Source organism: Colossoma macropomum, unplaced genomic scaffold, assembly GCF_904425465.1.
Source record: "Colossoma macropomum unplaced genomic scaffold, Colossoma_macropomum, whole genome shotgun sequence".
NCBI lineage: Eukaryota > Metazoa > Chordata > Actinopteri > Characiformes > Serrasalmidae > Colossoma > Colossoma macropomum.
Window position 1 is genome coordinate 27,420,327 of NW_023494796.1, and position 72,089 is coordinate 27,492,415.

The 72,089-nt window shown below is 38.8% G+C and overlaps 1 protein-coding gene across 1 annotated transcript; it reads left to right on the plus strand.

Annotated features, from left to right (window-relative positions):
• Positions 1-8,060: 8,060 nt before the first annotated feature.
• Positions 8,061-58,746, plus strand: elavl2 (ELAV like neuron-specific RNA binding protein 2). Its single transcript, XM_036583197.1, has 8 exons — positions 8,061-8,632; positions 25,303-25,393; positions 28,100-28,343; positions 41,443-41,546; positions 49,121-49,274; positions 52,209-52,434; positions 53,187-53,225; positions 58,328-58,746. The coding sequence occupies exons 2-8, from the start codon at positions 25,322-25,324 to the stop codon at positions 58,656-58,658; spliced, it is 1,170 nt and encodes a 389-aa protein (XP_036439090.1). The 5' UTR covers positions 8,061-8,632; positions 25,303-25,321; the 3' UTR covers positions 58,659-58,746.
• The last annotated feature ends 13,343 nt before the right edge of the window (positions 58,747-72,089 follow it).

Genomic DNA, 72,089 nt, shown 5'->3' on the forward strand with positions numbered 1-72,089 from the left:
AAGAAAGAAAAAGAGAGAGAGAGGTAGAGAAGGAGAGAAAGAGGCTTTGACTTTAAACCCCCTTTATTAAAGTATCATATTAAATGAAGGGTCTGCATGTTGAAGGGATAAAAAAGAAGTGAGGGAAAACAGATCCCAATTAGAATAAATCACCAATGAAACAACAGCACTCCTGTATCATCCACAGACACTAATCCTCTATCACCACATCACTTCTTCGCAAACCCAGAAACATTCTGAGAGCTCTAATTGAAGACAAATTCCACTCATACGCGTGATTCCACAAATGCCACTAAAACCATTCCGATGTCCTGCCCTTCAGATACCAGCCCAAACCACTACTATGCTGCTAATTTTGCTTGTCCTACTAGGAAATTGGCCAAAGTACATGTGGAGTTCTAAAGCTGTGTGTACTTGCAACCCAAAATAAACAGAATAAAGGTAAACAAAAACCCCAACCCTCTGAGAGATCGGCTCAAACAGGGGAACCAGCCTGAGACAGTAAGAGAAAACATGAAAAACTGTGACAAGGTAATGACAGAAAATGCAATGTGCTGAAACAGCACAGTTAAATTTTGACACAAAGGCATTAGTGGGCATTACACTGTGTAGGACCCTCCATTGAAGGTCTCCAGAGCGCTTGGGCAGAGGGCCCTTGTACAGGAGCCTCCTTGGAGGCCTCATGTCCTCAGGAACAGAGAGATGGGCTTTCCATTTAGAGTCAACCCTTCCTTTTTGCTCAAGGAAAAAAGGATCTAATGCAGCTCCGGAACATGGTCCTCTTACAAGCTTCGGAAAAATCATGCTCTGCAACCCTACAGAGGAGAGAAGGCCCCGTCCCAATTATCGTCCTCAAGAACACTTGGAGTAATGCACGCAAGTCAGTCCACCAGATAAGGCACAGGTAACTCTCTCTCTCTCTCTCTTTCTCTCTCTCTCTTTCAGGATTAAGTCTACTGCTAGCGCTAATGAAGTTTGCATTTCTGGTTACAGAACGTGGTTAAAAGCCTGTATGTGGGGGTGGATGCTGTATAAACTCTGTAGAGATGAGCACTGATCTGATGGAGTGAAATGTTTATGGATGTTGGTGAAATTAAACTGCTGTCTGTTGAATGTGCTGTGTGGGAGACCTGTATCTGAATCCTGGTGTGGAAACAAACGGATTAAAATGACAAAGAAAATAAAGTACAGGTGTAGATCCAAAGGTATTTGTACCATCTTTATTAAGTAGAGAAGGAACAAACACAAAGCAACAGTTTGCCCAAAATATATGTTTCACTTGGTATGTCAACTAGACATAAAATTGGCATTCAGTTTAGTAGCATGGTGGTCCCCAAGGTCTTAGGCTTCTTCCAATTCCCCCCTAAATTGTCTTCAACACTTCAACAATTTAGACCAGACACTGACATTAACTCAATAAAGCTGCACAGCTAAATAAATTATAACATACCATAAAAAGTTATATACAATAAAGTGGACTGACAAAAAACATTGGACATGCTACCTGAAATTTACTTGATACTTGGTGGAGGAGCCTTTGTTTGCAGTGACAGCTTCACGATGCTTCCTGCACAAATGAACTAATCTCTCACAGTGCTCGGAGGGATTTTGGCCGTTTCTTCTACGTAGTCTTTAAATCTTACAGGCTCCAGGCGGCTCGCTGGTGAATTATCATCTTCAGTTCCTTATGCAAAGTTTCTACTGGCCTAAAGATCTGCCCACATCTTCTCCTCATGGTCTTGGTGGATGTTCTCAAGAATGTCCGGGTACACGGCTCCATTCATCTTCCCTGGATCCGGCGGTTCCTTGATGAAAGACACAGCCCCATACCATGATGCTTCCTCCTCTGAACCTCAGGTGTGGTATTTTTTAGGGTCATATAAAGAGCCAAACATGGCGTGTCATATTGTTGCTGAAAGGTTTGAATCTTCTAATATCTGACCATGCTGCATTCTCTGAGCAATCTAAAGCCTTCTTCAAATGTTCTATAGTAAAGTTCAAACAAGCTTCAACATGCCTTTTCTTAAATAATGGAGTTTTCCAAGGTGATAGCAAATGGAGACCGTGGCTGTGGAGTGCGCTGCCTATTCTTTTCTCTCTGACGACTGTACCAGCTGCTCTCAGGTCTTTCTGCAGGTCTTGGGCTACTCTTCTGACTATCTTTCTGATAGCCTGGTCAGAAATCTTTAAGGAGCCAGTTGTTCCTGTGCATGGACAGGTTAATGGTCAAGTGATGTTCCTTCCACTTGCAGGTAATGGCCCCAATGGTGCTTATCGGTATTAAGTGCCATTGCTATGCTCCTCAACTATCTTGTTGCGAAGATCTTGGGAGGCTCTTTGCCTCTCTTACCCATCATGAGATGCTTGCTTGGTGACACATGATTTGTTTACTTGCATGGATTAGAATGTTAAGAATTATCAGCTGTGTAGTTATATGAAGGTAATGCAATGTCTGGACCAAATTTGAAGTAAATAGCTGCATTAGAAATATGTTTAATTAAAAGAAATTACGTGTTGAAAACTTATTTCTCCCACTGCACTTGGTGTGGGAGGCATCCATGTAATTTTCTCTTAAATATATGGTTCCTGCTTTTGCTCTGACAAATTAATAACATGTACATAATGGCCGTTTGACTGGAAATCAAATTAAATCATGGTCTCCAGGTTTTGTACATTCTCCAAGTAATCTTTGGGCTTCTGTAGTGAACTTCAAATGAGCTTTAACATGCCTTTTCTTCATTAATGGAGTCTGATTGTGAATGGTGTCTCTGACCTATGTACAGTACAATGTTTGCTCTATTACATTTGCTCTTGTGTCTGTCTCTGTCCGTGGTCCTGAGACCACACAGCCAGTCAATATGTATCTGTCTCTGTCCGCGGTCCTGAGACCACACAGCCAGTCAATATTTATCTGTCTCTGTCTGTGGTCCTGAAATCACACTGTCAGTCAGTGTGTATCTGTCTCTGTCTGTGGTCCTGAAATCACACCGGCAGTCAATATGTATCTGTCTCTGTCCGTGGTCCTGAAACCATACAGTCTGTCCCTGTGTGTGTCTCTGTCCGTGGTCCTGCAACCATACAGTAAATTGATTTGTGTCTGCCTCTGTCCGTGGGCCTGAAACAACTTGAGCTCATGGTGAGACCCCTTTGGTGTCTATCATAGTCTGTAGTTTTGACACACTATGGTCAGCTCATCTCATTTGTGTCATTGTCAGTGGTGCTGAACCTGTCCTTTTGTATCTGATGTGGTCAGATTCCTCATGTCTGTCCCTGCCTGTGGTGCTGGTGTTGAAACCTTGACTTCTGAGAGCACTCAACTCTTTTTTCTACACTTAAAAATAACACTGCATAACCAGAGATTGCGAAGGTTTTAGGTACTTCACCCTCCACACTGCATTACATCATCAAAAGATTCAGGGAATCAGAGAAATCTCTGCGTAAAGGGCAAGGCTAAACACCACAAATGAATGTTAGTGACCTTTGACCCCTCAGAGGGCATTGTGGCATGCTAACCAGCATGCCATGTGAAGGATATCACCACATCGGTGTGGGAACACTCTTTGACAACCATGGTCAATAAACACTGGGCGTTGCAGTATCCACAAATGCAAGTTAGGACTGTAGTATGCACAGTGGAAATGATATGTGAACAAACTCCAGAAACACTGATTTCTCTGGGTGTGATTTTATCTGAAATGTACAGTGGAAACAGTATTGATTGGTCTGATAAGTCCATCTTCTCCAATTTTTTATGTAAATAATTGACACTGTGTTCTCTGGGCCAAAGAAGAAAAAGACCATCCAGATTGTTACCCGTGTAAAGCTCAAAAGTGAGGGTATCATGGTGGGACTCGAACATCTGTGAAGGCCCATTACTGCTGAACTCATTCTGAAGCGACACATGCTGCCCTCTAGACGTCTTCTTTTTCAGGGATGTCCATGCTTCTTTCAACATGACAGTGGCAACCCACATTCTGTTGTGTTACAACAGCATGGCTGCATAATCAGAGTGTGTGGGTGCTAGACGGGCCTGTCTTGAGTCCAGACCTGTCTTCTATTGAAAATGTGTGTCTTATTAAGCTCAAAATATGACAACAAAGGCCCCATACGGTCGCACAGCTGAAAACTTCTATAACAGAAGAGTCTGCTTTTAGAACAATTAAGTGCCACTAAAAGGAGAGGCGATGTATCACAGTGGCAAACATGCTCTCTCAACTTTTTTGGAAGGTGTTGCAGACATCCAATTTGAAATAGATAGATAGATAGATAGATAGATAGATAGATAGATAGATAGATAGATAGATAGGTAGATAAAAAATAGTACAAAGACAACATATCAAATGTGAAAAAGAAATTTGATTGTTTTTTGAAAAATATTTGCCCAGTTTGAATTTGATGCCAACAACACATTCCAAAAAAGTTGGGATGGGAGCAACAAAAGGCTGGTAAACTTGTGTAATGCTAAAAAAACACCTGGTGGTTGACTGGCAACAAGTTAGTAACATGATTGGGTATAAAAAACATCCCAGAGAGGCTGAGTCCTTCAGAAGTAAAGATGAGGAGGGGTTCACTACTCTGTGAAAGACTGCACGATCAAATAGTGCAACAATTCAAGAATAATGTTTCTCAACATTAAATAGCAAAGAACTTTTGCTTTTCATCATCTACGGTTCATAATATCATTAAAAGAATCTGGAAAAATCTCTGTATGCAATAAAACCAGTATTGGCTGGCCGTGATCTTTGGCCCTTCAGATGGCACTGCATTTAAAAACAGACATGATTCTGTAGAGGAAATCACTGCATGGACTCAGAAACACTTCTGACAAACACTGTCTGTGAAAACAGCTAATCACTGCATCCACAAATGCAAGTTAAAACTCTAAAACACAAAGTAGAAACCATATATAAACAGGATCCAGAAATGCTGCCACCTTCTCTGGACCCGAGCTCATTTAAAATGGACTAAGGCAAACTGGAAAAGTGTCCTGTGGTCTGACAAATCAACATTTGAAATTCTTTTTGGAAATTATGGACGCTGTGTATTCCGGTCTAAAGACCACTCAGCTTGTTATCAGTGCAAAGTTCAAAAGCCAGCATGCATGATGGTATATGGGTGCATTAGTTGCATGGATGTCATGGCATGGATGATGTGCACATCTATGAAGGCACCATTAATGCTAAATGATATATACATGCTTTGGCTGCCATTCAGACAACGTCTTTTTCAGGGAAGGGCTTGCTTATTTCAGCAAGACAAAATCAAACCAAATTCTGCATGTATTACAACAGCATTGCTCCATATTAAAAGAGTCCAGGTGCTAAACTGACCTGCCTGCAGTCCAGACCTGCCACCCATTTGGCACATTATGAAATGAAAAATATGATAAATGAGCCCCAGAACTGATTAGCAGCTGAAATCCTATGCTAAGCAGGAATGGTTAAACATTTCACTTTCAAAACTACAGCAGTGTCTCCTCAGTTCCCAAACATTTACAGTGTTGTTAAAAGAAGAGGTGATGAAACACAGTGGTAAAGATGCCCCCGTCCCAACTTTTTTGGAACATGTTGTTGGCATCAAAGTCAAAATGGGCATATATTTTTCAAAAAACAATAAAATTTCTCAGTTTCAACATTTGATATGTTGTCTTTGTACTGTTTTCATTTAAATATATGGTTTACATGATTTGCATATCATTGCATTCTATTCTTATTTACATTCTGCACAGCATCCCAACTTTTGGGGTTGTAGATAGATAGACAGACAGACAGACAGACAGATAGATAGATAGATAGATAGATACATAGATAGATAGATAGGTAGATAGATAGATCCCTATAGTACTATATATCATGTGGTTATACTGTATAATCTACTGTAATTATGTCTGTTCAGTGTGTAGTGTAGCCTATTCAGCTCATAATCAAGTCTTATTGCTTTATAACGCGTGTAAGTCAGTCATACAGCCTTGCGTGGGTTTGATACTGTGACCACAGACTGCTTCTCTCATTCTCCCGGTGTCTGTTCCTGTCCGTGGTGCTGAAACGAGCACAGTGGAGCATGAAGTGGTAAATGGGAAACATACTTTATTATTTCTTTGCAGTTTGGACCAAAGCACGTGAAAAAACCTCCAGAAGCTCCACATAAAGGCAACATGGCTACACTGCAGCACGCGGGCTGCGTTCACACCGCAAATAAACTCGTGACAACGCGGTGATCGCTCGTTCACCGGAGAGCCGCCTCCAACCTGGATTAGAGCACGAGATCACAGCATCATCGCGATGCATTCGATCTGCTACCATTCACCCGTTCAGTATAGCAGGCACTGCGACTGAGCGGCTCTTTATACGAGGGTTTGTCTTTCCTTTCTTTCGTCCAGACCCGCGTCTTTCTCCTGCAGCTCTAGTGATGTCTGTGAGAAATCCACATTTAGGTTTCTACAGCTTTACACTTCCTTCTTCTGACCACCTGAAAACATGGGACACAACAGCTGCTCAGTGAACCATCCAGGATCCAACTGAAACCTGTTTTCACTACGTCTGGACCAGAACCCATTCAATATCACCACCGGATATCGCATATATGAGGGTTAGGTCAACACCGGCCATTCAAACTGAGAAATGAAACACGGTTTTACTACGAGGACAGGAATCCATTCAGACATCAGTGGCTGCGGCGCATGTAGACCAAAATATTCACGCACATGCAGGCTGAGCCATAAACGTGTCATCCTGGTCTTTAAGCGAAAAGGGGAGAGGGGGAGAAAGAAAGAAAGAAAGAAAGAAAGAAGAAAGGGGAAAAAGAGAAAGAGAAAAAGAGGAAGGAAGTGAAAGGAAGAACATGCGCCCCAGTGCCACGTGGCTCAGCCTTTTATACGTTGCAGCAGAAGGAAGGAAGGAAAGAAGGAAAGAAAGAATGAATGAATGAAAGAAAGAAAGAAAGAAAGAAAGAAAGAATCCTTATGGTACGAGGCTTTGCCTTTTAGACATTGCAGCCCAATTCTTAAACAAAGGAAGTCCAATGAGAGAGAGAGAGAGAGAGAGAAAGAGAGAGAGAGAGAGAGAGAGAGAGAGAGAGAGAAAGAGAGAGAGAGAGAGAGAGAGAGAGAGAGAGAGAGAATGAGAGAGAGAGGGAAAGAGACAAAAAAGAGAGGGAAAGGGAAAGAGAGAGAGAGAAGGAAGAGCGAGATAGAGAGAACGAGAGAGAGAGAGAAAAAGAGAGTAAGGGAAAGAGAAAGAAGGGAGACAGAGAGAATGAGAGAGAGGGAGAGAATGATAGAGTTATAAGGAAAGAGAGAGACAGAGAGAGAAAAAAGAGAGAATTTGAAATGGGAGAAAGAAGAGAGAGATAGAGAGAACGAGAGAGAGGGGGAGAAAAAAGAGAGAAAGGAGAGAGAGAGAGAGAGAGGGAGAGAATGAGAGAGGGAAAGAGACAAAAAAGAGGGAAAGGAAAGAGAGAGAGAAGGAAGAGCGAGATAGAGAGAACGAGAGAGAGATTGAGAGAGAGATAGAGAGAGAAAAAGAGAGAAAGGGAAAGAGAGAAAGAAGGGAGATAGAGAGAATGAGAGAGAAAGAGAGAGAGAGACTTATAAGGAAAGAGAGAGATAGAGAGAGAAAAAAGAGAGAAATTGAAAAAGGGAGAAAGAAAAGAGAGAGAGAGAGAGAGAGAGAAAGAGAGGCACGTGGCTTTGCCTTTTACACGTTCAGTCCAATTCTCAGCATCATCCTCGGAGAAGCAGCCAAAGAAAAAAAGGGGGGAAAAGAAAGAAAGAAAGAAAGAAAAGAAAGAAAAAGCATCTGAGAGAGGCTCTTACACCTCATTTCGATTCCTTGACCGTCCTTGCCAGCGTTTCACATTTAACCATTTCATCACTACAGGCGCGATGGGCGGAGCCTTCCTCTGACCGGCAGTTTAAAGGAGCCAATAGGATGCGGAGGTGGCTCTGCTGGTGGGATGGAAGGATGTAGGGGCGAGAGAGGAGAACCAATAGAGGAGAGGAGCCTCACAGTGGAGGAGTATGCTTCCGCCCAGAGCGTGTGCGCACTGAATGGATGAAACGCGGAGCGTTACAGTGCGCGTGATTCGGTCGCCTATAAATGCAGAAGCCTGCACTATTTGCCTCCCTTTAAAAACCTTCATCTCCACCTTCATCTTCATCCTCCACATGTTCGAGTCTCTCTCTCTGCCTCTCTCTCTCTCTCTCTCTCTCTCTCTCTCTCTCTCTCTCTCACACACACACACATATATACAGTGATGTCGCGGTTTTAGCGCGAGGATCCTGCCAATAGCCAGACAGGCACGAGTCTGATTATTTTTTTTTAATTATTGTTCATTGTTTTATTATCACTTATTTTATGTCCTTCTGTTCTTTTCCCTGATTTGTTCTTTTTTATTTCGTTTCTCTAACTCTCTTTCTTCTCCTGTGTCTTTCGTTTCTCAATAAACGTTTCGTTTTGCGTTTGTGAATTGTTTGGTTATTTTTCCAAGCAGAATAAGCGTAACTGGTTTTATTTCGAGTGTTTTATTTTTTTTTTTTTATTTTTCATTATTTTGTATGAACCCTGTCTCGGTGTGTTGGTTGTAAGGCATATTTCGCTTGTGGGACAACCTTAACTTTGCCTGTAGAGAGACGGTAAGACATTTTATTTTTCACGTTTTTTTGAAATTCACTGCTGTTAAACGTTCAGCTTGGCTGCGTTTCATCGTTTACGCTTTTTGCATGGTGTGCCTATTGCAGTCTATACTGAATCAGTGTTAAAGCTGTTTTCCTTGATTCCCGTCCTCTGAAGGGATGTAATCCCATTTAAAACGTGGCTGTGTATGTATTTGCCATGCTAGCTCAGGACACCGCAGCTCTGCAGCTGTTTATTATCCCTTATTAGCCTCCTAATTTCATTTATCGGCAATTAAACCAGCCTAGACAAACACTGTCTGGTTTCAGTGTTCATTTCTCCTTCATATGGCAAAGCCAGCTTAAGACTGGACTACTACTACCACTATCACACACTTTTAGACATGAGACATATGCATTGTGAGCATAAGCTTGTTTCGCTGGTTAGTGCTTTGTCTTGTTGGATAATTTTGAGGTTTTAAAGGTCATTTAAACTGAAAGGTCACCTTTTTTATGGATATTAATGTCCATATCTGAGTCTGTCGGTAAAGGTTTGAGTCCACAACCTGCCAAGGACTTTATATATAGCTTATTCCTCTATAACTGGCATATGTGTTAATAAATAAAGCTTCTAAAATAGTACTTGGCTTGGATGTAGGTTCTAGGAAAAACATTTAATAAGTTATGGAACCTTCACGTTGCGTGGAGGATGTTCTTTACACTCGCACATGCCGCTTACAAAAAAGGTTCTTCAATAAGCCATCTACTGAAAGGCTCTTTGGGGGAACAAAAGTGGTTCTTCTGTGGCATTGCTCAAAAGAACCTTTTTTTGGAACCATTTTAAAGTGTATGGTGGATAATAGAATTACTTTTGAAACCTTTTCAAGAGTGCATGGTAGACTGTAGAGTGTACAATGGACAATTCCTTTTTTGGAACCTTTTAAGAATGTATATTAGAACGTTTGGAACCATATAAGAGTGTATGTTGAATAACGATTCTTTTTGCAACCTTTTAAGAATGTGTATTAGATCACAAGACTACTACTGGAACCTTTTAAGTGTGTACGTTGGATAATAGAACCTTTCTAGGAACCTTGCAGGAGTGTATGTTGGATAAAGGAACCTTTTTAGGAACCTTACAAGCATTAACATTGTATAAACAAACTTCTTTTTGGTAGCTTACACGAGTGAACACTGGATACAGAACAGCTTTTGGAACCTGCTAAGAGTGAACATTGGATAATAGAACCTTTCTAAAACCATACAAGAGTGTATGTTAGATAATGGAACATTTTAGGAACTATTTAAGGGTGTACATTAGATAAAAGAACTTCTTTTGGAACCTTATGAAGGTGTATGTTGAATAATAGAACCTTGGAACCCTTTAAGAGCATACGCTGTATAATAGAACCTTATTTGGAACCCTTGAATACCATATATTGGATAATAGAACCCCTTTTGGAACATTTTAATAGTATTTATTGGACAATTTATCTTGCATAATACTATTTTTCACTTCTATGGGTGCTGAAATGTTTGTCTTGTTGGTGTAAAGCTTGTTTCCTATGAGACGTCAATGAAGTCTGAATGAAGAACTCGAGTGACTGTCAATTTATTAAAACAGAAATGTCTTTCATTTGGCTTTTCTAAATCATTCTTTTGATTTTAACCTTCTTCAAACCCCTTATAGTCCACAATCTGATGGTTATTGTAGTCTAGCGGCTTTAAAATAACCTAAGGCGAATGCAGATTGTACTCAGGTGATGTGAATGATGTGAATAGGCTACAGTTAGAATATCGCTGTATTGTTTTTAGGCCGACAATGTAGGAAATGTAGATCAGCCCATTATTTTCCTGAAATAATTGGATATACGTGTATATTATGTCTGCAAGACACCTGTATCGAGTAGATAGATTCCACTAATTTTTCAACATTCGCAGTGGTAGTGATAGGAACCAGGAGTACAAACCAAACACAGAACCTACACGTGTCTTCTGAGATTTTATAAGTAACGTTGATAATAGTAAAACAGTGGAAAATCTGAAATGGGGCTATTATGGCCTGTTTTGCCTCACAACACCCTCCATGTATCTCCTCCATCCCCCAAAACATGAATGGATTTTATAAAAAATCTGTTTTAGGCCAAAATCTTTATCTCAAAGTTAATGTAAAACAATGTTATGTCACAATTTCACGTAATAACTTTCTGTGAGGGAGCTTTTAGAGGCGGACATCCGGTTCCTATCACCACCACTGTGAACAATTCTGACTCTGTACGTTTCTCTAGAACAGAGCGTTTCAAATCAAACCACTCTGAACGACTCTGTTTACAACTTAATCACTTATGCAGAAATTTTTAAAAATTGTTGGAACTCCCCTTCAATGCCCTTTTAGTTATCAAAGACCTCCCAGTGGAAGTGGACAGAAAAAGGCATTAATATGGTTGAGAAATGATCATTTTAAAAGCGTGTTCAAAAACTGTGACATGAATAAACATAGAATATACAGGAAAATAATTCGTGATACTGTCTTTGAAACTGTGAGCTCGATTAAGAATAAGTTTATGATTATAAAATGTGTTTAAACTCTCTACTCCGTGCTTAGGAGCCACTATTTCGTTTCAAATTGACCGTTCAAACCAACTACCTTCCTCCTTCTCAGCAAAGGTGCTTAAATTAACTTAATTCATAACAGCTGAGGTAAACTAGCTTCTCCACAAACTCCCGCCCACGTCATTTCGCCTGTCAAACCAATTGTCCAATCATCAAGAGCGGAACTGGATTGGGCTCCTCTGATTGGCTCGTCGGCCTGCCAGTTTATTTTAGGGCCCCTTGGTTTTCCCGCCGCTGCCGTTAGCATTAGCTCCGACTAAACGACGCGGCTCGGAGTTTACGGACCTACATTTATAAAAAGATCATTTGAGCTGTGTTTATTGACTAAGGTAAGGACGGCAACGGCCTAAATCTGTTGACGGATATGTTATGTGCACGAACTGAGTGCTGCTTTGTTTAAATGTTCGCCCGTTTTGATGTTTTGAGTCGGTTTGGCGTGTCAGCTTAGTTGAGGTCGTTCAGCTTTGCTAACTTAACGGTTCCGTCGATTCGTGAAAATTAGCGGTTATTTAAGACGCTCGAAGCTGTTTTTGTTACTTTTCTAACTTGGTTAATTCAAGTTTTAGAGGTTAGCTCGCTTATTTTGAGTTGTTGGTGTATAGTTTGGCCCTTTTTAAATTCACTAACACTTATTTTCGGTCTTAGCGAAATGTTACATTAAGTGTTTTAACGGTATAACGTTAAATTCACTGGCTAACCTACCTTAGGTGAGCCTGTTTCTGCAGTTGAATGGCGTTAATGGCGCTCGCTGACGTGTGGTCAGTTCAAGTGAAGTGAGGTTGCTGCTGTGAACCAGCGTTAAACGCATGGAGCAAGTTATGAGTCTTCCTCCATGCTAAAACGTTAGTCTCGCTGTTTTTAGGCGCCCGGCCACAGCAAAGTCCGGTCACTTTAACCCATTACTGTCTAAAACCCCGAAGACGTCGATGTCTGAAGTGTCTTAGTTCGTTTGGTCTTCTCACTGAGCTTGCATGAGCAAAAGCCACGAAATATTCAAGCCATTTGGCTAAAATGATTACTTTTCTTTTTCCGTAATGTATTTTAGGGTTAAAGGGGATTTCCACAGATTTGTCAATTTGTCCTTGCTTTAGATAATACGTTATTTGATGATGAATAATTGAAAATTGATTTGTAGAGAAACTTGCCAGCACAGTGGGCATGATGGGAACCATTGAGCCCAGTGTTTACAATGCAAATAAAGGCATTTTATCTACTGTCCAAAACCACCAGTAAAATGGAGTTTTTTTATATATATAGAATGTGTTACACATAGTAATACATTAGTAAATTTTAAGTATTGTTTGGAAGCTGTTGTCTTAGAACATCCTACATGTATCCCTCCACCATGAATTGATTAAAATACCTTTTAGACCAAAACTGTGTCACAGAACTACCATAAAAGTGTTTCAGACGTCAGGCAGTATATTCATGACGTTTCCTATAATAACTTTGTGAGGGAGTTTTTAGAGGTGGCTGTCTAGTTCCCATCACCACTGCTGTGAAGAATTTGGACTCCACATTTCACACCAAACCACTCAGTAACTTTGACATGCTAACCATTTAATCACGTGGAAACTTTGAAAAATCAAATTCCCCTTTAAATAAATAATAGTTTCTCTTTAAATAAAAGCTTAAGTAATCTGTAGGCAGAGGAGCCTTCATTGCTATTTATTTATTTATTTACTTATTTATTAAATTGCATGAGTCCAGTATTAAACTGAAACGAACCCACGCTTGGTTGTTATTCTGCTGTGATGGTGTCTGTTTATAGTCTGGTGATTTCTTCACTGGCTCTAGTGTAACAGTACAATGCCTCTGGGAAGGTTATGGCTTTTCTAAGAGTGAAGCCTTACTGCAAGGAGCCAAATTGCTGTCCTGGAGGGCTGGAGTCGAACACAATTTGGTGCTTTCTCAGCTCAAACACCCCACATTCAGCTCATCAGTTCATTCCCAGTTTATTTTTGTGTTAGTTGTGTCGGACTCCATTCCTTCAGTACCTGCAGCTTGGCTACCTCACCATACTGTCACCCAATCGCTCCTTTAACGCATTATAGTGATCTTTTCAGTCAGACTCTCATTAAGCGGTCCAGACTGTCCTTGGAGCTGAATATAATGCAGATTATAATAAATAAAATGGCTTTTATAGACAGGTACAATGCTGGTTGTGAGCATATTTGTGGTAATATTTAGGGATGCACTGATATAGGAACTCTGGGCTGGCATTTCAATTTTCATGTGTATACATTATCAGTAGCTAATTACATAAATAAATGGCTCATACAGTATAAAGTATACACTGTACAGATGAATTTGTACATGTTTTGTTCAGTATGTATAATAAGTCTGTAATTTTAACTTGCTTTGGGTTTTAATTGCGTTTAATTTTCAAAGCAAGGCATTGCTGATACTTTCTCAGCCATTTTAAACTTACTTTCATGCACCGTTGAGGACATCTGCCAAATTTCTTGTAGCTTACCATATTTTAAACATTCATTGTGGAGTACAAAAATAAGTTTAGAATTATATTTACCAGTGTAAGACATGTAGCAGAACTTTCACATTGGCGGTTTTCAGTTCTGAGGTCAAAGTTTGATTCAGCTTTTGATAATTTACATGTTAGTCTTGACTCTGCAGCGCTCTAATTCTATTCTACACAGACTGGATTGTCTAAGATGAATAAATTATCCAGCTGAACTTCTTCAGCACCTGCCCTCAAACAAAATAAACCCCAAAAATCACAACCCCTAGAATTTATAAGCTCTTGATGGGGGCAAAAAAAGCCTGTTGTTTGAGTGTGGGTGTGTCTGTAGCGTAAGCCCTGCTGCTGTCTGCGCCTGCTTCACTCTGTTAAGATGTGTAATTTTGATCATTCATGAGAAATTGTAAATAAGACGCTCAGAAAAGAGCGAGGAGTGTTTTATATTTTTACATGTAGATACTGGGACTAGATCTATCTGGATTGTCATCACTGAAATGTAATGTTTGTAATTGCTTGTGCACTAAGACGAATAAAATGTTGACTTTTTAACACAGTGGCCCGGCATTGCCTTAACGCTTTGCTCTTCTAGAGTACAGTAAAATCACCAAATATTGGTTTTAAGTAATCACAGTCAGTGTTATTGTATTGTTTTAACAATTAACTGCCAATATGGTTTCTGATATTGTGCATCCCTAGTTACTAGTTTCAGTCTTGGCTTTATTAAAGGTAGAGAGTTTGGAGAAATGCAGAGAAATAGTGGCAATTTACTATATGGTACAGATGCGGCAGATGGAGATGGGTTGGAAGACGTTTGGCATATGGTTGTCTCTTTGCTGGTGGGCATATCATAGCAGAACAGGTCTAGCGGTAACAACACGAAGGTAACTGTACTTGTAGTTTTCCCTTTTGTTGCTTGGATAATTTTAAGGAGACTTCTTAGCATTAATCAAGGGTTGACATTGGGGTTTGCGCAGTCAAGTTGAATTATTAGTAAAAAGGTTTGTCTCTTCCAACTTAACCTCAAACTGAATGTTGTTAGAGATGTATTGTTAATGTCTAAGTTTTGCACTTATGTTTTGGCTGTGTTGGCCTATCCTCATCTAAAGCCAAGGTTGCCATTAGCAGTGTTGCCTGAGTACATCTGAATTTTTTTTCTAATAATTTGATCATGAATAACAGTATGTTTAAAAAAAATCAAGTGGCTGCCGTTTACCTTAGATCAATCAGAACAAGTTGTGGTGGTTTGTCATACTTGGTTGTTGGACCTGAGTGAGCTAATGTGCAGCACTGCTTATTTATTGATTAATGCTCTACCCATTTCCTGTGTCATTCTCTACAGATACTAAATGGTTAGTGTTTTGACCTCATTGATAAATCAGGCTTGGTTTTTGAAATTCATTAGATATTCTGCTTGACTGTTCCTAGGCTCAGCACTACTCCTTTTTTTTTGTTTTGTTCCTGTGCCCTCTGCTGGTGCTGAAATTGATTAGTGATGCCTGAGCATCAGTTACATCAGCATGTCTCAGCGAGGAGGAAATGGCTCTTTGAGCTAATGCATCTACTGTACGCTCTCCAACTTTGGTATGAGTTATTACACCTCCTCTCCAGCCAAATGCACTTCAGCTGTTGGCTTACAGGCACTATATCAAAACTAATATTGCCAATATTGTAAAAGCCACTTCATAGCAGCACTGTAAAAATATTGATTTGGTGCTTTTTGCTTGATGTAACCTGGCTGCTGTAAATTTGAGTTTTTAGTCATCTTAAAATAAGTTACATGTGGGGGTGCCCCAATCCTGTCCTATTCTAAAATGGGCTCAGCTACTGGCTAAATAACTCTGAATCACCTTCAATCTTTTGCTTCTTTTTTGTGCTGTTAATAAGCCACTGTTGTAGAGACACTGTAAACTGACGTTATCCACAGCCTGCAGCAGAGAGACCGCATTTTCACAAGATAGTGTTTTAAATGTCTGTATTGTGGAAGTATTTTAAGGCAGAAAATGAAAACTTGTAATATCTTTGCTGCCACTGTTTTGACTGTCTGTAAACCAGACAGTCATCAAAATATGGTAAGAGGCTATAACGCTTAGTTTGTTTACTGGTGGCCACGCTGCTTATGGTATGATGGCAGCTTTGAACAGCAATACAACACTATAAAATGGTCGTCAGTCCATTCCAGAATATTCCATTATGCACGTACTGAAGTGATTTTGCTGTAGTATTAATTTGCAGCCTTGTATGTACAAAATGGTAACTTTACAAGAGATGAAGTAACTTTGAATTGAAGGTAATGTAACTGTTTTTTCCCCTCAAAGTATTTTTTAATACATTTTTAGAGTTTGTTCTTCTAGTACGCAATTCGCATGCCCAAACATTTAATCTTAATGTAATTCTGTTTACCTTAACAGGCAGCTGGGCTTCAGTCTGCACTACTACGGATGGGTTGAAGGTTCAAACTAGGGAGGTGTTAAAATAGTGCTTTGTTTGGTCCGGACCTTCGGACTTTTCAGATTGGTGTGAACCAAAATAGCAGATGTAAAAGGTGCCGCAGACCATAGCCCGGACCAAAATTTGGACCGATCAAAAGAGGCGGTCTAGTCCAGATCAAACTGAACTATTGTTTGGTTCGTTTTTTTGGATGGTTCAGACTTTCGGACCAGTCGCAAGAAGTTGAGGCAGAATATCAGCCATTAAACGATAGAAGGGGGAAAAGAACTGGAAGAGAAGTAGAAATGAACCTTGGTAGCGTAAGGGGAGGAGAGGAAACTAAATATTTAATGGATTTTCATTTTTCTCCATTCAAACGGAAAAGTCTGCTCGCCAAACTGGCAAAACTCCTAGGTCAGGCGCGCACTCCTCTACAAACCAACCAGTGTAAATCATAGGGAGACACAGCTCACGTATGTGATGACAGGACGTAGGTACATCATGCAAGGTTATTTAATGCAACATGAAACCAAAACTAACCAGATCAAATGTAAACAATAACAAACATGAACCTCGGTCTGGACTTTCAGGTGTGAAAACGCCCATAATCTCCCAGCACTGCAGTAGAGGCAAAGATTCAACTGCTCATTGACGTTGCCACCTGAATATAATGCCTGTTATCAGAGGAGGCAGTGGGTTGCTTTTATAAATGCTGTATTGACAGTCTTTGAGATTGTGGTGTGGTGTTAAAATTGGCTTTGATTAGCCCTGGCAGTTGTAGCGGGATTTTATTTTGTCCCCTCTTCAGGAAATCAACTTTTTTTGCATGAATTCTCTTTTGTTCCATTTCAGTTTGTGTGTTGCGAAGCGATTGCGGGATGAGAGAGGTTGTCTTGATGTATTATTGAGCCAGAGCATTTTCTTCTAAATAAAGAGCTCTGACTAAGTGTTTAAAATGCAGCAAGTGTGGAGGGGGAGAAGAGACGGTGAGCAAGGGGAAGTGGGTGAACGAGGAAAAGGGGAGAGAGATAAAGAAAGGAAGGAGATGGACCGAAAGGAGTGAGACGTGTTAGTTGGAGAAACGGCTGTAGTTGGTGTTGTGGTTGTACAGGGCTGTCGTAGAACTGGGTTAGCTTACTGATGGAGGCTCTTACTTTTTCTGTAGGAAGGAATGTAATCCTGAGGTTTGGTGGATGCCATTTAGCGCTCTTTGTCATCAGTTTGTTCAAACTGTGCTGTGAACGGTGATTTAAATGGGACCTAAGAGTCTTTAATTTAAAAATAGCTTGGGAAATTTGCTTTTCCAAGACATGAACCCTTTAAATGTCATTTTAAACCCAAAAGGTCATCTTCACAAACCTTCCAAATCTGAGCCAGGCAGTAATGGTTTGAATCGAGTAATGGTCCCCACACCATATCTTTCTGCACACTAATGAAGTAAACCTCAGTGATATAGCCCTGTTTGCACTGGATATTGGACCAAGTTATCTTCTGTAGCCTAATTTTAGGTCTGAGTCCTGAATTTTATTGGTGTGAAAGCCGTTTTCTATGAGATGCCTTTGTTAATGCAAAGTTGGAATGAAGAAAGCTGGGTTCATTTAGCTGGTTACCCCTGGAACTAGGCTGAAAGTGTTGAAATTAATTTGTCCGCTTGAATTTTTTTTTTGAGATTACATTCTAAGACAATACCCGCCATATTGAAATAAGTTGTATATTGCTGTTGTTGGAAGAAAACCTCGCATCTTCAAGATGGTAACTTTACAGGAGAAGAAAAAAACCCGCTTTACTTTTAATGTAAGTCAATAGAACCAGACTTTTTTCCAAGTCATTTTGGACAATTTCTTTTGGACAGCTCAACATGAAATTTACACACAACATAAAGGGCAGCAGGTACTTTCAAACTGTCAAACAAGACAACAAAAGGAGATACAAGGTTTTCTTTCGACAACAGCAATATGTTAAATTAATTCAAAACAGTCCACCAAACAAAAAAATCCAGCGTCACAATGATACAGTATAAGGAAGACAGTGATGGGAAGATGGTGAAGTTGAATAATGAAATCGAGAGGAGGGCTAGCGACTGACATCGTGCATATCTTGAAGCGTATGTGCATGTTTGATTTGCAGTCTGTTTGAAATAAATGTGTTTAGTTTCCATATGTGAACTGTATGGTCACTCTTTCTAATTCATTACTACTAAAACTGTCTAGTTTTTAGATCACTTATTTCAGCACTTTGTAGGCCCTTTCTCTCATCTTTGGTGGCTAAAATTTCAGTGTGTTCTTAGACATGGTACTGAAAGATTAATCACTTTGTTAAAACTGCAGTTTGAAAGAGTGCAACTTTCAAATGGCAAGAGCTGCAGTTTCAAATTATGGCCTATAATATGAACAGCGTTTTAAGAATTAGGCGAAGTGGAGAAATTTTAGCCCAAAAACAGGGAGCTTATGAAATGCTTTGGATGATTTAGATCAGTGAAAAGCAACCAAACACTCATGCTGTGTGCATGACAGTACAGCCACAACAGTCTCACACAGTACATTCATTGTTCAAGCCTCAAGCCAAAAAAAAGTGGTCTCCTTGGCCTAAAAAGCAAGTCTAGGACTTAAATTACAATTATTTTATATAATTTAAGTCACAATATTGCTCAGAGAAATAGCAGTTAGACATTTTTCTCCTATTTGTTCAGGCCTGCCTATACAGTTGCGAGTTGCATTATCATGTGTTGGAAATGCTGCTTCTTTTCCCCCGTGTTGGTCAAAAAAAAACCCTAAAGATTTTCTCAATTTGACTAAATGTTTTACAGCAATCATGATGGAGTAAACTTTTGGAAACCTCTTGTATTTGTTGCATTAGTTGCCAAAATTGAATTGTTTGAGAATTTGTTTCCCCACAGGTTGAGATTCTAGATTGAGATTTCTCTCACGCTGTCTCTCTCATCCCAAATGTAATATTCTGGTATTTTATATGTAGATCCAGTTTGACAGCCATAGCTGAGTAGCAAATGGCAGCGCGGAGAAGCTGTTAACCCAAGTGTTGGGTCTGTAGGCGTAAGATCATTTGGCAATCCTTTCTAGATTATTTTTGCCTCGCAGCTTGTTTTAACACCCATGGTGATTGCAAGAAGTGTGACGGTTTTCAAGCTTTTGATTTGAATCATGCAGGTTTTAACCCTAAATATGCCAAAAGGGAACCATTTACAAAGCAGTAGTTTCATAGTCACACATTGTATTTCTGCTCCTATTTGTTAATCCATGCTTAGTCACACTGAAGCTAGGAAATATTATTTTTAAGTGTCAAGTTTTGTGCCCCATCTTTGGCTGACATTCAGAGGCAGTTTATGCAGATTTGCATACACTGTAAAACATTCAAAAGAACCCTTTTTCACCTAAATGCAAACTACTTAATTTCAGACAGCAGAATAGATGTGCATGTCTTTTTGGGACAATGCAGTAATGTCTTAATTCAGTACCTTCTTAGATGCAGTAATGGTGTGCTTGAATGTGGCTTGTCAATTTCCATTTTCTGTTTATTCGGCATTGTTAGCTAGTGTAGCTAGTGTGTTAACCTCAAGCTAATGTGCTAGCAGTGAAACAGTACTATATTGCTTTGTTAGATCCTCATCATATAAATGTGTCTGACGTTCATATTTATTTTACTTAATTTGGGTTCAGTTTTCTTCCCTGCACTCTATTTAGCATTTAGCACCATAAAACAGAAGTACAGGGACAGAAATGGTCTGAAATAAAGGAAATAGAAAGGACATAGTTATGTCTGATACTGATTACATACATTACAAGTCAGTTTGCCTCATCTGTGTGTTGCCTATTTAAAATTTGAGCAAGTTCCTTGAGCGTTTTAGTCCCACAGTGTTTTGATATTGTTCTTTGCTCTTCCATTGTGCTCTCACAGAGCTTGACTCTAATCCACTGGGACAAGGCTTAGTAGTGCGTCAGAAGTCTGAGACAGGCACATTTTGCTGCTACTTCTAAATATAGAATATAGGCCTACTGAAAACTTAACTCTGTTACCAAAGAGCCAAAACAAATCAAGAACATTTTCTCTTGGCGTTGTCAGCCGACGCTATCTGCTTTGCAATACTGACAAATGTTTGTCGTGATGGATCAAACATAAAGAATTTATCAAATAATATAGGCCAGTATTAACTACTTTACATCAAGGTATCAGTAAGGTGTCTTAATATATTGCAGTATGTATATGTTGCAATATGTGGCAACCAATGATTGCACTAAAGTAACAAATCTAGCATGAAATATCACAGTTGTGCATAGTGCAGGAGAGCATTAAGTGAAGCCTAAGTCATGTGAAAACAGTAGCCACATGTATCATGTAACTTTTCTGTAATTTATAGACCTTTTGTTTTTACTTTTCACCAAGTGATTTTTTTTAAACTACATTAAAAAGAAATGAGGACCCACAGATGTGAAGCATTTACATCTGCAAATAGCGCTGCCTAGGTGGTGAGGTGAACCTGCAGCCTGGCTGAAGTGTGCAAGTTACAAGTCAGGTCCATTAGGTGTTTCAGATCTTAAACGAAAAACTCTGGTTTAATACAAGTCAAGGAAGAAATAAGTGCCTGAGCAGTTTACGTATGGTGCCTTTAGTGCATTGATTGGTATCGGCTGGTGCTTGGGGTGTTCTGTATTGGAAAAGGCAAAAGCGGCTTTATGCCATCTCTACTAGTGACGTAATAGCAATAGGGTATTCGAGTCTCAGCTGAAGCCTTTCCCTCGCTGTTCGCACGCTGAAACTGCAGCATCTTGTCCTCAGACCCCCTGGTAGGTGCTAATTCTGGGCTTCATGTTTTGATTGTGTGAGCTGTAGGGGACGGCTGACTTTGACTCTGTTATTGACCTGCAGACTTTTTATTTTGCTTAATTTGCACCAAATGCTGCACCATTTGAGATAGTAGTGCTACAGTGATTGAGTTAATGAAATTGATTAGCTTTCAACAACAGTTACGGAAAGATATATAAGCAGAAACGGTTCACTTATTACTTCACTCTTTTCTCATTTCGAATGTTATGCAGTGAAACGAGATACTAGTTGAAAGCAGGTATGTCTTACATTTTGAACTTGTGTTAGGGAGCGAATGTTAGTAATGTCATCAAGTAAAAACATTTAGTGCTACTTGGTGTAATTTAAGCAAGAATTTTAATCATGTATCCACTAACTAGCTCACCTCTACCAAACTTCTCAAATGTTTTCATTCTTCAAAATGGCTGATTGTAAATTAGGGTTGCACAATGTAATGTGTAATTATTTATCGCATTGCTGACCTTTTAAGATACTGATCACAGAAGGCTACAGTATGCAGATGAGCCTCAAACCAGTTTCTGGTTTTGTATTCTGTATTGGTTTCTGTGAGCGTTCTGACAAACTACAGTTCCAGATGATTTTCTGTGGGTGTTTTGCTGAATCAAGGTCATGTAATTCAAGAAAAATAATTAATTTGGTTGAGGTAGTGCAGGACTGTCTTTAACCAGGTCAGATTTTTGATTCACCACTGTTTAACTAGTGCAAAGTCTAGCAATGTAACACAGCAGTAATGTCATATAATCACAATACTGATACTGTCATTTTGGGCAGCACCACATTAAATATTACTGCGATGTTTTAAATGATTAAGTTCCTTCCATTCCTGTTTTTTTTGAGGCCCCACAGATGTACAAGTTACCCTCAAGTCTACTTTTCAGCTTTTAGTAAAGCCAGACTTGTAGTTTTACTATTGAGGGGAAAAATGCATGAAACTTACAAGTGAATGTTCTTACAAGTAGGACACGCCAATCACCATGAAAATGTTATGTGGGCGCCTTGTTCCTTATGCTTCCACATTTTCTCTTGTTATTTTTAAATGAGAGCTCCATCACTTACAGTAGAGGCGTGATGTGCGAGCCGCACTGTTGACTTCCAACAAAGCAGGAGTTTTGAACATTATTCAGTTTTTATTTCAGTATAACTTTGCGTTCAAATTGATATTCTTTATATATTTATCACCGTAAATGTGGTTTATGGTTTTATGATGGGTGCATGTTGAGCATAGAGCTCAAGCCGGCAGGCCTACATTTGGTGTTTGTCAGAAGTGTGATGCGTTTGGGGTGTTTGAGAAAGAAAACCCTGATTCTAATCCATCTTTAACTGAGGAGGTGAGAAGAGAAGGTTGAGGGAGTCGATCCTTTTTTTTTTTTTACTGCAAATTGAATAATGGTGCAGTTGAACTGCTCTGATCTGTGTGCAAAATCGTTTACCTAAGCTTTTGGTTCTGAACAATGTATCGTTTGTTGTTGTAAATTATGATACTGGTCTTTGCAATACTGAATGCAGAAGACTGACGTATGCAAATAAAAGCTCAAACTTACTGGATACTATGGCTGTGTTATTACATATTACCAGGCTGAAGTATCACAACATCGTCTCACTCTAGTAATGCAGCTAAGAGCTGTTCAGAGTTAATGCAGAGCTTTGCAGCGAAGCTCGTTAGTTTGTTTGCTGATGATTCCCGTGACGTCACTGAGTAGGATGTGCGCATGCAGGTCATTTCAGGACACTGGTTCATTCACATTAATGACAGTCACTTATGTAAACGAGTGTGAACCATCGTGTTAGAGATCGGATTTGAGCAATGAGTAATGTGAACGTAGTGTTGATTCAAGTGTTAATGAAATTCAACAAACATTTAAATATGTTGGTCAAAATAATGCGGTCCAGTTTTTAACCATGTCTAGAGGTGTGTGACTGAAGATGGCATCCTTGATGTTAATTGGTTAGCTGTGGATGATGTATGGCTCTTTTTCGTAGGGGCGCTGCAGACAAGTTGACTATTTTTTAACTTAAATGTGTAGTTTAATGGCGTGGCATGCATTTTGCAGGCTTTCAATTGCAGGTGCGTTGCTTCATAGACAACAGTGAAACTTGAGACTCTCTAGAGATTTTGAAAAGGTGTGAACGCCTTCTAATGCTGTCATGTCAAACTGGGGACCTTCCAGGCCAAAGTGCTGTGGAGATTAGCATTTACCCTCATTTAACATTCTGAATTCAGTTCATGAAGGCCTTGCTAATTATCTGATGAGCTGAATCAGGTGTGTTTTAATGAGGCAGTGTGCTGAGGTCTGCAGCCCCCCCAGCACTTAATAGAAGTGGCTTGTATCTCACGTTAGTTTTTCCACTGGTGCTATGAGGCTAATGTAACAAAAGTAGTGTAAGCATGTAGCGTTCTACATGATTCCATGCTGTTTGAGGCACACGTGATTTTGGCATGCAGTTAACACCCTACTACAGCAAAGTGTGCTTCCTGCTACCAGCCTAGAGGATGAGAATGGTAAGAAAATTGATGGGAGGGTTTTCTTGAACTGGTTTTAGCCAAAAGCTGCGTTCTGGCAGGCGATCTTTCCCAGGCCAGACATTCCTGATTGGACTGCCAGCTTATTCCTACCACTGTTTCTAAATTATTTTTTTTTTTAGGTGCATTTGTTAAAACTGAACAATGGCCAATGTTTTACTCGCTATTCAATTTAAAGGTGAAATTTAATTTTGGAAAGGAGAGAGGCAGGCACCCAAACAATGCAGCTTTTTTTTGTCTCTTGTTTTGCCTTGCTTAGCATTTTGTCTGGCTGACACTCAGGGTTTCCTTCTCTCTCCTCAAGCTGCGTTGAGCATTTTCATAGGCAAAAAATGCATCCTCCACAGAGTAAATTCAAAGATGGTGAATTGGATCGATTTGCCCCTTCACATCCTCTGTCAGATTTTGTTAAATCAGAAAGTCTAGTAAAAAAAAAAAATACTGCCAGAAATATCATGCACTGCTTAAGTGGTTCTAGGACATCCACAGCAATTCTAATTACTCTTTTAGCTTTGTGCATTATTGTTTACTCATTGATTACTGTTTGTATGCTTGGATAAGTTTAATTGAGTATTTTAACCTTTGTTTTTTATTTGAGGAACAGTGCTAGTTTCTTGAACTGTGTTAAATTTTGTGTTTATTCTAGGGCTGTTACTAACAGTTACTAGTAATTGGATAAGAATTGATTAAGTAATCAGAACTTTTTTTAAAAGACCAAATGGTTCATGTGTTTGCGTGCTGGTAGCATCCTGACCAAATGTGCAGTATCTTCTAAATTTCACAGGCTGTTTTATTGATGAGGTACATTATAATCAATGTCTTATCTTTCAGTAGTTTTCAGGTTTTCAGTTTTCAATAGTTTTACTCTTTAGCAGGTTTAGACTTTAGGCACAGATTGTGGAGGTGGAGTAGCGTTTTTTTAACAAAGATTAAAAGCCACCGGCTGTGTGACCTGGTGACTAAATAGCTGTTTAGAGCAAACCCGAGAGAGTGTGCTTACCTGTTACTGTAAAAAATTAAGCAGATCTTTTGTGCTTTCTCCAAAACATGCTGTCCCAGTTTTACTAGCCTATGACCTCTCTATGTTTAGGCACTATGGATTGCAGAGAAATATTTCACTATACTAATTTCCCCTTTTGCTTCTTCCTGATGTATGATTTGGCTGCTTCTCCGAAAGTATTTTCAGGCTTTCACTTACTTAGCCTTACTCTGGTCTTACTGTATTGCCTTTAAAGATGCCTTGTTCATTTTTTTTTCCTCTTTTTTTTTCATATCTACCCAAGCCACTTATGTATGTTAGATTTTTGTTACTAAAACAGTTATTTATTGTTGTGTTCCTGTTATGGCGCCTTCAAGACTGATATGTAAATTACCTTGGATTTGGCCGCATTCACTCAGAGGTCAAGGCAGAAAAACTTAAATTAGCATGCAGTGTGTATGAATGGGTGGGGCTAAACTGCTGTATGCTAAAAATATGAATGTTGGCTTTTGTGACAACACAATGTTTTCCAAATGGGCTGTTTTTGCAGCTTAGTGTCCTGTGAACGGTGCCTTTTGAAACTTTTATAAGTCTTTATGTAACACTTTAAAGCAAAGGGAATTTATTTTTTATGTGATATGGGCCCTTTAAAGATACAACAAATAATGTGTTTGTCCCTCTCTGTCTGCATGGCTCTATCCCAGTTCCAAGAGAGACACACACACACACATACTTCCCCCTCTACTTAATGATGTGATCTGCTCTGACTGTTTGACGTTTGTGTCCCTGTCAAATCTCTAACACGGTGTGCTCTCTCTGTGTCCACATTGCAGACGGCATCTCCAAACTAACATGGCAGTCAGGCTGTGTGATGTGGCTTCTCTGCTTAGAAGTGGCTCGTGGGCGGCAGAGCCTTGGACTGGGGTCTGTGGGACTTTATTTATTTGTCTTCTTATGTGCATACACTATATGTCCAGAAGTATCCAGGCATCCCTTCTAATTTGGGAATTCAGCAGTGTTAAGGTCATCCATTGCTGACACAGGCGTTCAGTTGCACACGCACAGTTATAATCTCCATAGAAAAGCATTGACAGACAAAACGGGATGCTCTAGAGCTGCCGTACATCTGAAGTCATCATGCTCAATGCCACATGGACTAGAGGGGTGTAAAGGTGTGAAGCAGTGGAACTGCATTCTCTGGAGTGATGGAGCTCCATCCAGTACCTTTGGGATGAGTTGAAGTGATCCAGAAAATCAGTACCTGACCTCACTAATGCTCTTGTAGATGAATGTAATCAGATTCTCACAGCAGTGTTCCAACATCTAGTGTAAGATTGTAATGTCGGATCTGTGCCAAAAATTAAATTACATTCACATTTGTACTGAAAATATTCAAGTGTCCACAGTGTAGTTTGTATCTGTAACAGTAACCGTGCGCCACAATTTGTGCTAGAAATAAACTTGTTTCTGTGGTAAGTTTGAGAGATTCCAGTTTAACTGTACACATGATCAAATGAGTCATTTATGGATGCAATTTATTTATTTATTTATTTTATTTATTGTTTACAAAACTTAATTACGAACTTTTCCAGGGTAAGTTTCTGAATACAAATTGTGCTGTATGGTTACAATTTGTAATATTACAGATACAAACTGCACTGTGGACACACAAGTGTGTTTCAGTGTGAATGTGATGTATAGTTGCAAGCACTTTTGGCACAGATCTGCTGTATAAATCCTTCCCGGAGAAGCAGAGGCTGTTACTGGCGCAGAATGGGACATACACCCTATTAATACCCTTGATTTCTGAAGAAATGCTGCGTGAGCGGATATCCGCAGACTTTTGGGCATATAGTGCATCTGTTTTTTCTTGTCATTTTAGTTATGGCCAAATATAGTAATTTCCTGTGGTGCTCAGCTTGTGCTCTGTTTGGAATAGTATGCAATGCGTCTTTATCACTAGTACTCGAGTAGAGCCATCGTGTTTCACCCCTAAATGTGTTCTTTTGTGAGTCGGACAAGCTTTACAGAATACTGGTAAAAATCCTATTCAAACCTAGTGAGAAAACTGTAGCCAAAAAGTTTGTCAGAACACTTGCATTGATTAGGTATTGATTTTAAACCAATGTTGTAGTTCTGTGAAGCTTGTCCAGCTGAGAAACATTTGCAATGAACATGTATTTATGAGCAGAACATGGATAGATCAGTTCTCGACAGGAAATCTCTCGATTTTCATGATCTTTAACATGACAGTTCACTGTATAGTAAAGGGTACATAATGAATAGCAAATGAGTTAACAAGTGAACCGTCCTGAAACGCCTTATCCCTGCTTTGAGCACAGCAAATAAGCAATATTTGTGTGTTGGAAGCTTCTAGCCTTCAATTTAAGCGCTTTGTTCAACCCACATTGTGGTGGTTTGTGAAGGGCCTGCAATCATCTGAATGCAATAAATACATTTTAAGTGCAAGTTGTTATGGTGGGCATGTTCATTTCGAGGGTGTTTTGGGTGTAGGTTTGTTGGCTTGAAAGCTTTTGTGGTGGAAGCAATGGACTGTTTTGCAGTAGTAACTTGTGTTGAATGGTTTTGAATATACTGAATAATTCTGAAAGTATAGAAATGTTATGGTCATTCTGTACAGTAGGCTGTTTGTGCTGAAAGTATTGCAACAGTTTGACTTCTTAATACAGTCTATTATCTAATCCTTTTAGTCAGCTAATTGGCCTCATTGATTTGGATATGTCGTGCATTATGTTGGTAAGTGTTTTTGTGGGATGCAGTGCAGTATTGTTTTCTGGTGCAGGTGGTTTTTCACAGTGCAGACTCGCTTACTTTAGCAGATACCTTCCTATACTTTTATTAATTTAACACTTTAGCTCAGTTTATTTGCTTCCCCCCCTCTTTATGCTGTTTTGATTGATGGGACTTTTATAATTTAACACCTAAAGCAGGATTTGGTGAGATTAACAGAATGTGCCATCGTTGATCCTTGTGGCTAAATGGGTAATTAGTGATTTTTGAGACTGCATGTGTCTCTTAAAAGGGAAATGCTTAACATTGTCACGGCTTTAACTAGAATATCAGTGCAGAGGGCACTCTGGCAGGATTTTAATGTCCCATTTATTACCTACGCTGGTTTCGTGTGGAATTAATCGGCTTGATTACTACTGGAGATGATCTTTTGAAAGGGAAGAATTTCTTCTGTATCTCGGTGTACTTGGTAAATAAAATGAGTCATGGTGAAATTGAACCTGAATCTACTTTATCGTTTTATTCCTCAGAACCTACTGCAATTTTCCATACAGGCTCAATTTTGATGCAAGTGCAGCTTAATCTTTTGCAGAGTATCACAGGTCATCACATGGGAACGTCTTAAACGAGGGGGGGGGATAAATAGGCAAGAATAAAGCTGATTATTTCTTATAGCAGATTTTGCATTCAGGTCACTGTGGGCCAGTTACATTCCATTCTCCAGTATAAATACACCGCTGTACAGGCTGTATATTTGGTTGCGTAAGCAGCACCTACAGGTGAAATTGCTCATGATGGCACATAATGACATTGAGCGAGGTGTGTTTCTTTTGCTGACTTTTTCTCCCCCTTTTTTCTTCTCCGTTTCGGATTCTTTAGCAGGTAATTGCTGCCATGGAAACACAGCTATCGAACGGACCGACCTGCAACAACACGAGCAATGGACCTGCTCCCATCTCCAACAACTGCACCTCACCCGTGGAGTCCACTGGCATCGAGGACAGTAAAACTAACCTCATAGTGAACTACCTTCCCCAGAACATGACCCAGGAGGAGCTAAAGAGCCTTTTTGGCAGCATCGGCGAGATCGAATCCTGCAAATTAGTACGAGACAAAATCACAGGTGAGTGAAAGTGTTCTTCTGCTCTGTAGTTGGCCTTCTTGCCAAGATTGGGGTGATTTCAAAGGATCCTTTCATGTCAGAGATGGACAGTTTGCAAATAAATGTCTTGAGTTTGCTGGGAGCTGCTATAGAAATGATATACATTTCTGTTGGCTCTTTTTTTGATGGTAATTTTGCAGTACATGCACTCATGGTCTTGGGAAGCAATTGTGGCACAAACATTTGTAGGGAATACTTCTGCTGTTCTAAACTACAATAAATGCGTCATCAATAATATCAGTAGGAGATATCTGTTTAATCTAAGCATATGTCGGATGCTGATGATACAGGGTAATTCAAAAAGATCAATCCAATTTCTAAACCCTATATTATTTCGACCGTGAGGCGCCTTGGAACCAATCACACACCAATTGAAAAAGGGGGTCATAGAGTTTCTGGCTGTCAGACTGGCAGCAAACCTCCAACAGCTCAGAGCCTTCGTTGTTGGTACCAGCAGTTTCAAGAAAAAGATCACCAGCATCACCAGATCTCATGCCGTGTGACTCTTTTTGTGGGGGTACGTTAAGGATTCTTTGTGCCACCACTCCCAACAACACTGGATGCATTGAAAGAATCGTGAGTACAGCGACACCCGTCACGCTCAATCGAGTATAGCATGAATCTAACTATGGCACTGATGTCTGTACAGCTGGAGAAGGTTCATACTGAGCACTTGTAAAATTACATAAACTTTATGCTCACTTAAACCATTTACAACTGCATTACTGCATTATTCTGTAATGATTTAAAAGTGAAATAAATCATTTTGAAAGTCGGATGAAATTAATTTCTTAAATCACCTCGTATTTATTTTCTACTCTTTTTAAAGCAGTTTTCTGTAAATGAATTTTTCATTAATCTGTATTTAGAATGTTTATTATAATTGCAGAACATCTATTCTTAAGTAATTCTATAATTATAGTGTTCTATATTATAATGGTCAGTTTTCAAAGTACTGGCTCAATTTTTGGCTAAACTAAGTCAGACTATTTACCATGTAAGCACATGCAAAATGGTTATTATTATTAGTAGCAGTAGTAGCAGCAGCTACTGTGTGGATGTTTTCGGTTATGTTTGTATATTCTGAAATTTCTGAATTGTAGCAAAGTCTAATGGTGGTGAAATGTGATTTCGTGTTTTCCAAATCATTTCCTCAAGAACTGTAATCAAATCTTGGAGATCAGAGGTGTACTCTTCTGTGGCTGATATTTTTAGAGGATGTACCCTCTAATTGTCTCTAGAAAGCATTTGTGGGCCTTTTTTAAGGTGATTTTATCAAAATGCCCGTAAACTGTGTGTAGAGGAGTTCCATAATCATCATTCAGATAAACGTTCTCATTTTGAGGTCAGTGACGGCTCAGCATGAAACCGCAAAAAGTAAAATTTTTATTTAAAAGGTATTAATTCAAAAGTGAATATCATAAAAGTAAAATGGAAAGGCCTGTTATGTTTTGTAAAGTATATTTGTTTAATTAGCTTTAAAATATACTGGACTACATTATACAGATTTATTAAGAACAGTTGGGGATGTTGTGCATAAATCCTTACTGAGTTTCAGTAAGAAATTTTCTCATTTGTTTAATGTTACTACAGATTTTAACTTTCAGGTTGAGTATCTGATCTTGAGTTTGCTTCAATTTTTAATTCAAGTTCAAACAAAAGTTGGAGATATTACAGTAAACCAAACTTATATAGTAAATGAACAACAAAAAAAACAAAACAGCACTTTCAGAACAGACTACATTATGCGTGCTATAACCATTTTCAAGAAATGGTCAGTCAGGCCAGCAGACTTTTTCTAGATTTATTTTCGTTTCGTCAGTGGGAAAGCATAAGGAGACATTACCTAAATCTGGTGACATAATGCAAGCAATGGATATTAGCCATAAAAACACATTAACGTTTCTTATGAAGTTGACATTTGACGTTAGCCCACATTGCAGCTTAAGTGCAGTGTTGCATGAGGTTGTATTGTGAGGCTTTTTTCCAGTAGGAGGAATGAAAGGATAACCAAATTTAAATGCTAAACTATAAGATGATCTCAAAGCTAGGCTGCAGCACAGAAAGGGTAGGTCTTCTGTATCACTGTCCTGTGATGGGTTGTTGAAAGTGTACTGTATGTTTGACTCCCTTTTTTTTTTTCATTGGGCTCAGAAGAGCTAACTGTAGGTAGTCTAGCATAAATAGTCTGTCATTACAAATTTTAGAAAGCAAACACAAAAACTGAACTAACTTAAACATGAGCTGCTTATATGAACTTACATTTCAACAGGAATTCTGCAGATGAGGTTGCGATGCAGTGATTTCATCTGTGGGCATTTTAAAACCTTCAGTGTGAGTCCTTCAACTGTCGTCATTTAGAGTGCGTTTCTTGGCTGCATTTGAAGGGTCTTTCTAACTGAAACGGCCTTTAGTGACGTAGCAGTCTAGAAATGCAGCCCACCTACACTGCAGTCTAGCTTCGGGGCCGCAGCTTATGTTTACCACAGTACGTCACGGTCAGTATTCTTCTTTGAAAAGCAGCATTAGCTCACAGACCTTCATAACTTTTCATTCCTCTCAATGACACTACCACATGTTCTGTATTTGCAGAACAGTAAATGGCCTAATTTAATTAATTTTATTTTACTTTAGTCGCAAACATCGCAAAACAGCCGCCTAGTTTGTGGTCTTTGTTTTGATTATTTTCTCATTTCCTTTATGCCTTCCTTCTAATCTAATGACGAATAAATGCTCCAAGGCCTCATTAAAGCCCACTGGATGAACTCATTCACAGTCACCGCTTTTATCAACCTGACTGCTTCGAATAACATGAACAGAAACGCATTTGAATATTCTCCCCGCTGATACGCTGAGGGGGTGACGGGCAATTTGACATTCTTCTCCAGTCTATATTTGGGTTTTTAATTTTATCTTGGTTTACGTTTTGTATTCATCATTTTTGCAGATGCACTTTTCCAGAGCAGCTTATAAGATGTGACTGAAATTTATACAAATTCTTCGTCTACCTGCTTGAATTTAGCCTGCAGTCTGTATTGACTTGTGGGATGTAGGATACAAATTGGCTAAAGGCTGTTTTGCACAGGGTGCTCAGTTAAATGCATTGTGTATAGTTTAGCCGTCTGTTTAATATACAGACTTGGCAACAAAGGTTCTATATAGTACCACAAAAGTTTCTTTTGATAACTGGTTTGCCATATAGGCCCTTTTTTTTTCTCCAGTTTTTGGAAAAAGTTTGATATAGTGGTACGTTTTGAAACTACACATTCACCCCCCCAGTTGCTGGAGTCTGCAGAAATAGCCTGTGTGTAGTTATTTTTTTCTGTAATGTCCTTGAAAAAACAATGCGTTTACATATATCCACCCATTCAGCCTACTGCAGTGTAGCTCTGCCCATTAACACTGATGTTTTAAGAAGCGTTTCAGCTCAGCCTTTTTTGAATGAGGCACAGTACAGAGTCATTTACATATCAGTAAAATATTTACATATCAGTCTTTCAGGCACGGTAACAGTTGGGATGAAGAGAGGCTGGCCTAGCTAAGCAGCTAAGTGTAATGTTGCTTTCAGCATTTGGTTATAGGTTTGTGTCTCCTCTACAGCCTTATGTTAAACCCCTAGTGTTGCTCCCACCCCCCTGCAATTAGTGTGGTGGGGCCACTTCTAGAGTGGAGTTGGCGAGGCGAGAGAGGTGGCCTTAACTGAGCAAAATGTTCTCATTATATGCCTTTTTTTTGTTTGTTGTGTTTGTTTTTTTTTAATTGAGTGCTATTATGAAATTTCCCTGCTAGCAGATTGGCTCAGTCCATTTTGAAAAACTATTTAATTGTTATATTCACTGGTTTTTCAGATTTGCTTATTCTAATGCTCTCCCCCTTCCCTTACCCAGCATGCCACTAGCTGCTCTGCACTGGCGTGGTAAGCTTAAGGGGGTAAACTCCTAGCTGAAACCCTTTAGTGGCTCAGTGAGAGTATATATGCATGAAGAGCTTGGTTGCGCTGGTGGAGTCCGTAATAGTAAAGTGATGAATTATATTACTGAGTTTTCTTTAGCAGTTAAACAAGGCTACAGTATGCAGATAAGCTCTTGAACCAGTTGAAATGTTTGTGCTGTGAGCATCCTGACCAATCACAGTTCCAGATGAGTTTGTGGGTGTTTTTGTTAAAACCATATTGACATCATGGATATTCAGCTGTATCCATATTGGCCCTAGTTTAGATGTAGTTGTTTTGTTTTTTTTTTGTTAACTCTGTTTGCTAGGATGATGCATAGCATATTTGAGGCACGGGAATCATTTAAATGAAAGTGATTGATTGTCCTTGTAGGCACAATTACATTTCTAATGTTTGATTTAATGCTTCTCAGTAGAATTATTTTAAAGGAATGTGTGATCACCCCAGCGCTCTCACATACCTGAGTACCTGAGAACTTGAGCAAGTAAAATCGTAATTTCACAGACAGATTTTAGCTAATGTTACTGAAGAGTATCGAATGTTTGATGCAGTGGTAGCCTTGTAAAGAGTGGCTTCATGTGAAGTCGTTCACCATTGTCTGGTTCCTTTGACCACCACTGTGAACAGTGCTGGTTACAACAAACCTCTCCTCATGACTTTGTTTACATCTTAACCATTGAATTGTAAAGAAATTTGAGTAAAAATGCATCTTTGTGTTGACGTTGGCAAGTTGGAATATTTTATAAAACGGATGGTTCCGGTCCTAAAATCTGATTGGCTTTGAACGCAGCTGTCATTGTAAACTCCACGATATACACACAGTTGTGACCACCTCAACAACTGAACTCTGTATTACTGCCACAGCCCGAAAAACCCTTGTGCTATTAATGGAGTCATCTTTGACTGTAATGCTGCTCACATGGACCATAGAGTATACTGAAGAAGTAAGAACCTGTTTATTTAAACTGAGGGGATTTAAGTTAACTAGAACTAGGCTGGCCAGCTAGCTAACAGGGTAATAGATAGCAAACATGCTAAACAACTCCATCATTAACATCACAGCCTTGAATTAAAGCAGTTACAGTATGATTCACTGTAAAACGACAGTGTAAAAGTCTAAAAAATGTCACTTTAATGGATTACGCACTTCAGATGTTCGTGTTTGTCAGAAGTCTTGTCAAAGCCAGGCTGAATCTCAAACGGCTCCATATTCCCTAAATAGTAGCTATGAAAGGTTAGAAATTCTAGCCTCTACAGGTAGAGTAGGAGTTACATTATTAGTGGTTGTTGGCATTAAACACATTAGATTTTATCTGAGCATTTATGTGTTTTTCATTTGACTCTCAGTTGAATTTTCACCATTTTCAAAGAGGTTCCCCCTCTGCAAAAAGGGTTTCTACTTTGACTGCTTATAGTACGTCAGTGTGTTGGCTTTTTAACTTTTAAGCCTGTAATGACTCTCGTGAAGAGTCTGTGTTGGTCTCTAATAGTCTGTCATAGCTTTCCCATGCTAAGGAGACACAGTAATGTTTATAAAACATTTTGGTAGTGGAACATATTTGGCAATTCATTTTGTTGCATCAGGACTAGCTTGAAGTGGTTCTGTTAACCTTTGAAGCTCAGCATGCTGACCAGTAGTTTTTGTTTTCCTAACATAGTTTTGCGCCTCTTCTTACTTCCATCTACAGTGCTATGCATCGCTTCACCCTCTGATTTTGACCAATGTATGAGGTTGTAGTTCCATCAAAACTGATACAAACTAAATGTCCTATATTCCAGCCTAACAACGATAGTAGATTACAGGAACAGTAACCCATAGGGTGACTTAACAGTGATGTATGGGCTGTAAAAGTGTGATTCTGGTAAATCATACCATTGTCGGCTTACTCACTTAGCAACTTTCTGACAAAGCACAAGCATTTTCTTCTCCAATTAAGCTCTGTGGTGTTACCACATGCTGTGCCAAAACAAGTATTGGAAATGAATACAAGTGAATGAGAGGCTTCAGTCTGTAGGTTGGTAGCAGCCTCTTGGGCAATATTTGTGGCACCTTCCACCTATGCACCCTGAAATTGCACACTTACTTACCCACCCTCTGGAAAGTGGCTCTAGCATGCCTGCCACTACCTGCCCACCAGTGTTCAGGTCATTTGGCAATGGCTGGGGGGCTCGATCTTACAAGCCTGTTGCAGGTGTTAAGTAAGTATTTAATATCAACAGTCAAATCAATGGTCACAAACTCTGGTCCTGGAAATCTACTTTCCTGTTGAATCTCGTTCCAACCACAATGTGCCACACCTGATCCAGACCATTAACTTGTACCAAAGTCCTTGATTGGCTGGATCGGATGCATTGGTGTATTCTAATTTGGTTGAATGTAGGGGTGGGAATCTTTAGGCACCTCACGATTCGATTCGATTACGATTCACAGGGCTGCGATGCGATTATAAAACGATTATCGATGCATCTCGATGCATCTTTTTTCTCTATACAGGATTTCTATCTTCCTACTGTCTAAAAACTTGGTAGTTTTAAAGCAAAGTATTTGTAATGATCCATAATGTAATATCTTTTGTTAATAAATCAAATGGAAGTGATGTGGCAAGTGAACTAGAAGGCTCTCATTCAGAGACGCTGCTGCCACTCATCTGTGATAAAATGCGCTGTTACCCTGAAATAAGACCCAGTGGTAATGAGTGTCCACACAGCGCGTTACAGCCATCCTTCCCATTTTCTTTAGTCATTTTATAACTTCAGTTTTGGTCTCGTTGTACGGGGGGGGGACTGGACGCTGAATCTCGGCTCCAAAGTGTGCAGCATAGCGCAAAATAGTAGGTCACACAGCCCCGAGGTCTGGCCTCACCAGCAGCGAACGAAAAAACAGAGATTAAGACGAACATTTGGAGGACTTATTCGCATTTATAAGCAGCGCAGTTGGTTAAATCTTCAACCAGAGACTGTCTTTCTCTAAAAAGTTGCGAAAATGAACTTTGGAAATTCCCGTTCCACCTTAAATGGTGCAGCAGTTACATTCGGCGCCTAAAGCAGAATTTAAGGTGGAACGGGAAAATTAGAACGAGAAGCTGGCGAATGAGAAGCAACTTCAGCCTCGTAAAACAGCCGGACGCTGAGACATTTTACAAGAAACTCTTCTAGTTTTGAGGAAAGGTTTTCTGGCAGAGATGGGAGGAAAGTGGCTGAAGCTTAAAGCAGAGCGAAGTAAATGTGCGCTCTTGTGCTAGTTTAGGCTAAAAATATAAACATTAAGACATACTGGACATTAAATGTTGCGGCTCCCAAGCTGGTTTGATTTTTGCTGAACGGACAAAATGTCTCCTCTTATCATTTGTGTTGTGACTCCTGATCTAACCTGGCTTTAATGCAGAGGGAGCTGGTCGGATTTCTCACTCATCCAGTTGTGTTTTTGTTATGTGCTGCCACAGACTGTCCGGGCGCTGCACTTACCCACTTCCAGTTCCGCCTTTTGCGTTCCGTCAACGTTACGTTATAAATTAAATATTTAGAAAATCGATTTTTGACATTTGTGAATCGATTCAGAATCACTCACGTCCGCATCGCGATGCATCTAAGAATCGAGTAACTCGCTCTAAATGTAGGTATTGTGATAAACTGAGTTGAGTTCTACAGTTTCATCAGGTAGGATGCAATTTTTTCGAGCTTCCTGTAAAACTTGTCCAGCCTCATGACAGTATCTATGAAAACACATTTGCGGGTGTAGCATGAATAAGACATTTTGTAATTCTTTGGTCTCAGTGACGCTGCCACCGGGAGGAGGGGTGTAGCATGCTTTTTTGGTGTTAAGTGGTTTGATTTTATGCAATTATTATATTACTTATATAAAATGTTTATAAAAATGCTCAACGCATACGCTGAACCCAGAAAAATGATGGCCTGCTTAGTTCCTTGTCTTTAAACTTTTCAGCTTGTGTACTTTGCCTTTCTATATTTTCTTTTAAGTTTATTCCCAGTGAAGATACTCCACACGGTCTTATGCAGGAGTGTCTGTTCTCCATCTTCCCTTCTTCACTGATGATATTCCTTGTGTAAACCAAGGTTGCTTGGGTGTACAGGAAGTAAGTGAGTTCATCCTCATTGCTTACATAACCGCTTGCCTGCATAACTGCTGTTTCAAGGCTCCCCCCCCCCAGACCTAGATGCATTCTCTCTTATGCTCTGCTTTTGTGTCTTTTTGGTTCGTTTTCTTCCTTTTTTATTTTTGGCATTTTGTTATCTTTAGAATCATTCTTTTTGTCTGTCTATTTATGCATGTTTTAATTTACATGTCTTGCGATATTTAACTCTTATGAGCTCAGTTACTCAAGTCTGAAGACACACTAGAGAATTTTTTTCCCCTTTCTTGTTTTCTGATGGCCCTAGCTGAGTTTTGCAGTCCCTTGTTAAAACACACCTTCCTTTTAGATTTCCCACTCGCCTTCATACCAGCACACTTAACAGAGGAGCCAATTACAGCAGAGGTAGATGCAACGAGTATTTCTCTCAGGGACGAATTTAGTAGAAATTTGTGCTTTGAAAATCGATTGTTTTTGGCAAAAAACCCCCAAAGAATTGGCATAGTAGGGCAATACACTGATCCTTATTCTGCCAAAATATGTTCTCAGAATATGCTCTTTCGTAGCTACTGTTGCTAGAACACTGGTAAAAATCTCATTCTTTAAAAAAAAAAAGGAAAAACTTGTAGTGCCTCTCAATTTGTTAAAATATGTACGTTTTGTGCTGTTGACTTCAAATATTTACTTTGTGTACAACTTGAACAGTTGGCTGTAGTGTGGTGTTGTCTTCCATTGTTGTGTAATTGAGCTAATGTTAACTACCAGTTTGGATTCAATTAGCTGCAACAGCATAGTTTAGTGAGTAGTCTAACTTTTTAAACTAGAAGTTCAACATTATGTAGCCACTTAGAATATAATGGGGGGGCAGGGGCGGTTCACAAAATGGTTTACATAAAATACTTGCTCAAATTGCCCTGTGTCACTTCAGAATGGGTCATGAAATCTAATGTTGTTAGACAACAAAGATTGGATGGCCGTCCAAGGCAAAGTTTATTTTTTTAGTTCTTTGCAATTTGGCTATCATTTGTGAAATGTGTATTGGCATCTGAACGAACTTTGTTCCTGATAGAAACAGTTCGGAAGTGACACACAGACTTTCACTGTTTATCTGCTGTTACTCAAACTATTTGAACGTGTGATTTGAAGGGAATAAACAGGTTTTTTAATCACATTCAACCATTCAAAATACAGGGTGATTCAAAAAGATTCAAGATTTCAAAATGATTTATTTCTCTTGTAAAAACTTTATGCTCACTTAAACCATTTACAATTTACTGCATTGTTCTGTAATGATTTACAAGTGCTCAATATGAACCTCCTCCAACAGACAACTTCAGCGCCATAGTCGGATTCATCCCATACTCGATTGAGCATGTCGGGTGTGGCTGTACTCACGGCTCTTTCAGTGCGATTTCGGAGATCATCCAGTGTTGTTGGGAGTGGCACCTAAACAGAATCCTTAACATACCCCCACAAAAAAGTCGCACTTTGTGAGATCTGGTGATGCTGGTGAGCTGTTGGAGGTTCACTGCCATACTGACGGTCAGAAACTATGACCCCCTTTTTTAATTGGTGTGTGATTGGTTCATAGGAACCTCATGGTTGTAAAAAATACGGTGCTTTGAAATTAGATTAATCTTTTTGAATCACCCTGTATTTGTCTTCAATTATTAATCTCTTTAGAGTTCTGTCTTTGACAATGGCAGCTGGCATTTTGTTGCATCAGTGGTGTATACCACTATCATTACTCATTAACTTATTTTGATAAACTATTTAAATTTAGATCCTTACTTATCACACAGTATTTTTAAGCCGTCTCTGGTTTTGTCTGTTGTGCCATTAGCAGCTGAACTGTGACGAGTGAACGTTTCTAAATTGTTGTTGGTCCTGGTGTAGGAGGGAGTCAACAGGGCTTTACTGATGAGTCATCAAAGAACTTTTTTGGTTTGATTTGTGTATTTAACAATCTACATTAATAACCTGTTGGTTACATTTTAGCTCTAGTGCCCTTATAGGGTTGTTCTTATTGCTTGAACATCTACAAAAGCAGAATTATTATTTTTTTTTTAATTTATTATCTCAGGATTTTAGTATGTGTATGAATAAATGCTGAAACATTTGGGGGAAATGTACTCCTGCTTGTTGGTTTTAGCGGCGCAGGAGTGAGCAGTGGGCTTGCAATGACTCATACCGTCAACATGTAATTTTTTCATTCGTTTACACAGAAAAGTAGTTACATGAAATGTAAAGTGCCTGCAGTGGGCTTGGAAGTGGGTCGTCCTATTTTAAGTCTATAAGGTTCAAGATGTAGAAAAAAAGTCCCGCATTGTTCATTTGATCTTGATTCTATTTAATGAAAACTCTGCAGTTCACTCTCAATATTGTCATTTTTCCAATGTTTTTCTCCTGTTTTCTTATTGTAAATTTCAGGATGTTGTCTTTTTAGACCCTGCACGCACTTAGGTGCTTTGATCTATTCTAAGTATTCTTCTTAGTCATGTCGTAGTCACGGTCATGAAAACCATGCTTCTCCGTTGGTTTTTTCCATTTTAAGTTTCCATTAATATTTTATTTGAACATGGCCTCTGCCTTTTACATTGTGAGCAAACGTTCTGACGAATGCACCAATAAATATGGTCCAAAGTTAACTTCAAAGATTCGCTTTCATTTTGGAGATATGAGGTTTTGTTGGAACAGCAGCTATTGTTTTTAATTATTTTTGAATATCGTGGTCTGGTCTTTTTAGTATATTGCATGTCATACCTATGCACTGAGTTACAACCCTCATATCGCTGTTGTCGGAAGAAAACCTCGTATCTCCAAAATGGTAACTTTACAGGAGAAGGAAAAAAGCCTACTTTTAATGTACGTCAGCAGAACCAGAGTTTTTACCAAGCCATTTTGGGCTGTTTCTTTTGGTCCATTCTTCATGAACTTTGCACACAATGTGTAGGACAATGGGTACCTTCAAACTATGTCAAAAACTGAAAAAATGGAGGATGGAGTTTTCTTCCAACAGCAGCAATATGTTTAACATACCTGGTAAAATAAAACTGGTTGTGATTTGGTTAGACAGTATTTCTCCTTGTTGTTGTATTTCCCCATGAACTGTGAGCTGCAAAACTCAAAACAAAAGTGGAAATAGTGTTAGTAATTGCTATTTTGCCTGCCTTTGTGTATCTACTTGATTATATGTTGGGTACTAATTAGACTTGTTTCCCAAATCAGTATTTCAAGTTTAACCTAATAAATCTGCAGGAATTTCCAAATCAGTCATTCCATTAAATCTTACTGTTTAACGAGAGTCATGTGTCGTTCTTATTTAAAATGACTATAAAAGTGAACAGACAAGGTGCATGTGCATAATTTTACTTCCCAAATTAGATTTTGAACTACAGTAGGGTGATATTGATTTAACATTACAATATTTTTCTATAAGATCACACCATAAACTAAGGAATGAACTTCACTCTTAGCTCCTTTTCCTTCTGTATGTGCATAGGTGCATAAAAGGGACTGGAATTAAACACTAAACTAAATCTTAAGGCAATATGCTTGTACACAATGTGTGTACACAATTATTGCCTTTCATGTTTTGCAGCCTCCCTTTGTAAAGATAACGGTTCTAAGTCATTTCTTATAATGCTTAATGAGACTGGAGAACACATGACAAAGGATCCTCCATACAGAACTTCTCCCGAACGTTTAGATTCTGAGGTCCACAATGTGGAGTCTCCTCTTCAGCTCATCCCACAGGTTTTCTGTGGGGTTTAGGTCAGGGGACTGGGGTCGCAGTTGCAAAATCTTGATTCTGTGGTCAGAGATTAAGTTTGTTTGTCCTTGACAGCAGAGGCTTATTTCTGGCTGCCCCACCAAGCTGCTTGTGGTTATATAGGTGGTGTTTGACACTTCGTAATTTTTGCCCTGTTAGTTACAGTTGAAAATGCCGATTTCCACTATTTTCTTGTAGCCATTTCCTGATTTGTACAGTTCAGCAACTTTGTCACACATTGTTTTCTCTGGTCTAATAAGAATGGATGACTGAGGGCATTTGGCCTTTGTTTATCATGTATACTCCCTAGTGAAACAGGAAGTCTAGGCTGGCTATTTGTGTTCCTAGGAATGTCTAAGGGTGACAGTAACTGGCATAAACAGATTTAAGAAATATTTTTTTTCTTCATCATTATACCTTAAATAAAGCTAATATTTTGAGTGAAAAAAAAAAGATATTTTAGGAGTTATCAATAGTTTCTATTCATTTTTGATTCATTTTTTGGAACCAAAAAAAAAGAGAAATTTTGCCCCTCCATTTCCCCACTTCTAAAGTGGCTTTGATTTTGGGATCCCTACAAACCAGCATCATCTACCCAAGAGCAGGATTTCCACCATTGCTCTTTTTGGCAGAGTTGATTTGGCAGGGAGTCTGATACAGCGTCAGTCTGAAATTGCGCCGTCTGCAGTGATCATTAGACTGGTTTCTTCAGCGGAGGTGGCTCTGGTGAACTTGACCCACAGAACTTGGCGGCAGCTTCTCCACAGTGTGGGCGGCAGTGGAAATTGCATCGCTAGCATGTGGTGGAAGGGAGTGGGTGTCAATCTTTTTTTTATTTATTTATTTTACTTGGAGATTGAAATTATTCAGGAGACCACATTGATCTTCATTGCTTAGCTCAAGGGCCTGATGAGTCACAGCAGCAGTTGGGTTTCGTCTCGAGGAGGGGGTGTCTATTAAAAACTAATGTCAATATCGGGCTAGAAAAGAGATCTTCCTCCTTCAGTAGAGTTGCAGCAGATATTTATTTATTTTACATTGTTTACTGAATATTTGAAAATGAAAAATATTCACTGCCCTTATTTTAAAACAGTTCTTACCATCTCTTGTATTGAACAGGTGGAATTTGCTGCCAGTATTTTAAGGAAACCTGCTTCTGTTGGATCATTAAATAAAGGACTCCTGTTCAGTTTTCACCAGATTTTCATTGAAGAACTGGGTATTCTTTTGTCCTCTGTTTTCCAGGGCAGAGTCTGGGTTATGGATTTGTGAACTATGTGGACCCTAAAGATGCAGAGAAAGCAATCAACACTTTAAATGGACTGAGACTGCAGACCAAAACAATCAAGGTAAGAAACATTTTTCTTTTTCTTGCAAATGAAATGCTGCTCAGAGTTAAGAAATTAGTGACTTTTAAACTCACAGCATTGCAGTAATACTCATTTCTTCACTTCATTTTGTTAAGTTTGTTTGGAAGCAAAAGGGTTAAAATCCTGAAGGGGGAAAAATTGTCCAGCCTGTAGTCTTTCAATAGTATCTTTGTAGATACAACCAAGTGAGCTCACCCATTAGTTAGGGACTTCAGGAGGTGGACTTCTGGAAGTTCTAGTTAAGTCACTGACTGTGAATACGAGCTGTAGTCTAAGTAGGTTTGTTATTCATTAGAAATGGAAAATGGCAGCAGCAGTGACTTTTACAACCTACAGATGTCTGTGTTTAATCTAGAATGGCCAAACAGTTAAAGTGCAACATTATATTGTCGCTGTCTAAAGAAAAACCAGTATCTCCATTATGGTAACTTCACAGGATAGGGCAAAAACGTACTTTACATTCAGTCTAAGTTAATGTAAAGACAATTTAATCAGTGCAATTTTGGAGCATTTCTGTTGGTTCAGTCTTCATGAAATTTCCACAAAATGCAAAAGACAAAAGATAACTGCTGGGCTCAAATTATGCAGAAAATAAAAATTGCAAAAAAGAGATGCTTGTCTTTTAGACAGAAGCAATATGTTAGTGGTACGTTAACGTAGTGCTAACATACCACCAGACATCTCGGTGTCTAGCAAAAGTAGCAATGAAACATTTGGGGTTTATTTTTTTTATTTATTTATTTTTTTTTTTCTTTAAAGCAGGCTTTGGTGTTTATGGCCCAAACTGAAGGACTAGCTTTAATAGGCACTGGATGATGTTAGTCATCTCAACAATAAACAGTACTGCTAACTTCATATTTTCATATTTATGGAATTAACCACTAAGAGACTTCATTGAAAAGTGTTAACATGGGCTCTCTCTTATAAGAGACTTCTTTTTTAAATGCAGTTTAATTGTAAAAACTAGGGCTGTTTAACGTTGCAGTAATGTTAATAACGGAATTACTGAATTTTTGTTCACTGAATTTTCTTACGGTCCTATCGGTCAGTCTACAAATGCTGTTGGGGAGGAAAGCAGGATGATGTTGAGTTTGTTGTATGAAGTAAACACCATCTGAAAGTACAGCAGAACCCTCTCCCTGCCCCCTGAAATCATTCCCACATAGCTGAAATTCTCCAGCTGCTCTTTTAGAAGTGCTAATCCTAGTCTGTCAGCTCCACTGAATATAGTTTGCAAGTATTAGCATGAAATGAAGTATGCTGAAAATGTGTGTAAAGTCAAGAGGAAAGGAAGGAGGTAGATGAGGTGTGACAGAAATGGGTGGAGGAGGATGGATGGGTTAAGTTATGAAGATGAATGGGGTGGGTGGGGGGGTAGATAAGATGAATGGTGCGTTTGAATGCTCCTCGTTTAAAAAAATTGACCTGGATATTCTCTGACCACAGAGGCGATGTTTCATAGCAACCGTTGCCTGATTGGTGAAGCCTGCAGAATGTTGGTAAAAATCCAGTTCAGCCTAATGAGGAGAAATTACTACATGCAGTCACATGAAAACATTTGGGCGCTCCGGGTCGATTTTGTTGATAACAAGCTAAAATATCCCATACTGAGAACACACTCCTATATATTTTAATGCACAACTAAAAACAAATAATGTAGCATGTGCAAAACTTTTCTCCAGTATGTTCAACTTGTATATTAAACAACTTAATAGAAATTGTCACTAGAATTTGCAGAAAATGCCATTGTCGTGTTCTCTGTAGAGAATGTAAATTTTTTATTTTCTAAGTGAAAATAAGTTTAAAATTTTCAAACGTGTTTAAAGTTTTGCAGTCTGAATTGTGCACAAGTTTCTAATTTGTCGAAATGGGGATTTTTATTTTTTTTTTAAAACTAACACTTTCAAAAACGTATTCAATCTAGCAATGGTAGCTATGAAAGAACATGTGGAAACAATATCTCATCAATAATAATCCCACTCTCTGTAGTAGTGGGCGAAATACTGGTTCATCCAGTGTACCGTAATTCTTTTTTAAGGTATTAGTTTTGTCATCACTGTTATACTGAGATGCAAATAAATGCTGCTGATGCAATGTACAAAAAGTGCAAAGCGCATCGATTACCTCACCTCTCATGTGAGTTGCAGGCTGAGGCAAGTTAGCCCAGTTTACTGTTAAAGGAGCAGACATCAGATTATAATGAGTTAATGGGTGAAAGAGTGGATGGAAAAGCCAGTCTGTTGGAGTTAGCTCTTAGCCATTAGTCTAGCATGGAGACTGACACTCCGCACTCATCCAGCTGCTTCAGCTGATACTGTGGTCTCTAGCTACGCAGCTTCTTGGCTAAAACTAATAGCATGAATGGTTTGTATCATTTAACTAAATTCCAGCAGAATCTGACTAAAGGACTGTAGATTATAGCTTGAGTGTAAGACACACGTATGACAAATGACTTTCAACAAGATTCAGCACTGTTTTTGGCAGGCTCAGAGAAGCCTCTGAGTTTTACATACACTCGCCTTCATCTCGTTATGATTAGAAAGCAGTATTGTTATTTGTATGCTGTTGATTGTTTTTTACTCTTTTGCTATTAGATTTAATTTTGTTAAATATACAATAATACAAAACAAGGTTTACTTAAATGTCAAATAGTTTAATTCGAAAAAGTAAATGTACTATACCATGACACAGGATGAAACCATAAGTAATCTTAATTGTACCGTGATATGCATTTTTGCCCCTAACGGCCACTACTTACTCAGCCATGAAGCAGGAGATAACAGTGACTTTCTGAGTGCTGAAGCGTGTAGTGGTCAGAAATCACCTATCCTCTGCATCGCATGCTACAGAGTTTCAAACGGCTTTTGGAAGCAATAGCAGCTTGAAATGGGTTTCTTAGTCTTAACAGCTGCATGCAAGCCTAAGATGTGCGATGCCAAGTGTCAGCTGGAGCGGTGCAGAACACACTGCCACTGCACTCGAACAGTGGAAACGTCTTTTCTGAAGTGATGAATTATGCTTCACTATCTGGCAGTCTGTTGGACAAATCTGGGTTTGGCAGATGCCAGGAGGACACTACCTACTGAAATGCATAGTGCCAACAGTAAAGTTTGGTAGAGGCTATTTTTCAGGATTTTGGCTTGGCCCTTTAGTTCCTGTTCCATGCTACAGCATGCAAAGGTGTTTTAAACAGTTATATGGTTCCAGCTTTGTGACCCTTTCCTGTTCCAGCATGACTCTGAGCCTTTGCACAAAGCAAGGTCCATAAAGACATGATTTCATGAGTTTGATGTGGAGGAACTCCAGTGGCCTGCACAGAGTCCTGACCTCAACCTTTGGGATGAATTGGAATGTCAGTTGTGAACCAGACCTTCTCGTCTAACATCAGCGCCTGACCTCTCAAATGCTTTTTTTGACGGAATGGGCACAATTTTAGTGTCTGTGGAAAACCTTCCCAGAAGAGTGGAGCCTGTTGGCCTTAAAAGGGGTGACAACTTCCCATGGTTCTGGAATGGGATGTCCTACAAGCTCATAGGTTTGATGGGCAGATACTTTTGTCCACATAGTGTAATGTGACAAAGAACATATTAAATGATATTTTTTAGACCCGAATGCCTCTTTAACCAATCCAGGTGTTGGTATTCAAATACTAAAGTCAGTATTTGGGTATTTGTTATGCTACATTACGGAAAGTAATAAAGAAAATGCGCAGGCCAACTAGTGAAAACCCTATTAGGTTTTGTCTGATCTGGTAGCTTGTCAGCTCTAATTATATATTTAGTGAAACCGTGGGCTACATATCTAGTAAAATCTAGGAAAGGAAGGCAGAAACTGGGAAAGTAAGAGGTTGGGTGTCATGTATCGATTGCAGCTTCTTATGAGGATCCCATTCGGAGCTTTAATTAAAAGTGGACAGTTTTTATTGACGTGATCCCTCAGCTGAGATTGCAGAGCAGGGCCGTCACATGGCAGCATTTAGCGTCTGCCGGCGCAGTAATTAAATTTGGGCAGATAAGCCTGCACTGTGTCACTCAGGCAGAGCTGCAGAGGAGGCGGAGAGGGGCTCTTTACTGTAGTGTTCTTCAGCTGGACTCTCCAATGGTGCCTGAGCTGGTCCACTTGTGTTTGAAGTAGCGATGCACAAGAGTTGTTACCTGTTCTAGTATTTGGATACTGAAATCGCAATTTGGGTATTCATTACACTGCATCACGAAGTCCGCAAGAAAACACACAGGCTGTCAACTATGAATAAAATGTGATTGCGTACGTGGTATTGTACTTTTCTACTGCAAAGCACGAGTGTCTTGACATCAGCACGCTACCAAGGACATGAGAAATCAGAGGTAACGTGGCTGTAACCATGACGCCTTAGCTGGATCAAAAACAATGACATTTCTTTTTCAGTGTTGCTTTGACAAACCTAGTTGAAACATCATCTGAAGAAAAAAGCCTTTTGTATAAGCCCATGAGTCCTCCTGTTTTCAAACATACACTACCATGAAATGAGATTTCTTTGATACTTGTAGTGTTGGAGTGTTTTGTGCACCACTTTACAAAGTTCATCTAGTATATTGCTGTTGCTGGAAGAAAACTTCTCCAAAAGGAAAAAACGTACTTTACTTTTAGTGTAAGTTAGTGGAACCAGACGTTTTTCCAAGTAATTTTGGGACGTTTCTTTTAGTCCATTCGTCATGAAATTCACACACAATGTAAAGGGCTGAAAAACGTCAAAAATGGAGATGCGAGTTTTTCTTCCGACAACAGCGATATGTTAAGATCAGGTTGTGGTTAATGTAATTTCACAAAAATTAGTCAGAACTTAAGTCACTGGTTTGAAGTTCTACAGTTGAGATTAGAGTACTTATTTCCCCAAAGTATCTGACAGCTGTCTAGATGGATGGAGGTATGTACTTTATTAGTCTTCAGGGGAAAATTTAGATGATACAGAAGCTGAAGAGCATGGAATATAAATGGAGCGTTAAATACTAAAGGACACGCACTGGTGCTTGAGTACGTGGTTAACAGTTCCATGTACCAGTATTCGAGTAATAACATCACTGTTCAGGTATTCGTTATGTTCTATAATGAAGACAGAAAATATACTGGTTAACAACTCAGTGAAACAATAACTGTTCTAAAAGTGTAAAATAAGTTAAACATCTTAACAAAAGCATGTTGCAAAGGCTGCGTTGTTAAGGACAATCACTGACAAGCCAGATATCGCAGCTGTTCTGCTAGTTAGGATAAATGTTCTAGATGATGTTGGCTAGCCAACGTGTTGACATTGTCCGGAGCAGAAAAGACCCTCGTCAGCATCGTGTTGTACTCATTAGCTCATCTAAAGTGGCAGGCTCCATTATTCCTCTGAAACAAAAACCTACTGATTCCCCTGAGCTGTTTTTGAATAATAAAACACAATTTAAATTGTATTTCTCTCTTCCTCTGTGTGCTGCTAAATTCTTGTGCTACTGAATTTTTGTTGTCTATCTCTAGTGCTGTATCATAAAATGTAAGCTAATGGTCCTGCCAGCTATTCATTGATTTACCTATTTATTTATATATGTATTTTATTTTAGTCTTTACTTCCCTGCTAACTGAATATCCAGTCATCAATATTAGTGTCTTAGTGTATTAGTGAATGTCAAAATTAGTCAGAATTCACATCCCTAACAATACAATTAAAATATTTAGGTGTACTACTATTTACAACCATTGTGCTGCTATTTTGGCCTCTAAAAAGGCAGATCATGCACGCGAGTGGCCACTTGGTGTTTTGGGACGCACTTTTGGAGTGTTTGGTACTGCCAACTGGTAACTGGTCTGCTTCCTATAATAAATGCTGTTCCACTGGCTGCAGTTTGTAATAGCACTTCATAATATTGTCTTAAATAAGGTGTTTAATAAGCCGTTACGAGAATCCATCACTGCAGCAGCTACACAGTAGCTGACTTGGACTGGATGATACAGGGGACCAGCTCATGTAAAGTTCTTTTATAAATCTTTTTTTTTTTTCAAAGCAACACTATTATTCTGACCACAGATTCTTAATGGCCATGTTTTTTTGACCAGTCTACTCCAGTGTACTACATATTTACACATGAATAAAGCAACTGTTAAGATGTTCAGCTCATTAGGAAAGATGTGAAGGATTCCTTCTGGCCCATGTCGTCCTGGATCGGTTTGAGAATTTAAATAAACCCATCAGTTTGTGTGTTTCAGTACAGAGATAAAACACTGCACAGTCCTTCCTGAGTTCAGTTTATTTCATGTTAATAAAGGTATCCTTGATGTTAGTCGAATTGCCAGAAGCAGCTCAGCATATGCTCGTTCTTGGGGCTGTTTATGAGCGGAGGGATTTGGTTGGTGTTTTTCAGCAGCAACAGCTCACAGTTTGGAGAGGTGTTGCAGTCGTCAGTGTTATATAAATATCTCCATCTGTTCCAAAGCCTTCTCAATAGACAGTTGTTGGGTGTGATTGCATCGTTAGCTTGGAGACTGAAGTGAGAACAGACGCTTATCAGCTGCTTTTGTGGTCTTGTCAAAGCTTCACGCGCATGAATTTAATCTTGTGAAGTCTAAAATCTGATTTGCAAAGTTAGTGCCTCAAAGATTAAGGCTGTTCAGCCGAAGGAGATGTAGGACTAGAAAATGAGAACAAATGACTGACAGTGTGCAAGTATTCAGAGTTAAACACCTGCTCAGTTCTGAGAACCATACGTTCTGGCAGTGAGATGGCAATGCAATGGCTTTGATTTTACAATATGCTTAAAGACTTGTATGCTCTTACATAAAGTAAACATAGGGCTGCAGTTCTTAAATTTGTTATGAACAGCAAATCCTTAAACATGTCACATTTAGAGCTGCATCCATCTAATATGTTAGTAATTCAGCAATCTTTGTATTATTTTGAAGGCCAAGCAATGGCAGTAGACTTAACTGAACAATGAATCAGACATAGCCTTTCAAAGATTCTGAAGTACTTAATTGAAGAAAGATAACAAAATATTATATAAACTAAAAATAACTTCTAAATATATGTAAACTTTAGAAAAATGCATATAAATAGGTGTCAGTCAGGCTCTTTTTCCTGTAATAAAAAGCAGCAGGAGAATTCGGAATATGCATTATCAAGCAAACTGACAGCAAATCACTGACTAAAATGTACCTTCTTAATTGAAACTGAGTATTGGCTGATTATCAGACATTTCATCTTTATTAACTTTGCTTTAAAATGAGCTATTTTAATTGAAATTTTACCTTCAGCATGACAGACTACAAAGTCTTCAAACACTACTACCCTACACTATAAAATAGATTTGTTATTGATGGACAAATAGATTTCTTACAGGATTCATTCTGCTTTTCCCCCCTCCGATATTCCATACAGCTTTTTCTGCTGATATCGGACCTGTAATGATACCTGGGATCAAATTGGTGACGCCTCTTTTCAATCTTGTAACGTTCGGTATACGTGTCGAAACAGCATTGTAACTTCAGCATAATCATAATTTTGTCCACATCAGATGGCCTTATTTTGTATTATCTATTTGCAGGTGTCGTACGCCCGTCCTAGTTCGGCCTCCATCAGGGATGCTAACTTGTACGTGAGCGGTCTGCCGAAGACGATGACTCAGAAGGAGCTGGAGCAGCTCTTCTCTCAGTACGGCCGCATCATCACCTCCCGCATCCTTGTCGACCAGGTCACAGGTGAGAGCTTATCTGTTGAAATCGCATACCGAGTCCAGGTGGCATGAAGCTGTGGTGCGAATGTCGTATCCACACTACTGTTGATTTGGCATCTTGTTGATTTTAGACTGCTAGCCACTGTTTAACTCCTTTAGGAGGAAATCCAGTAACTGGTAGAGCTAAAATGAAGTCAACAAGGTTGACACCAGTTATAAGGAAACATTTGGCGGAAGTCTTGTCACCATTTTGTATACTTACAAAAAGTTCATTGCTGCTGTAAAAGAATATTTCATGATAAATAGACCAACAGATGTTTCTGAAAACCAAACCTTTTCATTTTAGTGTAGCATGTTAAGTCTTGATGTACAATACTGTGCAGAAGTCAGAGACCTTTTATTTACTTTCTAGTTAAGGCAGTAATTAAGTGCAAGTTATTGATTTTTAATTATCTGGGAGGCAGGAGGGATGAGGGAAAGCAGAAAACGCATTTAACAAATTACACAGAAGCCTCAACAACTATCTCTTCAGTATTGTGGTTTCACTCTTTACCTTTATAACAGCTTCCATTCTTTTCAAGAGGCTCTGCAGGGATGTTTTTCCAACTTCCAAAGACTGAACCTCCAAAGTCCGATCTTAGAAGTTGGTTTTGCATTTTTTGTTTCTTGCAATTCAAGTAATCCCAAACACATTCACTGATGAGGTCTGGACTCTGAGGTGGTCAGTCTTTTGTTCAGAGAACACCAGCAGCATCTTTTGATTTTGTCTTTTCTTCTCTCACTTTAACAGCTACACATCCTTTCAGACCCATAGTGTTATCTTCTCACAGTGAAAGGATGGACAAACATACTTGAGCATGTTTTCAGATCTGAATCAAGAGTGGAGCTTTATTTTTATTTATTTTTTTCTTCTCTCTCTAAGATGAAAGTATTGTTTATCTGATGGGACAGTTTTGATGGTCTACCAGGTCTTGCATGGTTGTTAGGAGTCCCATTTTTCTCGAGCTTTTATTTTTGATCTCCCTTTTTAGAAACTCCTGTTCTACAGTCTCCTTAAAAATGAATACCTTGTACTTAATGGCCATTTAGAATGGAAATTAAATCTAGGATGCTTTCTGACTTTTGAATACTACTATATGTAACCAGCATTTGTGGATGCAGCCTGTGTATATGTTCAGAGTAAGAAGCAGTAGTCATACTTCTTTTTTTAAACTAGGTTAATGCATTGCTAATGTAGCGCCACATTCAAGCGACTGAAACGCACCAGAAATGCTGATAACTCGGTCTCCTGCTGGAGGACGTTAGAGGTGCTGCTATTTGGTCCCAAAAAATGCAATTTTTCACCACCCTCAGTCATAAATATGCATGGACAGATGAAATGTGAAATGGATTTTGGAGCGGAGAATGGCAGACTCAGTAATGAAACCCACCTCTCTCTCTTTCTCTCACTCGCCTGCTCACTCTCTTACTCCCCCTCCATCTCCTTACCCTGAGGTGCTGGTTTAATGCCTGTTTCACAGAGAGATTTAAAATGAATTTGCAGTCAGTCTGATCTCCATGATTTCCAACATGCCAAGGTTTTTTTTTTGAATTTTTTTTTTTATTCCCCCCCTCCCTTCTCTATCTCTCTCTTCCTTTTTCTTTCACTTTTTTCTGTTCTCTTTCGCCCTGTCCTATGTTCTTGCTTTTTCTTTTTATTCATCTTTCTTTTGTCACTCCTCTCACTTGCTTTCTCCCTCATGCATGGTTTCTTGTATCTTGCTCTCTTTCTCTCAGCGTTCTTTTTCTGTCTTTTTCCCTGTATTTTTATTTTTTTTTTCTCCTCGCACTCCCTCTGTTTCATGTTCTGGCATGCTCTCCATCCTTAGGTTTTTCAGTCTCTTCATTCTGTTTTCAGTGTAAACGCTCAGTCAGGGCTCTTGGCTCAGATTAAGGACAAAGTCTCTGTTACTCAGTAATATCTGGGCTCTGTTCTTGTACCTAGAGGATGAAGAGTTGCCCAGAGTCTGCTGTTAATAAACATTTTACCATTTTACATGCATAACTATTCATGATGACCCACTTGTTTTACTACTCAACTGGTGAAGTAGCTGTAGTGTCCTGGGTGATGTAGAAAAGATGCATTTTTTTTGCCCATGAGCTTTCACGTCACAGAAGATGCGCTGATAAGTTAACTGTAAAAATGTAATCCTTCTTTTTCTGGTGATTTTATAATTTTTTTTTTTTTAACACACAATAAGAAGTGTTGGGGCCAATATGGCTTCTATTTTATTGTTTAAAATCTGCTCTATAATGTTATTCTAAAGGATTGTTATACACTGCACCAAGCGTAAGGCTTCTTGTGATTCAGTGCACCGTAAAGGAGAAAGTTTGTTGCACAGACAAAGCTCTGAATGATGGCAACAGCAAGTAGATTAATAGAAGTAGATAAAGTAGATTGATCAGTTATTGAAATAATCAATGTCACATCCTTTTTCTTTTTGTTTAGTGTGCATTTTTGATTGGCAAATTCAACTTTGATGTGAAAGTTTCAGTCAAGTCCAGTTCCCTGTTTTATTGGAGGAGCATGGCTTTTTAGAACATTATACACTGCAAGTGCAAACAATAACAAACACAAGCTGTTGTCCCAAAAAAGTTAAGCATTGGTGAACAAACCAACAATTTTAGGTTCAGTTTTCTTAGGATAAAGATGGCAGGTAAGAATTAATTTTAAACTTTAAAACACAAACACATTCTCCGTATTTTCATTTAACTTTTAGGTTTAGATAACTCATCTCAATTTGATTATATATTTTAGTAGCTAATTACCTTTTCTGATGAAGTAATATTGAGCATTTTGCCAAACACTGATGGATTAACCATCAGTACTACAGTGACCTGTGAATGAGGTCACTGTAGTACTCCGCCAGCACAGACAACAGTGAGTTCCTAACATTGGTGTTTGTTTACCTGTGTCCAGGTGTGTCTCGAGGTGTGGGTTTTATCCGTTTTGACCGGCGGGTGGAGGCGGAGGAGGCGATAAAGGGTCTGAATGGTCAGAAACCGCCCGGCGCCACGGAGCCCATCACGGTGAAATTCGCCAATAACCCGAGCCAGAAGACTAGCCAGGCTCTGCTGTCTCAACTCTACCAGAGTCCAAACAGGAGATACCCTGGACCCCTCGCCCAGCAGGCACAGAGATTTAGGTAATGGGACACACCTGAGGAAGAAGAGTGGGAGCATTTGTATTTATTAAGGGCTGAAAGTTTAAAATTTTGATACCAGTAAATTGACTTAAATACTGATTCCTGAACATTCAAGTCTTTTTTTAAATTACAAACCAAAGGAGTTTGTGGCTTAAACCAGAAATGAGTGTGAGGTGCTGGTATTGACCATTTATTGACCATTTGCAAAGTTATGATTGACGCCAATCACAGTCTCTAAATGCTCCTTCCTCCATCAAGTAAACATGATTTTTAAACCCGTTTAGATAAATATTAATGCACTTCTACATGACATTCTTTAGTGTTGATGTTTGCTAAGAGATGACGAATCCTCCTAAGTGTTTTGACAGTGCTCTCAGTCTTCAGCATTAGTTCATGATGTGGTTTTCACTAACATCAAGTGACAATGATTTTCCTAGCTCATGTAAACAGTTTTGTCTGCTTCAGATTTTCCATCATGTATATTTTCAGTTTTTGAACATTTTGTGTTTGTTTTCCTTTGTTCTTTTTAAAATAGACTTTGAGAGACTATGAAAGTATAAGGCCTAGAAACAACTGTACATAGATGTACATATAGATTGTTTGCAATTGTATTTATTTTTTAATGTGTTTAATCAAGTAACTGCTAATTTTGTTGCTATTTAGTCTTGCCTATTTTTTTTTTAATTCAGTAATTATCATTACTGTCTCCTGCTGTGAGAATTGCTGAACTAATTGGCTTTGTTTCCTTTCAGGTTGGACAACCTGCTGAACATGGCTTATGGAGTGAAAAGGTAAATGGATTTTCATTTCTGAGGTCAAGATTTAATTCAGTATTTTATGTTGGGATACTGATACTAGTATTGGGCTCATTTACTTGTATTCATAAAAATTCAGTTACCAACAACCAATACCCGCTTGGCACTGTGTAGCGTAAGCCTAGTGTACACTGCTGCACTATGAACAAACAACTCAAACTGGCAGTGATTGATGGTCTGCTCGCTTAGTGGTACTGCCTCCAAAAAGTCACACACAGCCTTGGGCCACTTCAGATATTCTGCCTTGTCATATTCCTGCCAGGAATCCACTGTGTAATTTTAGCCTGATTTTAAACTCTCACAATCACAACCACTTCCCCAATACGGGTGGAAACACGTAGGCCAGCAAAACGGAGGTGAGAAAGGTCGACGTTTACTTTCAAAGTTTAGTTGCCTACTTTACTCTGAGTAAAACTGAGGTACTGTCTTTATAAAATATGCTGTAGAGACTGTTGTCCTACCATGTACGTTTCAGTGCACGTTGTGGTTAGGTGAGCTGCTGTAGCTCAGTTTCTCAGCGTGTTTGCTCAGTACTCTGTGCGTAGTGTGTTACTCTGAATGAAACAGCTTCATTTGAATGTGTTCATGGACAGAACTGTCTGTAGGGACTGCGTTGGACTGAGCAATTTCATACAGTGTGAGCCTATAAATCATAAGGCTTTATCTGTACTCGACAGGCTATTCAAACTTGGTGTAACTCACCAAAAAACAAGATTTGTAAATACTTGAGAGATAAAACTCCAAGTTAGCTCCTCAGATGTGATTGCTACTGTGACTGTGTTGCAGAGACTGATGAGAACCTAAACTATGAAACATACTTCGCTTAGAGCTGTACTGAAGTGCTTTTCTGACATGGAACAAAACTGTATGATCGCTGCAGTGCTACTTGCAATGCTCCTTGTTCCAAGGTAACTCGTTGCATAGCTAGCTAATGCACTTAATTTAAAATCAGCTAGATTTGAATGATTTAACTGTGAAGGTACCTTGCACTCCGTTATAGTAACAGCTAATTAATTCTAAGTAGGTAATTCGCTATGATATCGGACTCTATCGGTGAGTCTTAAATATGTACTCGGTCTGAAAAATGGCATTGGTGCATGCCTAATTTAGGTATTAATGATTTTGCAGAGCTCTAATTAATACTACACTGATTTAGCTTAAGTACAATTATTCAAAACAAAATATTTCAATGTAGCATGTCCTTTTGCAAAATAATGATCTTTTTTTTTATATATATATATATATATATATATATATAAAAAAACCTTTAACCTAAAGCTCTGTGTTCGTATGGACAAAAGACTTAAACCTGGAGTCACTACTGATAACCCTGTAGTTCAGCTGAGCAGTTTAGACCAGCAGTTTCAAAATGTAGCTCGTCCGGTCATCCCACACTGCGTATGGTGTCTGCTAAACCAAAGCAGAAATAGCTGAAAAACGGACAATGATTTTAGTAAAGTAGTGTCTCACCATGCTGAGTTTCTAATGTGGATACAGTGTTCGTTCATCTCTCATACTTGCACTTAGTGTTGACGCCGGTCGGTTGAGCTCGGTTTTACACTTTACAGCTCAAACAGAAAAACATCCTTTTAGATGAGTGTTTTCATTAATGTGTTTTTTGTCGTGCACAGTTCTGTGTCAGCTATCTGTATTGCCCTCTTCATGTGATGTAAATGGGAAGCGCAGACGTCAAGCCGAGTAAAATAACATGATTTGTTGTCAAGAATTTATCACTGTTATCAGTAATGTCAATTAGTGGTTGCAGCTCTTGCGATATTACTCCCTGCACTAACCCAGCCGCTCAGTTTCAGCTCCTGAATAAGGCAGAGCCTTTCAAAACGAGTCTTTTTTTGCCCATGTGTTTTGCCCAAATGTCTCATCTGGTGTGTATCGTTATGTGAGAGAACTGCTTCTGAATATTTTGCATGTTCATGTTTATTCGAATCATCTTTAGTATGTAATGTTAAGTGGTTTCAACCTCAACAGCATTCACTCATTTAACTTTCACCTGCTGCTTTGGTGTGTTGGCTTGAATGTCTTTAAAGACAAAATTGTTAAAGCAGTGAAGCAAAGCGCCAGAAACTTGCGGTCATCTGTGTAGCAGCGTAAGGGGGTGTGTGTTTGTGTTAGACTCTGGCACCGATTTTGATTCATGGTGGCAGCAGAATGGCTTCTAACAGGTCACATGATTCCTACTGGTCTCTGGTACCCCTGGCAACAAGCCCCCCCCTTGACCCCCAAATCGTGCAGTCCTGAGTCAGTAGTTTTCTACAAAGGCTGAGCAAATGTGTCTTCGATACTGAGTCTTAACAAGCATAGGAAACGGACTGTAACTGAGCAAAACATTGGATTTTCCCCTCCAGGCTGCTGATATAGGTAGTCTGTTATTAGGCCATTACGCTACACCACATTAAGCTATATTCATTCTTATAATGCTAAGGTTTAACAACACTGGTGTAATCACAACTCACAAGTCATTTAAGCTCACATGCTGTCCTCTGAATAGAAAGACTACAGCACTTTTTTTTTCTGTGGAGAATTTAACCGATTTGTCTGTGTAATTAAATAGCTAAGCTGCGAACAAACTCATCCAGAGCGGTTTGATATGAAACACTCCGTTCTAGAGTAGCGGTGTTTTGTGAAAAGGTTTTGGCCTAAAACACTTCAACATTTTTATAATCCATGTAGAGTGTTGAGGCAAAATAGTCCTCAAAGAAAACTTATTTATGAACAAAGTCCTGCTCTGCATAATTGAATTCATTGTCTGTGATTAACAAACGTTTCCTCTTGCTGAGGACGTTGGATTTCATTTGTGTTTTCATTGTTCATTTTGTAACCTACGTACTGTAAGATTATGTAAGCTGTTTATCATCAGCTTAGATTGATAACCAAGTTAAAATCTGTTTTTTTTTTTATTACCTTGTACATTTTATCTTAGTATGTTTTATTCAGAACCATAAATAAAACTGCAAATAAAAAAGAAAGAGAACTTTCTTGTGGTTTCAGTTTCCAGACTGCTATTAATTAGTTGGTATTGAAAACAAGGTATTAGTACTGGTATCTGTTAGCGTTTTCATGATGCCCAGCCCTTAAACCGACCTCATTGTAGTTTTGCAGGACCTGTGAGGGTAACTTAAAGGGGGATCCTCTTCGTTTTGCTGCGTTAGTTTGCGGTGTCAGTCGTGACTGCAGACCTGTTACTCGTACTGTAGCTTTAGTGGAGCAAAATGGAGCGCACCTTATTCCTAAATATTCGCTCTCTCTCACTGTCTGACGTTTGGAGCATACCTGTCAGGTTGCGAATGCTGAGCGAAGCTCAGCCAAGCATGTGATCTAATCTGAAACCTGCTGAAATAATTCATGGCCTGCCATACTGGAGTCAAACCGCACACTACACCCCCTTTCGCATGCACTCGTTATTTATGGATTTTTGGAGTTTTTCTTTTTAGAGAGATTGAATTCAGTTCTGGATGAATAAAACTGTTGGTAGCCTTGTAAATGTCTAAGTGGAGATATACAGTCACTGACAGAACCACTATAATATTTTAATAAACACAAAGCCAGCAAGAATTTGTTCCACATAATTGTGGATCGTATGTTTTCATTTGTCATGAAACGTTAACGCAGTGGGCACTACAAATTAATTATTAATTAAATTAAAGCAAACAGTTTATTCACAATTCAATAGTAGAGATTAGTCATTCAAAGTGGTTTGATGTAAAATAGTTCATTGTAGAGAAACTTGCTGAATCGGATTTCTTTACAGTGGTAATGTTGGGAACCAACAATCATGATGTCCACAACACAAATGTAGCCATTTATATTTCAAAACCCCCAGTGCAACTACACTCTCTTTATATGTAAAGTTGATGGTAAAATGATGGTACATCTGGGGAAAAAAAAAGTTTTCTTCAGGGATAATTTTGCCTCACAACCACTCCACTATGAATGGATATGTTTTAAACCTACAAAACCATAAAAAATTGGTAAAACATTGTCTGAGCTTTTAGAGACTCTGCCCTGAGGAAATGTGGTTGAAAAGCAGGACCTATGCATAAGCTCTCTCAATCATGATTAATTGCGTTTTTATTTGTCTAAATTCATCTTCAGTCTAAACCCAAGGCCTGTATTTTGTGGACTGAGTGCCTTCTAGCCTTCAAAATATATAGACCTGACATACATATTACAACAATTAGAACTTGCCATATGTAGCCAGAGTGGGAGCATCGAGGCGTGCCAAGCATCAGCGAGTAGTCTGGCTTGAGAAACGAGCAAAAATCACTAACTTGGAAATACACAGTAGAATAAACCACATTTGTTGCAATTTCTAGTCTTAGCAACTCTTCAAAAGACCGACAACTATCCTCAAAGTCTGTATAAGCAAAGTAAAATTCATCAAAAGAATGCCCAAATTCATAGATATCAAAGCCATGGTCTCCTGAGAATAACGTGACTCATCTCATGTAAGCAGTTGTAATTGACTAAAATAGAAAAACATTTGCAAAATTACCCCAGGGTTGTCAATGCATTTAAAAGCATCTGGTAACATTTTTGTTTGAAGCAGAACTTGAATGTGAAAATGACAAGATCTCCACAGAGTGAACAGTTTCAAGTTTTACCACCAGTGTTCAGTGAGAGCAGCAGTGTCAGATATACACTGTGGTTTAACTCTGATTGTAGCCCCTCGCTCTTGTTGATGCAGCTTGTGGATTCTTGTTCCAATGGAGGCTCTTGAGGAAACTGCAGCTCCATTTTGTCATGACTGTTATGCTGCTGGTTGATTTTATCCATAGTTCTCTTGCAAGCACTGCCTACTGTAGTTTAGGATTTACTTTAAAAGCAATTGAAAAGCTGTATTTGAACGAGAGCCCTACAGTCAGCAACATACAGCGTGCCCCAGCCGGACTTCAGCCTGTGGTACTATGAATGGTTCAAAAGGTCAAATTAGGAAAATGTGTTAATGACGTTCGTAGCATTAATGATTGATCACATAAACGTTTACTTTGACTAGTATTCATTGCATGTGTATTTCTTGGCTCCTTGGCCACATATACCCATGCTGTAATTTGTTTTTGCAGTAGATTTTCTCCTATGGCCATCGATGGGGTCACCAGTTTGGCAGGCATCAACATCCCAGGGCACGCAGGCACGGGCTGGTGCATATTCGTCTACAACCTTGCGCCTGACGCCGACGAGAGCATCCTTTGGCAAATGTTCGGTCCATTCGGCGCCGTGACGAACGTGAAGGTCATTCGCGACTTCAATACAAACAAGTGCAAAGGGTTCGGCTTTGTCACCATGACTAACTACGACGAGGCGGCCATGGCCATCGCCAGCCTGAACGGATACCGCCTTGGGGATCGAGTCTTACAGGTCTCGTTCAAAACCAACAAAACGCACAAAGCTTAAACCACGGCGGCCAACTCCTGATTGTTTCTAGAAAATTCCGGGATGGGAAAAGTGAGGGGTGGGGTGAAAAATTGAAATGTAAGGTGAACTTTCTACACAAAAACGAACAAAATCATTTTTGCAAATCAGTGTTGTAGAAGAAAATACTGTTTAGTATCCAGTGTTTATTTTTTTTTTTGCCCCCTTGCTTTTCTCTTTGCTAATCTTTAAAAAAAAAAAAAGTAAAAAAAAAAAGTTGAATAATAGCATGCGTGGGTGGCGATTGTGCCCGATAATTTTTTCTTTTGATTATTTCTTTCTCCCCATGTTCTTATTTATTATTTTTTGTTTAATGCGCTTAACAATATTGGTGAACGATTTCATCTTACGGTTGTTTTGAGGAAATGTTTTGTTCGTATTATCAGTTAGTCGTTACTTATTGTTAAATTAATCGAGAAAAAATAAAAAAAAGATGAAAGACAAAAAAAAATTCTTAAAGCGGTACCTTGCCAAAGAGCTACGAACCTCTTTGAAGTGGGTTTAAAAAGCGTCTATTTTTATAAAAAGAAAAAATTTGGAGAAACTTTTTACTGGACATGGAACAAATATTTTGACTTGGATACTTTGAGAAACTATCTTCATATGACACCCTGTGAGCTTTTGAGACTTTACCAGAAAGTTTGCAGAGATTGAAATTTCTGGAAAGATTTATGATGACAAAGATACCTTTTGCGATCTTTGTATTAACCTTTAGATTCTAGAGCCAGTGGTCCTGGTTTCATATGTAAAAATTAAAAAAAAAAAAATCTGGAGGACCACCAGAGTTGTTACACATGGCTAGCGACTTCAGATTCAGATTTTTTTTGAAAACACGGGCAGAGATAGAGGTTTTATTCCAAGTTCGTGCATGCAGAGTTCCATCAGGGGAATCTTTAGGTAAATGGAGGTGTTGAGAGCGGTGAAAAATCTGTTCTTCCTCAAGGATTCCCTTCAGAGGAGACTCCCACAGTGTTTATTTTGTGCTCTATTTCAGTATATTGTTAAAGACTTTTGTCTTTATATAAATAGACAAAGGTTTTACCTGCTCTGAATGAAGGCGAAAATGGGCTGAGGAAGCCTACGAAAGAAGAAAAATCTACTTTCAGAATGAAGTGTTAAGGGAGAATATCTCCAGAGTTAACCTTACTGTAAATAAGTACTTTATGTTGAGTAATGTTTTTTTTATTTGTTTTTTTTTTCCCCACTTGCTTTTTGTTTCACTGCAAGTATGTGTGGTATTTCTTTTCTTGAATAATATTGCCTTATTTTTGTTTGAGAAAGTTGTTTACATTGAGTTTCATTGTTTTTGTTGTCATTTGGACATGCATTATTACTGTATCAGATTTGTTGGTGGTTTTGTCTGTAGATAGTCTTGCTTCTGCAATTAAAAATTCTAGGCATTTGTTTTTCTTTATTTTTACGTATATATGCATATATATTATAGACATTTAAATATATTTGTGGTAAAGCTTGACGAGCCACAGTTTGGAACAAACCTACTTTAGTTCATTCATACTATACATAATGCATATAACCTGTTTTAAAAATGGAAAAAACAGCGTAAAAACAAGTGTATATTGCTTAATTTACACGAGGGGGGCTGGCGACGCTTTTCCGTTACCGTAGCAACAGAAAAAGGCCCTTTCAATGCAACGCAACAAAGTGTTGCTTATTCGTGAATTAACAGAAGGGCCTCTATATGCCACTCTTTTTGCTAGGCATTAATCGGAGAACACTTCAGGCTCCCCTGTATGTACGGCAGTGTGCTATGCATTATATTTATCTTTACGATTGCGCTTTTCTTATTTTAATTTTAAATTACTTTTTGGGTTTGTTTTTTGGTTTAAACCTTTTCAGTATTGATGAACTGTGACTTTTTGCTGCTCGGGGACAGGGAGCAGTTTTCATGCCAGTTTGGTTCACAGTGGGTTCTGTAGACGTCTCTCAATGTATGACGGCATGCAAAACAATAACGCAAGCAAGCTGCTAATATTAGTGTTCTTACTGTACATTCGATTAGAAGAGGCCTAAAGCAAAAATCACACGGCTCTGTGAGATTGTTCACTTCAGTCACATGAAAAACTGGCTCTCGGTCCCCTCTGTAGTCACAGTTCTCCTGTAGTGTGTGGATGATTATTTATTTGAAGTTGTACAGTATGACTTTATTCACGGCTGTTTTTTGGGGTATAGAATATATCTTTTTGTTGAGTATTTAAAACAAAAGTATTACCAGAAGATGTACATGTTTTCTTTTTCTTTGTGTTTTAAATACTTTGTATTTTTTCAAGTTCCGTACATCAATAAAGAAGTTGAAGGGAGCTGTTACTGATCTGGTTGTGTTTAATGCAGACATGCGCACTTCACTTCTTGTTTATCGACTGGAAAATAGACTGGAAGAAGATGGTTGTCGAAGTTGAACATATCCAGGTTTTGCTTGGGATGTTGGGTCAGTTTGTTGCCAATGTTTTTTTTTTTGTTTTTTTTTGTGTGTGTTTTGGGAACTAAAATTCTGAATAAAATTCTGATCAACTGAGAGACCATCCAAAAAGCAACTTTTAATATTTTGAAGATCGGACAGCAGAAAATCCTGATGTAAACATGTCTTGTTTTACATACATACAAATTTGTAACTTCACCTCAAAAATTAACAAATAACAAACACACTCAAACTCTTGCTCTCTCCATTAGCAGCTAATGTTGGATTTTAGTTCAAAACATCCCCTCTGAATGTAGTTAATCCTTTTTTAAAAGAGACATTATTAGTGATTTCAGTAGGATTTTGGAGATGGATAAATCTGCAGAACCTTAATAATAATCAGGTCCTCTTACACATGGCTCTCAGGTTTATCACGGCACATTAAAAGGCTTGCGTGACTCGTTTATTTGGTCATATTTGTGACTAAAGTACAGCCTCTACACTGGGGGGTTGGTTTAATACACTGTTACAAATATTACTTCATTCCTGAATGTGATTTTCTTCTATAATGTTTAAAGAGATGTTATTTGTGCCCAAAAAAACCTTTACCAAAGTTCCAGTTATGGTTTTAATAATAAGTCCAGTGTAGCGTATTGACTTTTGCCATTTATGCTCTGCTTGAATCTAGCAGCTCCGTTCAGGCTGACAGCACTGCTTGGTGTCCTTTTTCATGTACACATGTCCAAATGTACATGTACAAATGTTTTGGCTGTGCGCTTTCAAGTGTACAGTGCAAAACATTATACTGGTAATTTCTCCATCTGTGCTGGGGAACCCAAATAGTATGGGTGGGCACATATATGGCTCAAATTGCCCACCTTTACCGGCAGATACTGATTTTAAGGAGCTAAACATTCAGATAACCCTGGGTTGTCCAGTCTTATCTGCAAAGGGCTGGTGCAGGTTTTCATTACAACAAAGCAGAAAAAGATTAAGATCAGTTGATTTTAAGCAGTAGAATCAGAGTAAGCTCCACCTAGTTCAGAACACAAAAACATGCAGCCACTCCAGGCCTTTCTGGACACCACTGTGATGACCAGTAGAGGCTGATATAACTTTGTATTTTATAATTTTATTCTGAAATGAGTGAAATGCGTGCATTCAGTTATGTTATACAAGTCAATATCTGTGCTTTGTTGACCGGATTTTTGTTGATACCGAAAAATTCTGTGGAATCATTGAATTGGCCAGTTGGTCAAGCCTTACTTTCCAGAGGCATTGCAGCTATTTTGTGTTATCCAGTCATAGAGTTAATTTCTGCACATTTAGAACTTGAAAAGAAAACAAGGCTAAAACACTATATGGCTGGAAATCTGAAACAGGAAACAGTTCAGTGCGTTTCACCACAGTTTAATGTTCTTTTGATATGATACAAAATAAAATCCTTGGGGTCTTTGGCCTGACAGTTTTATTTTACTATATTATAATTGATTTGAACATTTTGAAATCAATGCATCTGAATTGGTACCTTCAGATTGACATAATGCACTGAGGTATTTTTAGGCACCCAGTATAGTGAGAACACATGGTGTTTTGCCACCATGCAGTGTGGTACGGTGTGGTTACAGATCCTCTGCCAAGAGAGACGTGCCGTATCAGATTACCAAGGTTGATTCGGTTTACTGTTCTTGCTAGAGAACCAAGCATGCAGAGCCAGAATGTAGAGGTGTGGTTAGAAATGGTGCAAACCACTGGTCAAACACAACTGTCACAGAATCGACACTCATTGTCACTTAGAGCTCTAAAAAACACACCCAAAATAACTGTCTAAAAGCACCAAAAACTACTTGAGTTCTAATAGCGCCCCTTGTGGAGAATCATCAGTCTGCTAAACATGAGTGAGTGAGTTACAAGCCAGGTCCATGAGGTACTTTACACCTAAGAACCAATGAGTCCATGTGCGTGATGGTTTGATGGGACACAAGCTCACTTAGTTTTGCTGATATGAAGAGTGGATTGACTCAACGCTTAATCATGTGTTATTGTGCACTGGTTGACAGTAATGCGAAAGCTGTCCTTTCTCCTCATTGTTTATACTTATTTGCTTGGCAGGAAAAGGCCATAAAGCCCTGCTGTTATATGGAGCTGGTTCAGCATTTCTCCTTTAATGGCCAATTCAGTTGGGGCACAAATGGGCACACAATAACAGCTGGTTTTTCCAACACACACACAATATGAAGTTGTTTCTACTACTTTTAGTATAAAGTATAAAGTGTCCCCCATGTTCTGATCATAAATTGTGTACAGTTCAAACACTCAATATCTAAAACATACAAAATTTTAATCTAATTTTTAGTCAATCAGCCAAATATGTTTGGTGTATGAAGTTTGCTTCTTTATTTTTATACAGGAGCTACAAGGCAGATTTCCATCCATCCATCCATATATGATGTTCTGTGTTATTCAGCTACTGTAGCAGTCAAATTTCCCCTTAGTTCACTGCTAGTGCTATGGTAGTTCAAGAAGACTGAACACCACATTTTTTCAAATACCCAGAATAGATTTAAATCAGCAGAGTAATATATTGCTGCTGTCAGAACAAAACCTTGCATCTCCATTTTTTGTTGTTTTCAGTTTTTTGACACAGTTTGAAAATGCTGTTGTCCTTTACACTGTGTGACAGTTTTACAGTGAATGGACCCAAAAGAAATGACCCAAAATGACTTGGAAAAAAATCCTGGTTCCATTGACTTACATTAAAAGTAAAGTTTGTTTTTTCCTTCTCCTGTAAATTTACCATTTTGGTTTTGTTCCGACAACAGCAATAAGCTCGTACTCCAGTTTGGTGGTAACTGCGTGCCTAAATACTCAGACATGCCTCAAACTGTGTGGAGTTGTTAAGGAATCTCTTAAAGGTTTGATTGTGGTTCATGACACTGTGCAGCATACTGTTGTCTATATACATGTGCAAAAATACGGACAGAATTCAAGCTTCAAGACGTAGCTGTTTTTAGTTATGCTAACATACTTTAGTCCATGTTTTTATGTGTCATACAGTAATCAAAACTAGTAGAGAAAAACTCCACACAGTTTGAGGCATGTTTGTGATGATTTAGATGTGATGCTCATTGGTGTACATATTAGGTTCCATTACTTATTAGCTACATTCAAGGTGGATGAAGTGGAATATTTTTGTACTTAATTAAAGGCAGACGTATTCTGTCTATATTTCTGCTCGAGTTAAAGTACTTTGAGTTATATTATTTCAGTAAACAGTTCTATTAAGTAGATCTGTGTAGCTGCAGGAACAAAAAGGTTTTTCATACCTGCAGTTATACAGGTCTCCTTATTAGAACTTGTTCATCAAAATAATACACAAGATCTGTAATAACCCAAAGTATTTTTACTTTTGGTACTTATGTTCATTCAAGTACTTTAGTACTTTTACTTACAGAGAAATATAGATAAACACGTGAACTTTTACTCAAGTAGGATTGTACAAAGAGTACATAGTTTAATCAAGCACAGAAGTACTGTATTACTTCCACCCCTGGCTACATTAGCTCGTAGCTCCAGTGCAAATCTAGCGATGCAAACTTCAGGCCCCAAACATGTCTTGACTGATCGACTACATTTGGGGTAAAGGGGGAAACTGGCTAAGTTTGCTGAACTATCGCTTTTTAAACTCAATTTCTTTTACTTTATTGAAAGGCACCTGACGAACAGCCTCTATCTGTGATGGGTGTGCTTGTGTTTACGTGTTGCCAATATCAGGCGGAGGCGTGTAAACACATTATGCTGTTCCAGGCTGTCTGAGTGATTTATGATGCTCTAAATCTGCCATTACGGACATTTACAGCGGCGACGTCAATACAGCGATGCCGCTTCACAACCACAGTGCACACTCCTCCATTCCAGCTCGGCCTTTTCTCACGTTCAGATTGTGTGCCCATCTTTCCTATAAAAACGCTTATATTTGCTTATTGACAGTCACTCAAAGTCCCATGCGGTTAGAAATTCAGCTGAGACGTCAGAGGCACCGTTTCAGCAGCAGCTGCATATCTACATATGCATATAAATACCCACATTAAAATAAACTGTCTGTAACAAGGCTTCATGGGCTTTAGTGCAACAACAGCTGGTAAACGCAAAATGCAAAAGCAAGATGACAGTTGCAAGTTATAATGGCTTTGTAGTTTCTAACATATGGTATTTGACCAGATTTTGCACTACATCTTAGAAATAATCAATTGTCAGAAGTATCCATGTATGTTACAGTAACTAACTTTGAGCAGCCTGTGACTTTAAAGGAATACTCTGGCGATTAAATTTGAAATTTTCCCAAATGTAGCTGATCAACCACGACATGTTTAGTGTCCTTCTTCGGTTTTGCATTGAAGCTTCAAGGATAATGTAGCTAACAAGTGCACAGATAGAGAAAGAAAGAACATAGAACATCACATACAGATTATTAAGAGAATGGAAACCAAGCAGTGACGCTAATGTGGCTAACAAGTAATGGAAGCTTATACCCCACCAATTAGCATGGTGCTAACTGCTTGCCTAGCATGCACACAGAGTTGCGTATGTAGTTTCTGACACTGTGTGATATTCTGTTGTGTATAGAAATGGATAAAAGTACATCAGATAGAGTAAAACTACAGCAACGAAAATGACGAAGCCTGAAATTTGTCCATACTTTGGTTCCAGTGCTAATTGGTGGAATGTAAGCTTCCATTACTTGTTTGCTACATTAAGTCAAGTCAAATCCAGTCAAATTTATTTATATAGCACCTTTTACAACAGATGTTGTCACAAAGCAGCTTTACAGAGAATCCGGGTCCACATCAGACCCTCTTAGGACGGGCAGCCGCTCAGCTCAGGGAAAGAGGGGGGGGGATAAGGGGGACAGATAGTTAGTTCAGCACCAACATTCCCAGATTACCATAGGACTCTCTGTCCCAGATCTGCGCCTTTTTCTAACAGGAAAATTAATCAACCAGAGGCTCGACTGAACAGGTAAGTTTTTAGCCTAGACTTAAAGACTGAGTCTGTGCCTGAGTCCCAAACACAGACTGGTAGGTTATTCCGAAGCGGGGGGCGTTGTATGAAAAGGCTCTTCCCCCTGATGTAGCTTTATTTATTCTGGGTACTAATAATGAGCAGCACCTTGTGATCTAAGTGGGCGTGTCGGTTGATAATAGGAGATAAGGTCACTGAGGTACTGAGGAGCAAGGCCATTCAAAGCTTTATACGTCAGTAGAAGAATTTTGTACTACATTAACATTTGTATACATTAACCTCGTAGCTTCACCGTAAAACTATAAAAGCAAACTTAAGACACCAAACAGGTCCTGGCTGATTGAGAACATTTCCCATATGGGTCACACTCATTGTGAATCAAAACACAATTGGTCAATTTCTAATTCTGTTGATGCTTAATCTAATGTGTAAGGACTTCAGTCGAGCTCCTCAAGTCCAAACCACTCGGAGAACTTGCTTGGCTGAATCTACCGAGATCCCATGGCGAAAAAAAAATTCCTCAATTTAACACTTTTGTTTCCAACCAAAGTTTAACCTTAGTTTCTTTGCTCTTTGGACTTTTTTGTGCTATCCCTGAATGTTTCTATTTTTTGTTTTGTTTTGATTATATGCATTGCCTCTTGTGAAGTATGGTGAATGCTGTTTATTTTAAAAACATGAAATTGTCTAAAAAAAAACAAATCAATCAAGAACTATTGAAATATTTACAGAGTTTATGTACAGATGAAACTGAACTAACACTGACAAATTATGTATTATTTCCCCACACAAATCCTTAGGCCTTTTCTAAAGGCTTAGAGGGCCCTGAGGGTTCCCCACTCTTAAATGGCGAGAGATTTGCATCTCTAGTGACTAATATTGAACAAATACTGTTCTCATGGACCTGGCTTGTAACTCACTCACTCACGTTTGGCAGGCTGAAGATTGTCCACAAGGGTGCGCTGTAAGCACTAAAGTAGTTATTTGCATTCTGAATGGTGGCTCGCATCGATAACACTCTTAGTCCGTGTTATGTGAATGTGTTGTTGCTATTTTCCAGCTTTGGGGAAAGTGATGATGGTAGAGGTTCAGGAGCAGTTTGCTAACAATTGGATCGTTTTCGGCCCCTTCAGTATGAGTGAAATTCAATTAGACTGTGGCTGGCTGGGCCTTAATCAAATGGACAGGTAATATAAGTGCTGGAAAAGCCTCTTGAACCAAACGAAACACAAAAGCAACCGAGTGCGAATGAGACTGATGCTTTTGTGCTGGGGGAAAAAAAGCGTCACACACTTAACTTATAAATTCAAAAGCAATACACACACATACAATTGCATACACATACAAAAGTGGCTCTTAAAGTGGGTCCTTTATGAAAGTAATTGCTGCACAGAACGGTTTGGACTGCGAATATATTTCACTCGCTCCACCGTAAAGCAGAACACATCTCAATCCCTCTGTGAAAGGACTGCAGGCCAATCTGCCTCTAAATGCCTTTCAATAGAGCCAATGGCAGATTGAATTGCACCCAGAGACACTGAGGCCAGTGGTGAAAGTCAAGCACTTCTCTCCATCTCCTGCACTCACTGTCCTTCCCTCCGTGTCTCTCTCTCTCTCTCTCTCTCTCTCTCTCTCTCTCTCTCTCTCTCCTCTTCCACTTATCCAAACAGGTTAAGGTTGGACAGTTAGGCCTTTTACCTCACTTACCCAGCGAACTGTTACTGAACTGTGACAGGATGTCTGTGGCAAGCTGTACTCAACTTTATTTAAAGATGCAAAAAAAGATTTTTTGCAGTTTAAAAAAGTACTTTATTTATAGTATATAGTGTATAATTAATATACAAAAGAATGTAAACACAATACAATTACACAGACCTGAGCAAAGCACCCTTCATTTACTTCATTTTCAGTCAAAACAGCCTTTAAGTATAAGCTGTTTATTTTTCAGAAAAAGATATTTAATACAAAATGACTTCAGTATCTTGTGTTTCCTTGCCTTTTTGCAGCTTGCATTCTTTTCAGGAGACTCATTTTCAGTTTTTCAAAGAAATCTGCAGGGATATTTCTCCACACCGTCAAAGTTCAGTCTTAAAAGTTCTTACATTTTCTGCTTCTCACAATCAAAGTAATCCCAAACACAGTCAGTGATGCTTCAGTCTAGACTCTGGGGTGACCAGTCTATTGTTTTGAGAACACCAGCAGCTTCTTTGTGTGATAAGTACATCTCAATCTTCTCAGCAGTTTGCTTGGCTTGGTTATCTTGCTGTAGAATTTAGTTATTCCCAGTTAAAGATTACATTGTAGGATGTATAAAAATGTATTTGTTCTAATCACCATTCATGATGCTTTCAGTCAAAAACACCAACTCGGATGTTACACATCACCAAACTCTGTGCTGATGTCCCACCAAGGTTGACTGATATACAGTGAGGGGAACGAAGTATTCAGACACTTTTGTTATTTAATATACTCAGTGCACATATAAACTTCAAATTAACGCACAATGTCTTTTGACTTAAATATGAACAAAAAAGTATGTATTCATAAGCAAAACGTTTAATGAACAAAATTAAAAGATGTTACTATCACTAATTAATAACACTGTACAGTTACAGCTTTGAGACATTTACAGTATGAGGTAGTTAGTTTTTCAAGCATTGTGATTCTATTTTGCTCTTGGCAAATCGTCTTCATTTTCCTAATGTTACATAGGTCCTTCTGATGGACTTACAATCTCAAAATCATATATAATTTTTCTCTGAGGGGATTGGCTCAACCATGCAAGCAGCTTTACTTTTTCAGAAACCACTTTTGTTTATTTTGGCTGTACGTTTGGAGTCAATGTCTTGTTGAAACGTCCATCCTCTCTAAATTCTGCTCTTCCACCTTCGTACTCTACTGTGGGTTTTCTTTGGATCATATGTGCAAACCTTTTTTCTCTGATCTTGATAAGCTGAAATATTGCCAAAGAGTTCTATTTTTGTTTCATCTGATCGGGGTACGCTGTTCCACAGGTCTGATTTCTCTAAATGCTTGTGTGTAAATTTTAGACATCTGTGCTTTTTCTCGTGGCAGAGGAGTTTTCTTGTGAGGCGTAGGAAAGATTTTTCTTTTCAATCTTTACATACAGTGCTGCTTGAACGTTTGTCAACTTTTATGTGAATTTCTACAAAAACTGTGACTTAAAATATGAGCTTTTCATTGAAGTCATGACAGCAGACAAAAAGAAACTAATAAAACAAATAAACAGTTACGTAGTTTTTCATTCATGTATTAAACAAAGTGATCCAACGTTAAATGTGTTTGTTGGCAAAAGAATGTGAACGTCTGCTTTCAGTAACTGGTGTGAGAAGCAATTGTTGATCAGCCCTGCATGTTAATTTGGAGGAATCTTGGCCTGTTTCTCCTTTCTGAACTGTATTATGTTGGTGTGCTTTATTGCATGAGTGCTTCACCATTTCTATTGGATTAAGGTCTGTCCTCTGAGCCATTCCAAAATGTAAGATTTCTTCAGCCATTCTTTGTAGACTAACTGTTTGCCCAGCTGCAGTTCACAGATGGATGCGCTGACGTTGTTCTGTAGCATTTCTTGATACAGTCCAGATTTCATAGCGACATCAAATGATTACAGGCTGTCCTGGTCCAATAGCAGCAAAACAGCCCAGTCTGTGATGCTGCCACCACCGTGTTTCTAAGATGGGAAATATGTGCTGGAATGCTGTGTTCAGTTTTGCCAAACATAACAAGACTCATTTAAGCCATAAAAATCTGTTTATAGACTTTATCGGTCCACATAACGTTTTAGTTTTAGTAGTCTTCTGGCTCATCCAGGTGGTCTTTAGGAAACTTTAAACAGGCAGAAATGTTCTTCCTGGAGAGCAGTGGCTTTCTCCATGCCATCATTCTATACGTACTGCTCTTGTACAGGGTTTGCCTGATGGTGAACTCATGAGCACTGACATTAACTAGCGTAAGAGAGGCCTGCAGATCCTTAGATGTTCCCCTGGGGTTCTTTGTGATCTTCCAGATTTTTATACTCCTTATTCTCTCTGTTGGACAACCACTCCTGGGAAGGGTAACAAGGTTGTTGAACTTCCTCCATTTGTACACTATCTGCCTAAAAGTGGATCAGTGAAATTTAAACTCCTCAAAAATAGTTTTAGAACGTCTTCAGCTTATTGAGCATTGGCAACTATTTTTCGGAGGTCCTCAGAAATCTCATGGAGATCTGATGGAGACATTATGCACTAACAAATGTGTGTGCCAAAGACTGGACTTTGATGGTGAAGACTCAGATTGAAGTTTTTTAAATAGAGGAGGGTCAGCCACACTCACACTCTTCCAGTGGATTGAACCTCCTGACCCTAATTATCCCGTATAACCCAAGTGATCATTCTAGAGGTTCACACACTTTTGCCAACCAAAATATATAATGGATCACTTTGTTTAAGAAATTAATGAAAAACTACATAATTATTTGTGTTATTTGGTTCTCTTTGGATCAAATTTATGCAGAAACGCACATAAAGCTAAAGCGTTCACAAACTTTCAAGCAGCACTGTACATGTTCATTCTAATATAGTGTCTGAGTACTCTGAGCAGTTTTGTGTTTGAAGCGTATCTTTGTGCTTATGAATGTAATACTTGTTTGTTCATATTAATGAGTGCAAAGTCAAACAACATTCTAGATACACTATTCTAGGACGCTGTTGGCTGGATATTTTTGATTGGTGGACTATTCTTAGTCCAGCAGTGACACTGAGGTGTTTAAAAACTCCAGCAGCACTGCTGTGTCTGATCCACTCGTACCAGCACAACACACAGTAACACACCGCCACCACATCAGTGTTACTGCAATGCTGAGAATGATCCACCACCCAAATAGTACCTGCCCTGTGAGGGTCCATGGGGGTCCTGACCACTGAAGAACAGGGTAAAAGGGGGCTAACAAAGTGTCAGAGAAACAGATGGACTACAGTCTGTAACTGTAGAACTACAAAGTGCACCTATATAGTAAGTGGAGCTGATTAAATGCACAATGAGCGTAGAAACAAGGAGGTGGTCATAATGTTATGCCTGATCGGTGTCAATATATGTGTGTGTATCTATATCTATATATCTCTATATATATATAGAGAGAGAGAGAGATGGGAATTAAGACTGCATAAAACTAATGAAATAAATTCAATCAATAATTATGATGTATCTGAATTAATGAATCAAACTTAATTGAAACCTTGGCTACAAATGTATTTTTTAAGCCTAGATTTAAAAAATCGTCACAGTAAGTGAGTTTAGCTGGTAGATCGTTCCATAAGGTGGATTTATTCGTGCTGTAGCTGGACTCTGAGTCTGAAGCTCAAACAGCGTCTGTGCGGGGCTCTCCTGCTGTGTGCTGATTTACTGCTTTAAGATAAGCTCTGCAGAGGACTGAGTGTGTCTGAGGGAGAGAAATATGCTTACATGATAGCAGTTGCAGGTCTCTCCATCTCTCTCTGTGCCCTCTAATGTAATAATGCTGGAATCCACACGTGTGATTGGGCTCCAGCAGCACTAAACCTCCACAGCATTAGAAAAATTCACTGGGTAACATTAAATAAATAACTGCACCATTTGATTAAAGATATTTGGATGTGTTGATATAAGGAACAGCAGGACTTTTACAGCAGTGTGCAGAAAACATCTAAATACAAAACAATATAAATATAAATTTAGAGTACATACTGTCTGCTGCTTTTTTAAACACATCTGACGAGTTCACTTTTCAGTGTACACATTAAATATACTTTTACATATCGTCTACATGATTTGAGCAAGGCAGATGTCCTTAAGATGAGTTTTCATGATGAATCAGACAGACGGTCAAAATTGCTGGGAATAAAATCTCCTTACATTAACTTGGATAGAAAGTAAAGAATGTTTTTGCCCTCTGCTGTAAAGTTACTATTTTGGACATGCTTGTTTTTCTTTAGACA

Coding starts and splice junctions, on each gene's coding strand:
- elavl2 (XM_036583197.1), top strand. CDS start 25,322: ATGGCAGTCAGGCTGTGTGATGTGGCTTCTCTGCTTAGAAGTGGCTCG. Junction 41,547..49,120: donor TGCAGACCAAAACAATCAAG/GTAAGAAACATT, acceptor ATCTATTTGCAG/GTGTCGTACGCCCGTCCTAG. Junction 49,275..52,208: donor CCTTGTCGACCAGGTCACAG/GTGAGAGCTTAT, acceptor ACCTGTGTCCAG/GTGTGTCTCGAGGTGTGGGT.